This window comes from Dermacentor silvarum, chromosome 1 (assembly GCF_013339745.2).
Source record: "Dermacentor silvarum isolate Dsil-2018 chromosome 1, BIME_Dsil_1.4, whole genome shotgun sequence".
NCBI classification, from domain to species: domain Eukaryota; kingdom Metazoa; phylum Arthropoda; class Arachnida; order Ixodida; family Ixodidae; genus Dermacentor; species Dermacentor silvarum.
Genome location: NC_051154.1, coordinates 208,150,813 through 208,222,171, shown reverse-complemented (window position 1 = coordinate 208,222,171; position 71,359 = coordinate 208,150,813). Strand labels below are relative to the sequence as shown.

Below are 71,359 nucleotides of genomic sequence, written 5' to 3'. Positions count from 1 at the left end.
GTAATAGTGCAACCGCTTTTGCGATTGCACTATTACCAGTGTCCATACTATTGCATTATTTTAGCGCTAAGGCCAGTTTTGTGCTTCAATGCATAAAACAGCGTTTTCCCCAAAAACTTAACTGGAACGCCCATTCATTTCGTCGGACACTTTGAAAATTAATATCTCGAAACTGGTTCAGTCCTGAGAATTCATTCCAAGTGGATAGGCCTTGCGAACACAGCGGCTATAATTCGTAGACTGAAAGATGTGCCGTAAAATAAATAATTAAAAAGTTAATTAGCGTAATTATGTTAAATATTCAATTACGTGTTTTGACCATCCACTAGGCCAGCCGCGTCAGAATTAGCTTGGAACTACATAAAACAATTATCCTCCTTAGAGCGTCGTCGCATTAATGCGAACACAAGAAATCCTGAGATATGGTCAATTCCATACTTCAGAACACTCTATAAGCATCAGTCGTTAATACGTAACCTACCATTCACTTTGAACAAATACAAAAATGTCGATAATTTCAGTAAGAAAGAACTCAGCCCATACGTTGGTAGCTTGTAATGTATCTGATGTGATTATTATTCTGCCTTCGTGTATGGCTCTGAGTATATAATGTACATCCTGTTTCGTTTTATTAGCAAATGTTAATCTTGTAAAATTCAGTCTCATGCTATGTTGTATAGCTGGTGTTGCCTTGTTTTGTATAGCTAGTATTGCTATTGTATATTTTATATAGGCTGCTGCTGCTGATGATGATTGCTATTGTAGTGTGGTTTAAAATGCATTCTGTTAAAACTTTTCCCAATTCTCTTAACTCGCCGTGACGGAAATATTCTGTTTTTCCGTTCATAGCCATTTCGTCCGTGAGGAATTCCAGCGACACCTGGAAATATATGTGAATTATTGTACACGTGCGCACACTGTTTGCTGACGTACTATTGCCTTGCCTGGTGTTTTGGGTCACGTCAAGCTACGTATGTAGCGTTTAGTCCAAAATGACCGTCAATCATGTAAATTGGAGAATAAATTGATTTGATTTGATTGATTTCGTTGGACACTTTGAAAATTATTATCTCGAAACTGGTTCAGTCCTGAGAATTCGTTCCAAGTGGATACGTCTGCGAACTCAGCGGCTATAGTTCGTAGATTGAAAGGATGTGCCGTAAAATAATAATGAAAAAGTTAATTAGTGTAATTATGTTAATTCTTCAATTAGGCGTTCTGTTTTATCTTGGAAGTAATGACCGCCTCATCGAGTAGTTTAGATCAAGGATTATTATATAATTGTGCAATCTGCAACAGGCAATTTTTAAAAATTTGGTTCAGCTAAAATGAAACACCCTGTATATTTGCATACTAAATGACATCATAGAACCATATCGCACAAATCAAGGTAAGTGCATGGGTACCAGTGGAAAAATAGCAGCACAGGCAATGGGCCGGATTACTGATGTTCCCGTGGGAGAAACAAAGATTTCGGCCTTTTATTGCTTATATACTGCAGCTGATTAAACCTCGAGAATGTGAGGCTGAAAGATACGGTACAATCTGTAAGTAAAAAAAAGATATTTTTTTTCTCTTACAGGCCGGGCCTGGTCATGCACACGCGGGCCCTAGCTAAGCTTAGTAATGAACGCCCGGGCCCGGGCCGGGCCCGGGTCGGGCCCGGGCTTGGAACCACGGGCGCGGGCCGGGCCCGGGCTGGTCTCGGTCATGTACGGCCGGAGCCGGGCCGGGCTCGGGCTCTGTATTACGGGCCCGGGCTGGGCTCGGGCCTGTAAAGCGGGCCTGGGCCGGGCTCGGGCCGAAAAATCCGGCCCGTGCAGTGCTCTACTCCAACCTAAGCAGCTTCGCTGTTAAAAAATGAGCTGACTTGATGGGCCGATCCTTAGACCAGTGTGCGATATATGTCCTCACAAGGATTTTATGTGGTTTGTAAGGCCAGCCGATCCTGTAGGTAGTCCAATCCTGCTAATCGTGATAATGCTATCGGATTAGAGTCCAGGTGTGGCATGGGGACCTGGCTTTTTTGCCGCTTCCTCCGGGTTCGGTGTCAGTGTCCTACCGAGCAAATGTAGCGGGGGTCTCCCATACAGCTGTGATGCGGCAAGGGAAAGCACGGAGAATATTTACAGGACAAAGGACATTTACAAAGCAGAAAGGACTTCTCGCCGGATATACTCAATGGGAAGCGGTCGCGTGGGTCATTTGGTTGGGGTGATTGATTGATCACGCGTTGGTCAGAGGTGGTGAAGCGTTATACATGCATCGCTATGCTTCATACTTGTCTATACGTACACCTCTGCTAGCAGTACTTCCTTCAACACTCGCAAAACATCGCATTATACCCTGAGAGGCATCGCTGCATCCAAGTCACGTACCATAAGGAGATATAAACTTGAGCTTTCAGAATGTGCAAGCAATTCGATAAGTTGGAAATAAAATGCAACTGCACGGATCATAGTTTTATTTTTATCGTATTTAAGTAAAATGACTCAAGAAAGCTTCGGCTAAACGCAGATTCGAAGAAGTGCGTTGGATCTGCCGTAATTTTTTCTCAACACACACATACCCTGCCCAAGTGGATGTGCATCTACTACTTGCCCCTACTTTTTGACGTTGCGTTACACACAAAGAAAATCTAAACGATGGTCGAAAGCCGGTGCCGTGCCTTCACATCCTCCTACGACTCATCGATTGAATTCGGCAGAACACCGAACACCCAAGGTCTAAATTTATGTTGACTGGTTGCATTAGAATAAATGAAGAACATCCACAACGACGCAAGCCAACCGAACTATACTTGTGGAACTTTATCTGAAGAAAAGTATTTAAAAATAATTTTGAATGGTTAAACAAAAATTGAGCGTGAATGTTTCCTACTTCCTATCAGCGGATATGCCTTTACCCCTGGAGCACGAATGAGGTAATATACTTCACATGTCTAAATCACTTGCTTTTGAGCTTGATGGTACCGAAGAGTATTGGATGACATTTGCGCTATAGTGAAATAGTTCTTTACGTGCCGGTCAAGTATCTCGGCAGCCACTGTTGTCCCATTCTTGGAGAGCAGGTTTCCGCCGAACGCACCCAAGACACTCGATCAATCGTCCTGATTGATCTGAGCTGATGAAGCTGGTCGAACGTCTCAGGCGACTCAAACATAGTCATTTCTGCGAAACATTTCAGGCCAGAGATCGATAAGGTGACGATAGCAGCGGAAAAGCTTCTGCATGTACCAAAGCTTTGATTTTCGCTTTTAAGTTAAATTAATTTATTTAAATATTACCTGTGGCAGATAGTGCTGTTCTGGGGGATTGCTTGAAAATGGGAAAATTACCTGCATGAGACATCGCAATGTCTAGGTAGCTAAGTGAGAAGATTCACACATTACACTTTTAATTATTACTTTTAAGGCACATGCTGCAGTTGCGAAATTGAAGCTGGTCAGTAAATATGTCAGTGTTCCCAGCAGAAATCCCAAGACTCTAGCACCACTTGCAAAATATCCGCACGCTACAAAATACGTTTAACGTTTTAGTTGTTTCCCATAAGCGTTCCTGTTGCAGTTCGGTCCAGTCCTAACTGGAACGCTAATGAATTCTTTATCACGTTTTCGAGACGAATTCCTCGAAAGTGTGCTAGTCTAAGGAATCCTCCTAAGCAGACATGATTTCACTGCTGCTCGACTTCAATTCCGGAATTTCAGCATGTGCCCTATAGCTAATAATTAAAAGGTCAACTAGTGAACCTTTCTAATTAGCTACTTGGGCAATAATATTTGCCGTACAAGTAATGTTAGCCTCTTTAGGTAACTCATCTGAACAGGCTCAATTTCACTACATGCTCCATTCAATATAAACGTATGATCGAACTAAAAGAAAAAAGACGACAGATAGATTGATTTTTTCGAATGGAATGAATATTGCGAGCCAGCATCATTCATTACATCCTCAGCGATCAAATTTACAGACAACTTCAATAGATGCGAGGGGAACAAAAGCAGGAAAAAAAAAGCCCGTATGATACCACCCATAAATTGATAAGCGCGCTTTATAGCCCCATTGATCATATGTCCTGCTGAATACGCCGGTTTTTCGTCGGGTCACCGAAACTAAACAGCATTGAGCTCTAGCACTCCCCTTGGAAACCCCGAGTGCTGATGGAATGATAAGTGATGGCCGCGGCAGGAGATGTTCCTTGACGAGCCTTAATTCATTACGTTTTGCGACCACCGCAGTGCACCTCTAGATTTTGGACTGCGAGCAGATGCTGCCAGAAAATGAAGGTCTCTCTCTCTTTTGTTTCTAATTCACGACTGATGTTACCGAATGAATGGAGTAAAAAACATTCTACGGCTGAAAATAACGATGGCACGCGAGGAGCGAAGCCGAGCTTTTCTTTCGTTTTATTTTCTCTCTTTCTCTCTCTCTCTCCATAGCTGCGGCCGATGTAGGTTTCGCGGGCGGCCACAGGCGAGCCACACGCGCCACTGCCAGCTTGGTCGGTCACGCGGGAGCTGCTCTCGCCGGCCTTGTGCACCAAGCGTCGTCGTTGCCCCGCGCGTGCCATTCACGGGTCTCTGCTGAGTGCACCGCACATAAGTTCGTGTCCACGAGATACTCGCGCACTTTCTTTCTCTCATTTCTTTTTTCTTTTCTTGTGTATGCGTATGTGTCCACAGTTTTTCGGACACCGTGTAGGCTGGCGAGGCCGTAACTGGGTGGCCGTTTTTTAGGGCCGTCTTGAGCTCGGTCAACACGAACCAGATGTCAGTGCACTCTGTGAGAAAGGGCGACTTAATTATCTCCCAGCAAGGACAGCTCCATTCCCTGACAATCAGGGCCACTAGTCTTTCGTTTAATTTCTCTCTCGTTCTCTCTCATCGCGCGCGCGCGCGTGTGTGTGTGTGTGTGTGTGTGTGTGTGTGTGTGTGTGTGTGTGTGTGTGTGTGTGTGTGTGTGCACAAACACACTCTCTCTTTTTCGTGCACTGCACGAAGAAGCAATAGTCATCGTGCCGAAGTGCAGGCGAAATCCTTATATCATAATTGACCGAAACCAAAGAGTATTTGCTAATTGTGACAGCATTCGTTCGTATCGCATAGCATTCGTTCGTATCGCAGGCACGTTTGAGCATTATCATGCAGGGACGTTGTCCCTATAGCTTCTCTTCGACAACAACCTACGATCGCATTAGCAGCGAAAAAGATGTTTAAGAACGCCTGCAACGCTACACTTTGGTATCGAAAGGCTCATCCCGTATGCAATTGGTTCCGGTATGCGAACCGAAGAATTCCGAGTTTACTCTTCTAAAGTATGTACGCTCGGAATGTTTCACTTTCGCTTACATTGTTGCGACCCATCTCTCTTGCTTCTCGCGCTGGAAAACTCATGGAGTGCATCATACTCGTTCGCCCTCACAGCATTCTTGGGCAACAACTGGTACTTACCACATACGCTCATGGGTCACCGCGCACATATCTCTACGCAGAACGCTTTTGGTCAGATCTATAATGACGTGCTAATACACCCTAGCGCTGTCCAGCTTCGTGCTATTCTCGCTATAGATCCGAGGAACGCATTCGACAACGTGGCTCATGACGCTATATGCTCCGAGAACGGGCCAGCACAAAGTGCAGTGCCCGCGTTTGCAATTATGTCCACGCTTTTCTTCGGGCACGCACCTACTCCTTTCGCATAGCCAGACGCCGCTCCATCACTCATATTTCCGCATCCGCAGCGCATTCCTTAGGGCAGCATTCCTTAGGGCTCTGTTCTTTCTCCTCTTCTTTTCAGTTTGTCAATATGTGTCATTGATAGGGCTGTTTCTTCCCTATAGGATATCCATTACAGTATAATATGCCGACGATATTGGATGGCTTCTGGCTCCGCTGGTCAAATTCAGGACACCTTAGAAAACGAAATCGATGTCACCTCTTTCGCTGCTAGCACCACTGGCCTAACCTGATCACCAGAGAAAAGAGAACTTACAAATGACTTCTGCTGGGGTCAGTGTCCCTCAGCCACGGTGCATAAATGTTCTCGGCCTCTACATTCAGAGCAACGAAGGTCCTGCTGCAGCGGTACAACACGTGCTCCGTCAAAGGGAGCAAGTTCTGCGCATGATGTGTCGGGTATCCTCGCGTTTCCGAGGCTCCAAAGAACCCGGCATGCTTCGTCTCCGTGATGCCCTTTTAGTTTCTCGCCTTCGCTATCAGGTCCGTTATACTAACCTGCGCTCCGCTGACATAAGCAAATTAGATGCCCTCTTGCGTAAGGCGACGAAGCTAGCCTTAGGTCTCCCTGTCAGCGCCAGCACCTCCTTTCTGCTCCAGATGGCCGTTCACAATACGACCGACGAGATCCTCTCTATTCATAAACGCAATCAAGAGCTTCGCCTAGGCCTCACCCCACAAGGACGCACTATCCTTGAGCGATTAGGGTATACCCCCCCCCCCCCCCCCATGCTTTCTACTACGTCTCTTTCAGTACCCTCTGCTGCTACACAAAGCCTTCTAAAAGTCGCCCCTCTTCCACGACACATGCACCTCCGAAGGGACGTTTTGCGCCGTGCAGCCCGTGTTTTATATTACCAGCGCTACCGCCGCACACATCCCTTTTTCACCGACGCCGGCTCATCAACCCCCGGTTCCGCATTCGACATACTTTCACAGTCACTAGCTATAGTTCCCCGCGAACTGCCTCCTACTACTGATCCCATGATAGCAGAGATAGCTGCATGCATTGGCTGCAGCTTTCCGTCATCTACCTCAACCTGCGATCATATTTGCTGATTCGATGGACGCTTGCCGCAAACTTCTGTAAGGAACGCTTCCCGCTCCATTTGCCTCTCTCATAGCACATTCTTTACGCACGCCGGCGGATGTTGTGTGGATTCCTGGTCATGCAGGATTGTCGGGGAATGAACGGGCTAACCAACTTGCCTGTGAAGCGTTACGCCAGGTTCCCGACAACCCGAACCAACTCCGCACACTTCACGCTACACACCGCACAGCCTAGAACCCTATCATCTCCTCAGGCGCGTCTTTCCCCCTCCCCACTCGGAAATCCCCCGTGCTCATGGCGTTTTAGGTGCAGTACTCTCTGCTCTCTCCAACCCACCTACACCTTCTCGGTGTAGGCGCAGTTTTCGCCTACACCGGTTTTCGCAGACGAACCTCCACCTGTTTGCGCTTCTTGTGGAGGTTACCCTAACTCCCAACACATTCTGTGGCATTGTCCCCCAACTGAAACTCCCCCCTCGTCCTTCCTTGTCCCTCCACCCCTCTACCCCATCGGCTACGTGGCTGACACAAGCCACCTCTCCTTACCGGCTCAAGAGTATCTGGTAAAATTCGTCAACGCTGCGCTGACAGCTCCATTATTGAGTTTAAATAAACTGTTCATCTCTCTCCCTCAGAATTTTTCGGTTTTTCTTACAATACGAAAAGGCAGGAAGATATAAAAACACACAAAAAAACATGAAAAGCACAAACAATAATTACCGCTCTCATTTCCATCCTTTTTTCGACTACACATTTACCAAAGTCAAAGGTAACCTAAAGGCTCCTGGCACATGAGGATTATATGAAGGTGCGACTCGATCAGGAGCATTCGAAATGAAGGAATAATGCAACAGGAACTCCAGAATTTCAGGATATGTACATTTTGTTTGAGGTGTAATTTTAAAGGCCGTGCACCACCCGTTCGAACTCGCCAAGTTGCGAGTATTTGGTGCCAAGCTTTGTATTTGTTTTTCTTTTTCTTTCTTTTTTTAAGTAGGGCAAACTTATCGAATTACAGGAATGCAACAATTTGAGTTAAAACGCTTCGAACCCTTAATATAATACTCCATACTAACGTTAGTGTATACGCAGCTCTCATCTAGGACATTCGCTTATCACGGTTGTGTGTTAGATTAGGCAAATGAAAGCAAGCACGAGCTTGCCCAGAAAAGCGGGCGTCGTACTTACACATCACATTAGTCACTCCGCGGGAGCAAGAAAAGTTTATTCCGAGTTAATTCACTACTCAGGGCCCTCCCCAGAAAGGTGATGTTGAAACGCCTTGTCATGTACCACCAAAACTATTATAAAAATCAATATAATACAGAAATGCAAGGCTCAACAAGAAAATTTGCTGCCTCAGTACTCATCTCAGAACGCTCATCGGTCTGCCATATAGGATCATCCTGTGTTGCCGGTCACCCGCACGTTGCTGCTATTCAGCCTAAGACGAAAGCATGGTCGCGCTTTGTGGTCCTCATAATCGGATGCCAGCTATTTCGGAGGAACATGAATGCTCACGATACGATCTCCGAGGGGGAAAGTATACAAGGGTAATTGTTACATTTGTTTCAGGCATCAGAGCAGAGGCCAGGTTCTCCGTTTCTATAAAGGCCCCGTGCGCTGTAACGACGGTCGGCGCACAAGGCGCGTGTTATCTGACAACGGGCGATGTAATGAGAACGGGTGAAAGAAGCATCTTGGGAGGGACGACCGAAAACCTTCCGAGCGTCCGCGATTTAGCCCTCCGTTGCGCGCCACTGCGCGCTCACCCAAATCGCCGGATATAGCTGCCGCTGCGCGATGCGGGGTGCCCCCTTTGTAAAAGACGACGGGCGGCTCGTACCTTCGCGGCGCGCGCAAGTATATGCAGATCGCAGCGCGGACATTTCTAAATAAAGGCGAACCAGCACAAGCGGGAGGGCCACGAAAAGCGACAGTGGGGAGGAAGGGGCTCCCGTTTGCTGCCCGGCGCGACGCTGGCGCTTGCGACGCGCTCCGAGCGCGATGAGGGAGGGGGAGACACCGTTATCGAACCCCCTCGGCACAAAGAAGTTACAAAGATGCCACGTCGGAAACGAGCGGCATCCCTCGTGCTCTTGTCCCGTGTTCCTGCGCAAGCGGCGACAACGAGCTCCGCAACCCGCTGATGTTCGCATACGAAGCGGGCAGGGAACGACGGGGGGAAGGGCGTGCCCACTGCGATAGACGCAACACAATGCGGCCGGCGGATGATGAGCGTGACTTGCAGTCCGCGCGCTGACCAGCCCGATTGGGACGCGGCTTCTCGTTGCAAGCGCGCATTGTGACAGCCGGGAAGTGCAGTCACGGCTTCGTACGTAGCGGTGCCAGCGGCCCCCTCCTCCTCCTCCGAGCTGCAGTGCGCGCGAAGCCCGGCGTTGACGAAAGCGGCACGCGTTCATGACGCAGCAGCAGCAGCAGCAACAGCGGCGGCGGCGAGACAGTGCGTCGGGGTGGGGGTGAAGAAAAGTGTCGTCGGGGGCGCCCAGGGTGCGCGCGCGCGTCCATTTGCATGGCGACGCGGAGAGGGCACCACCGCCTGGACAAAGGGCCCTGCTGGGGGACTCCGCGGTGGCTCATTCTTGCGACACTTCCTGGCCAGCGGCGCGCGCTGCTGCCTTCTGGACGCTTCCGGAACAGGAACGGGAAGCCTAATGAGCGAAGATGACCGGCCGGTTGATTGGTTGGATGGGCGCGTGGCGAACTCGGCGGCCCCGGCGGCCGCCGCTGCCTCGTCCCCTCGGGCTTGCCGACACGCCCGGCGGAGTCGCGCGTTGCGTGGTGTTGCCGACCCGGCACGGCAGACCCCGGTTGCGCAAGGACCCTTGTCACCCTAACACTACGCAGCGGGCTGGGACGAGGCGGGGCAGAATGGACTGAGAGCCGGCGCGACTCGCTGACCTCCTGCGCCGGGCTCCTTTCTTGTTTTTGTTTTGCTGTCTTTAACGTATGAAACCACGTCGACAGTGATGGAGCAACCCCGATAACGTTGTAAGAGGTCGAATGGTACTGTGTCATGAACGCCTTTTAAATCGAATAGGTCACCTTAACTTTCGATGACGCGCGTCTATGCAACGAAAGTGATTACCAAACAAACGTGCACTACCGCGCCGAAACAGAAACCTGACGCCATTTACCTCTCCAAGGAAGGAAAGTGGATGTAGCTGGGGTTCGTGTGGAGAGGTCCAAAATATATATGTAGCATGGCGCAGTTTATAGGTCATTTCGCAATTAAGGAAAATAGTAATATATGGCGATAAAACTCCACCTAGTGTTTAAGCTGCTCAGACAAATATTCACGCCAATCATATGCCTTGATAGAAGACGCAACATTAGTGTCATGCATGGCACCCCACAATTGCCGGAACATTAATGATGGGACCTCTCCCCCATGTTTCAACCATACACGTGTGTGCGATGTAAGCTATGCGCAACAAAATGCGCGGTAGGATTTGACACGAGGAAAGAAGTGAGACAGACTGCGCTCGTCTGTCTCACTTCTTTCCTCGTGTCCGTCCTACCGCGCAGCTGTCGACTCGTTTTGCGCAATCTCGTATTCAACCGTGGGCTGTGAGAAGGATGCTATAATAGCTACGAGTGGGTGCAATGAAAGAGCGAGCTCAGCTTTCTTTTAAACCTAGAAATACGTCACTCAGCGCGGGAATTATGACAGGACCAGGAAGAGAGGTAGCCATCCCAGTGGAGAGGAGAAAGGTTAATGTTCTTTGTGCACTGGGAACAAGATGGAAAACAGACAAGTCGAAACAATTAGGGAAGGGTTCGAGATATCCGACAGTGTCACCAAGGGGGGAAGGAATTGGGTCGGAACAACCCTGAAAGACGTACTCGTATAAAAGAGAAACCCGGAGGCGTGAACCGCAAGAACGATAGAATAATGGTAGTGAAGCTGGGCGTGGTCGAAGTCATACTATGTCTTTAGTGATTGCGCGCCAGAAGTTGAAAGAGTTTATAAGGAGAAATAAGCATTTTGGAAAAACACACACGAAGTACTAAGTGAACTGGATTTCAACGACAGGGCTGTCTTCGAAGAGTGCTGAAGGTGCACTTTGGAGGGAAAAACGACGGCCTGAGAACAGATGCATGGGTGACATAGCTAAATGAAGAACGAAAAAAAAAAAAAAGGTACTTTGACAATTGACCCTCCATTGCCTTTGACTATGAAATAAATAACTTGTTCTTTTTTTGCCAGAACTTGAGTATGAAAAGCATGTCGCTTAAAGGAATGCGTGATGGAGTGTGCTGATTGACTTCTTTTTATATTAGGGGAAAGAAGCTGTAGTGATCAAGTTGTGGCGAGGTCGTTTGAAGCTAACACGAGACTCTGCAACACGGCCATCTTCTTGAACCTTCTAACCAATAACTATTTGCTCATGAGAAGAGAAAATAAGAAGAAGAGAGAAAAATAAGGATAGCAAAGTGGATCAAATCATTCAAGCTTCAGGCGGTCGAAATAAGGCGGAGATAAAAGGAAGTCGTCTCGCGCAAGACCTTTACAAGGCCGCAGGATGCTCAAAAATGGTGGGTAGTACGTCCAAAAGTTATTAATACAGTCGTAATAAAGAACTTGGGAGAAATTTGCTTCAGGGCCGCGGGAAAAAAAAAAAAACGTAGTAGTGGCCGGAAGACGTTTATGTAGCCGTGCGAACAGAGGACGGGGCGAAGAAGTTTGGTGCGATGCGAAGTACACGCCCGAATACTTGAAACTGTACAATTTTTCCATGAAATGAACAATGATCGAAAAGCAAAAAGCAAAGGGAAAGATACTCTTGCTTTCGTTCCACCGCAAGCAATATCACTGAGTCTGTCCGCTCCAGCCACACAACACCGAGTCCTCACAAAGATAATCAGCGGATTTATTTAATTCGATAGACAAACAAGGGAGGGGGGGATTATCGAACAGTTTGTTGTATTAGATGATCGTGCGAATTGTTTTTTCGTTTTTTTAAGATACCTCTTTGTAGGTACTGCACCTTCTTGATCAATTACTAAGTGCCTTCATTGAAACGCGTGTTGTGGTATCGCTGTGTATACCGTACTTTAGGTGGGCCGTTGTGTAGAGACCGAAATTTGTTAATGTTCTTGCAGGTGATGGCACTGAACTGCCGCGAAAATTTTGTTAGGGGGCGTAAACGACGCGGACTTTCTTGGCAAAGTGCGTTGTTGGGTGGGTCGGTGCACTAGAAAAATAAAGATCACATAAGTGGGAACGAGAAATGGCACGGGGCGTCTCTGTCAAGTGTCTTTCTGGTCTCCCTTTGATTTGTTATTTCGTTTGAACTTCCTAGTAGAGAGCGAGATTGTTATCCGACGCAGCTTTCCTTCCTGGCCGCACGGATGTTGCGTCGAAGTGACGTAATAGTAAGGCGCACGTTACGCGCAGCTTGACGCACCTTTGGCAAGGCAATCGGAGACGCTACCGTTGGCGCGTGTTTCGCGGAGGTCTGGGGCGTGGAGATTGCTACAGAAACAAGAGGGCAATCTGGCGCCGGTGTCGACGGAAGCTGCAAGTACGCCGATTAAGCCAGCATGGGAACGATTTGTACGTAACCTATTCGCTACATGGCTGCAAAACGCGGTGCAGAACACGATTAACTTGCAGGCGCGTACCGCGAAGTCAAACGACATAAAACGTCTGCGATGGAAGAAAAACGTAAACAGTTCGTAGCGCGTAGTTGGAAATGAAATAAGATTGTACGCATCGTGTCGGCTTGCGTAGCATTTAATTTAAACGTTTCAACAAAGCGTCGCATAACGTCGATTATAACAAGTGCGTTGGACCTGCCCTCATTTCTTTCCTTATTTTTCTTTTTTTTTATGCCAGCGTACAGAGATTCCCAGGTGTTCCTTGTGTTACTGAATAAAGACCAACAGGAAACCTCAAGCCAAGCTCTGGTGTCCGATATCCAAAACAGCCAGCTAAGAAATTATTATTATTATTATTATTATTATTATTATTATTATTATTATTATTATTATTATTATTAGTAGTAGTAGTAGTAGTAGTAGTAGTAGTAGTAGTATTACGTTATTACGTCCCGAAACTCCACTGTGGGTTAAGAGGGATACCGTAGTGGTGGGTTCGGGATTTATTTTGACCACCATGGAGTGCACGGTCTTGGGTGCACGGTCTTTAACGTGCACCCAAAGCACCGGTACACGAGCGTTTCTTGCATTCCGCGCTCACCGGAATGCGACCGCCACGGTTGGAAATCGAACCTGCAACCTCGTGCTCAGAAAATAATAGGAAAGTGAAAGCTAACATTCGTCGTTACTGCACAAAGATAATATTCGCATTCTTACGATCTTCGTCATAGACCAGAGCTATAGACCACCCCTTGAGCAGCTATAGCGATATACACTTGGCTCTAAGGTAGTCATGCAACACTCGACGCAGTTCTAGCCAGCATTCAGTGAAATAAGTTTGGCCTCGTTGTCTGTGTGCCATCACTGCGCTTTCCTTTTTCTCGCATTTTTTTTTTTCCTCTGTCGGAGGTGGCCATCCGTGTGCAGTCAGATTATTGTCCCGTTTCACTCGCTTCAAGATGCGATCGGTTATGATTTAAACGCAACGTCCTGTATAGAGAATCTCTCACGCGGCTCCTTTCTTGCCCTCGAGCCAAGTACTATCATTATCTTGCGTAAGTTGAGAGAGAGAGAGAGAGAGAGAGAGAGAAAACGTTAGGACAACAAAACGCCGAGGTTCGTTCCGCGCCGCCTTATTACCGGCAAAAAAAAAAAAAAAAAAAGGGAATGGCAGTCGAAGAAGCCGAAGATGACGTCACCCGAGCAACGATGCGTGCACGAAGGAACACAGGCATATAGACTGGGGAGGGGAATGCGCGTTGTGGGGTTGGGTGGCCGCACGCGCTCGAGACGTTCTCTCCGGCGCCAGGCGCGCAAGAAAGCGCGCAGCAGTGCATCATAGTATAGAATCTACGGGGGCCATCCGCGTGCCGATTGCTGGCCTCCTTCGATCGGCCCCCTTCACTGACGCTCGGGATCGACTCTCGCTCCGGCGACTCCGTTTTCACGGAGCGAGTTGGAAAAGAAGGAAAGACGAACGCAAGAAAATGAGCGTGCCTTCTTTTTCTTTCTTCTATTTTTTTTTTTTTCGCGGCCGTGTAGCACAGACGAGCCGCTGCGCCAGAGAGGAGCGGTCAGCAAACGGCGTCACGCCGAATTCGTGCGCATCGTCGGCGGCAGTGAGAAGAAGCGCGGGGCCGGTCTGGAATCGCTTTTTGCGATGTGGGTCAAACCGTAGCCTCCTTCGTCCACGCTACGGGCCGTGGTCAAACTCGATTTATTAGGATATTTTCGCAGAACAACTTCGCCTTCTGCTCGTCCTCCTATAGACACGAATGGAAGTGAATGATGCAAAAAAAAAAAAAAAAAGAGGGGTAGAGTAATGAAAAGCAAGCAGCTACGAGACATTCCAGCGCAGATTACGCATGCTACCGCTGGCGAGGCTGGGCCGCACGATGCTAACAGGAGAGTGTTTTTGGGCAGCGAACATGCATCGAGCGAACGCTTGGGGTGCCATATAGAGCCAGTGCACCACGCACCGCGGTTGCCCGCTGCATCGTGCAAGGTCACAAAATATGGCTCACGCGTCCAGTTTTCGTCCGCGGTCCCTGTCGGAACGATGCTGGCAAGGGCACATATATAGTGCAGGCTCTGTGGGCTACTGAACGTCACGCCAAAAGCACAGAGCGAAGCGGACGCTGGAGTATAGGCGCACTAAATACGGGGCGGTAATACGAGGTAGTCGTGACGCAATGGTCCGCCGGCGTGTTTGCGGCAGCTCCTTGGTGCGCGAAGTGTGGTGCAAGCAAGCGACGTTCGAAGGGACGAAAACAGCGGTGCAAGGAATGTCAGATGGGTCCACGCACAGACGCAATGGCAAGCATTCATTCCTCTTTGAGCCGCTGTAGAAGAGTATATGATTCAGACGTCATCGCCTTTGTAGAAGCCGAGATACCCACACGGATATTCACGGGTCGAATCGTCTCTTCTCCTTTAAATTCATAATTCGCCTTGTGTAGTGAAATCGAGTGGTGCCCTTCGCCCTACAATTCTGCACGCGTAGCAGCATTTAGGACACACGTGTCAGTATAAAAATTCGACTGGAACTCGCTCACGGCGTCCCGCGCAGGGGACATTTATTTTACTTTTTCATTATAGTGGAGCTGCCTCGTGCGCGCGTGCAGTGCGCGCGCACACGAGGATATGTGTGTGGGTAACCAAGCCTCACTGCACCAGCAATAACGTGCGTGTCAGAACCCCGAAGTTGGTTAAAAATATGGGAAAGTATGTCTCGTTATACACAATCTACCTATGCTATTCAACCTCACACTGAGGAACCGACCGGGCAGACCGGCATGTCGGGTGTGGGGCCAGTACGCCAAATCACTGCGTTCTTACTGGAACTTGCGCCAATAGCACCTTGTTTTCTTTCTTTTTTTTTTCTTTTCCTTTTTGGTAATATATGATGCCGGGAGATGTAGGCATCTTTTACTGGGCGCCAGCTACTCCTTTTCAACTATTCTCCTCCTCACGTTTCCACGCATTATAAAATCTCACCGTTTCTTACCTGCACATGGGAGGGCTGGACCGCTCCACCTATGAACACTGCAGGTGGCCCCATAAAGCACGTTAATGGGTTCAGTACACTCGACTCTCCACTATAGCCGGGAACCTATTTGGACTCTCATGACTCAAACTAAGAGTTGCTTGAAAGTAAAGTTTATCTCTCTATGCATCCTCTCTCTTTCATCAAGTTGCCTTGATGCGGATGCTTCCATAAGGTGGCCATGAAGTTGCGTAGTTTCTTGCGATCTTCATGTCCACCGGAAAATTATGCTTTTTTCGATGAATATGGGTTTCCAGATTAACTTTCAACGCCTTCTTTCGGTGGATAATTTTTCGCGTCGAGCTTACGTTTTCTTTCTTTCTTGTTTTAGCCGGTGTCTATCTGGTTCACTAATTTTGTGGACGCAAAAGCGTGTTGCACGACTGCCGATCCTGCTCTTTGTCGCTGTAGTTGCATCTGACATAATGAATAACAAATATTCTCGAAAAGAAGTCTAGCAAAAGCACAAAGCCTTACGGCGCTGTAACTATGCAGTATATTACGAGTGAGTGAGTAACTCCCATATGTCATGGTGCTCTTTGGCCATAGCTGGCCCTTGCGCCATTAAAGGCCACATATCAATAAATCAATGAGTGAGTGAGTTCTACATTTGAATACAAATAGAATGAACCTTTATTTGTAACATTTCGCGAGTACAGAGCTCCAATGAATAACACAGAAAGAATAACTAGGCAGATACAATACTGTGTTACCCTCAGTGAACTTGCCCAGTTCATCCACCGCAATGGCCGCTGCGCGAAGACTGCATGAGCCCAGGCGAGGGGTCCCCTGACCTTTCGGCCTAATCCCCCCCCCCCCCCCCTGAATTTTGTTTTCGGTGCAGCGGCAGGCAGAACGAAAGCAAACAAAACAAAAAACAAGTAAACATTGCTTGGGCGGCAGGCTGCCGCTTGACACCTTGCATCGGAGTACATGTAGGTTCGCATGCGCGGCGATAATAGTTTCCTTAGCTCGCCGATAAATTAGCTTTCACTGACGCTCTTCGGTAAAAATCAAATTAGCTAAAAACAAAAATCGCTGTACTTAATGGTTTTCTTTTTGTTAGTTGGTTTTGACTGAAAACGCTGAACCCTTGCTACGAAAGACTGAGCGTGCTGGTAGTGGCGTAAAAAAAACCTTTCTACAACCATTATGCAACTGTGGCGCCCAACTCCGAAATGTAGGATGCAATTGCCACTGGGACCGGAGCTAGAAAAATGCAACATTTAACAGGTTGTTAAAAGTATACAAAGGAATAGCTGTTCGTTGCGACGAAGCTCATGAATTTCAAATTTTGAAATTTGGTCGTTGGGTGACACCGCGCAAGGCGGGCCCAATTAGCACGTCGTCCGCGGCCACGTAACTAGCAATTTCATTTTGCCCGGAGCCTAATCAGCGAAGATAAGGAGTTGTTTACGACCAGCGGGGCTAATTACGGTTGTATTGTCCGAAGCAGTGTCGCACGAGGTTCCGCTTACGATGACCCGTTGGTGGGCCTCTGCGTGGGAAGAAATGCGCCTTCTTCTTCTTCTTCTTTTCTTTGTTCTGCGCCACCTCTCTTGCAGCGCGGATCTCCCGCCGCGGAGGAGACGTCCGCGGAACCCGTAGACTTCATCGATAGCGAGCAGTAATACAACGGACGCCCTCGATTTCATTCTCTTCTCCCGCCGGACCTATAGCTATAGACGTGGTGAGTGCCCGACAGAGGTAAGGAAGCATCATAAGAAAGAAAGAAAGAAAGAAAGAAAGAAGGAAAGAAGAAAGAAAGAAATAAATAAAGAAAGAAAGAAAGAAAGAAAGAACAGAGGAAAAGCCGATACAAAAAAATGGAGAAAACGACGAGGAGCGTAACACCATCGCGCACAGAGGAAAGGGCATCCCGCCCACGTGTCGCGCTGTTGTCGTTGTCGCTGGCCTGCTGCAGCTGCGAAAACGCATCTCCTCCGCGCTCTGTTACCCAACAGGACCAGCACTGCGGAACGCACCGGGAACCCTGTCCGCGCGTCTCCGATAGAATGGCGCGAGAAGGTGTACGAAATTCCGAACGGTTTATCTTCGATCTCCGCCTCGGCGGAGCGGATTGTTTTTGCCCCCTCTCGGAGTCGGGTCGAAGAAGGACACACATCGGTGGACCGACTCTTCTCCCTCCCCACTTTCTAAAAACTGTGCTGGCTCTGGGACTCTGCACGAGGACCGAAGAGAGTGTGTAAGAAAAGGAAGATGCTAGACCGCCCTCCCATCGGGACACAACAAATAAGGACACTTTTAAAACGTTCTTTGTTTTCTAAACCTAATCCCCCCCCCCCCCCCTGTCTCTCCCCCACCATCAGCGACAGGCACTCGCAAGGAGGTGGGACGGCGACTTGCGCGTTCGAACAAAAGGCGATAACGAAAAAAGTGTTACGTAGGAGTTGGGGAGTGTGTATGGTTGCATTGTAAGGGGGGTGAAATGGAGGGGGGGGGGGGTACGTATGTTACGCCGAGAAGGGGGGTGGCCCCGTGCGAGAGATGCGTGGCCGAGAAACTGAGGAGGGAAACACACGCTCGTAAGTACGGGACATCCTTTCGTTTCTGGAACGTTTCGCACAGGCAGCGCCGCGGATAACATCGCGCGGTGGTTCACTCACGCTGTGGCAGCGATAACTGGGGCGCCGCGAGCGCGCGCGTTGCACTGTATACGTATGTATAAGAACGTGATGCCCACGCCACCCCGCTTAGCATCGCCGCTGCAGCAGCTTCGGGGCGAGTGGTCAAGTGCGAAGAAGGGGAAACAGAACCAGCGACAGAGAAAAAGAAAAGCAGAAAGAGGGTCAGCCGCAAGAACGCGAAAGCAGCGGCCGTTACGTCGTCGTCCCAGCCGCCCCGTTTTGCACGGCAGCCGTCCAGAGGCACCGCGGGGCGGGAGGATAATAAAGAAGAAAAAAAAAACGAAAAAAAAAAGAACGCTGCAGCTCGATTGCGGCGCGCGAAACAAAGACATCCACAAAGATCGCAATCCGGCTGGACAAAGTAATAACGAGTAGCGACGCGCCTGCCAAAAGCTGTTGCTTCATTAGAATTCCTCCGACACACATACGTGGTCCACCACCACCACCACCGCCTCCCTCTTCTATTTTATACACGCCTTGTAATCTCGCGCTAAATCGAACAGAGAACAGTCGAACGCCATGAATGGTGTCAGCCACGGCCGTCCCGTAACGTTCGCCTGAGAGTATTAGTCGGGAGTGTCCTCAGGTGTGGTCAAGAAAACTCCGCGCGTCGTTTCAGTTGCTCTCGTTGGGTTCAGTGGCCCGTTCGCCCGATTTACGCGTAGGGGAGGCGAGATTATCAGAACGGGTTTGCTCGGGGAACGCGCCACTGACCAGTGGCCTCGCCCAGGTTTCGAATGACTTCGTTCTCGTCGAAGCATACGTTAACGCGCGTCTGAACGGGCTCACTATTCTAGGCGTTGACTGATTGACCGGTTGGATTGGTTTTAACGTCCCGAAGACCTAATACGTGAAGATCGCCGTGAAGTGTAATGCTCCGGGTTAATTTTGACCACGTGTAGTTTTTTTTAGCGCGCACCGAAAGTTCAGTACTCGTACACGAGTGAGCGTGCATCTCATATGGCCGCCGCAGCCGGAAATATCTAGGACCTACGACTTAGCGCTTTGTGCTTTTGATTCAAAGCAGAAGACCCTAACCACTGTGCCATTGCGCTACGAGCGGCCAACGACTGACGCCTCCCTTCGTTGTGTGCATGGCACCGTCTATCACAGTGGTTATTTCCCGGTTATCTGACATCGTTACGAGCAAACGGGCTACTAATTAGGTGCACAACACGGCATATATATACTATTCCTCGGTGACCACTTATTTAGAGCGGGATCAAGGCTCATCGCCCCCAACCTAATGTTAATTTATACCTTACCTGTTCCTTTGCTTTTACCTGGTCTTTTATTCGGCCATGTTCTCGCAAGGCCATGAATTGTAGTAGCCGGCTTTTATTCAGGCGATTGCCTAATGACATCGTTATCTCCTGAAAATAAGGTAGTATATACTTCAATATTCCTTGTTCTTACCAAGAAATGTTAAAATGATTGATTAGTTTATTGTTTTAACGCAGAAACTGACACTGTATCCTAACGAACGGACGTGTATTATAGTTACCGTACCATCGGCATGTAGTTTCCTTGAAAGCAAAATGTGAGCCAACCTGTAGCGCTGTCGTGCAGTAATTGTATTGACGTAAAATTAAATGTTAGCTCATCTAACTAGAGTATTTTTGTGCAATATTACCAAATTACCGGAGCATTCCGCGACACGCCGATGGGCCGTGGCCATGGGGAACGTGTTGTGCAACTTTCTCCTCTCACAGTTCTCTTTTCTATTTCTTCTGAGGACCGAGGGAAAACTCCGTGGGAGAATTCGGACCATTACGTGTGATACTCCAGATCATTAAATGGTCTATGGTATCCAGCTACCGTATGCTTTTCTTTATAAAATATTTTTCTCATGTCTCGATGGAATCCCCAACAACGCTGCTGAAAACTGCAGTCGCGAGGAAACCTTTGAACGCGTTCTGTGCGACTTTCGTCGATACGGTGTAAAAAGACGATCGCTCGCGATTGCGCTAGCTTGCGTTGATGACAGACTATTGTCAGAACAAATCATATTGGAATACCGACCTAACAAGCTGTCGGATTAGAGGGCTACGGATTCATTGTTACAATTTGATGTTACAAATTTTAAGAACAACAAACCTGCGCAAGCGACCTTATATGCACTGACTATAGTGTTAACTGTTGTTCTGTGCTGTGAACTGCTGTGATCGCGTACATGTACTTTGTGTGTTTGTATCTATATTTCCTTCTTATTTTTCTACATCCATCCCCCCCCCTTAACCAGTGCAGGGTAGCAAACCGAAGTTATGGTTCTGGTTAACCTCCCTGCCTTTCTGCTTTCATTCATCTCTCTCTCCAACTCATGTCTCTGCACTAGAACAAAAGCCTCCCTCCACCATTAAATCGATATGTGGTGGAGCGCAGCTGGTCTGATCGAAGCACCAAACCGGTGCTTCGATCAGACCAGCTGCGCTCCACCACATATCGATTTAATGGTGGAGGGAGGCTGCCTCGGCTGCGGGAGGCTGTGGGTTCGATTCCCACCGCCGCCGGGCACCCACTGGTTCAAAAGGGTACAAGCGTACCCCGGCCTGGCGTTCGGCTTCCTTCAGGGGTGATACGCTTGGGAAAGGAGCCTGCGCCCTGAATTCCCGTCGAAACCGCAGCGATGGCCTAGCGGTAGAGCATCCGCCTCGTATGCGGGAGGTACCGAGTTCAAATCCCGGTGCCGCCGGGCACCCACTGGTTTTTTTCATGGGCAGAGATGTCCCCTGGCCTGGTGCAACCAGGCCATCGGACATCTCGGCTGTCGTGGGGGTCCACATCTCGAAAGAGGACCCATAGAGATTTCAGCTGTTGTCTCTGGGCGCCTCTTGTCCAACCACAGACGGCCTTGTAGACGAGCATCCGCCGCGGCTGTGGGAGGCAAGTGTTTCCCTGGAGTTTCACCATTTTTCTTTCGGCTAGCTGCCGAACGCGTTTGCTACGAAGGGTATGCTTCTGAGACAGTAGAGACGCGCAATGTTTCTTTCTTATATGAAGTAAAGCAAAGTAGAACTCTGCACACGTGATGAGTAAAAAAAAAAAAAAAAAAAAAAAAATTGCTGAGCTGAGTTGAAACAGCAGACAGGCCAGCGTATGAGCATGGACGGATTCTTCGGCACTTATCGCACTATCTAACGTCTTATTAGACGGTCCTTTTTTTTTTCGGAATGCCTGATTTGCTTTGACGATAACAGCAGCATTACAAAGTGCAAAAAACACTACGTCTACTTCGCACTTGATTTTATACGCGTCGCATTAAGCCCATTAGGTCCAGTAGCATGCTGCTTTAGGTTTAGTGTTCTTGCGCTATTTGTGGCGGTTAGTAAATCTCTTGTAGCGTTTTAAAGATATCTGTTCTACAAGAACCCCATCTGTTGCAACATACGGAGGTAATCGTTGCGTGATAGATCAGCGACAGATCAGAGTTGCAAGGGTGAAAAGCCTTAAAAAAAGCAATACAAAACAAACAATAAAAAGAGATAGAGAGAACGATAATCTCGCATGCCAAAGAGAAGAAGAGACACTGCATTCTGTTTCATCTTCCCTTCATACCTCCTGTAATATACTTTTGTTTTTTACCTCCAACGATATCGCGGTAGAATCTGAGCTGGCTTAATGAACTTCATCTCCAGCTTAGCATCATATAGGCGGCGACGTCGCCTTCGGCCAGTATTCTTCATTACCAGCTGGGCCGATCGGCGAAGCAATCAGGCCACCTTGCCCTTTCACCTCAGCCGCGTTAGGCCGGCCGCAGCACACCAATGAATCCGGTTCTCGTTGCGACTCCACCGAGATTGCACGGGTTGCTAATAATTAGGTCAGTTCCCATGGCACCCGCTCCGGCGCTCGTGCACACTGGCTATAGAAATGTTTTCCGCCATCTTTTATTGTGGCTTCCTTTTAAAGTGACGCTTTATATGGCTAGACGAAATCGCCTGTCCACAGAAAACCATTATCATCAGCATTGGCTCGAGCGTCGTCGTCCTCTTCCGCAGATGGCTCGTTGGCGCGCCCCTCGGGTTGCGCTCGCGCCCGTGCTCGGCACGCGCTCGTGCCACTGCTCCCGCGTTCGTCGTCGTCGTCTGCTTCCACAGCTGGCTGCGTTGCCGCTAATCATTCCAGCGTAGAATTTCGCTTATCTGGGGAGGCCGCGTTTACGGGGGTATGAGCCATTGCTTAAGGGGGTATGAGCTGTTCATTACCTTACGTAACGGACAGATTTAACTTTGAAGCAATTTAATTTCGAAGAATCGCAAGCGGCAATTGTGGGCGAATGCTGCTAACCACGCCGCCGAGCAAACTCGAGACATCGAACGCAAGTGACAACGGTGGACTGAGGGCATACCGTCAGTGACGTCGTTCTCTCCGTCGCAGCCGAACGTTTGTGTAACCTCCTAATTGAGAAATACTTTAATGAACCGATCAGGATTAACCCAGTGATAAACAGCGGGGCCGCATGTTTCAGCTTCGCTGGTTAACCATCTTCACGGAGTGGAAGGGCCGACGATTTTTTTTTTTAAACCGAAGCTTTCTTAGCCTCTTCGACCCACGTCAAGGGTGCTGGCTGCTAGCTGCTGCTGTCTTGCCCAGTATACAACGTGTGCCAATGGGTGTGTGCAACTTGGCAGGTGCAACTGAGCAGGTGCCACTGCAGATGCAAACACTCTTTGTCAATCCTCTAGATTGGACATGTGCCCAAATAGACAGGCAGAACAAGAATCAATACGTGGAGAAGTGGACAACAGAAAATTGAAGAAGTCGTCACCGGAAGCAGCCGAGTGTGTACAATGAATTGAAGTGAACAAAATGGGACCTGCGTGTTCATTGATCGCTCGCTAAGCGTTGAACTACGCACAAGTGAAGGAGAAGTGAAGACATTTCAGTAAGCATAAAAGAAAGCTTCGCTTATAACCGATTCACGCATAAGCGTAGAATCCACGACTTCTTTTTTTCTTTTTGATTGTTCACTTCTTCGTGTTGCAGGTTTGATTAAATGCAAACACGAGAATCCTTTGTGTCCTGCTATATAGACCACGATATGTACTGAAGGAACGTGCAGGATTGTAACGTGTATAGGTATGGCAGTGTATATAACACAACAATTTATAGGCTGACTCAAATAAGTTCTGCGGCAATCCAAGAAGTGGAAGACATTTCTCATTTCTCGTTAGAAATCATTGTCGCCAACCGGTTCTGTAAGCCGAATACTACAAAGGGATCACACAATTTTGGTGTTCTCGAAGAACTTCGCAGCTGAAGACAAAATCGTCCCGCTTGGCGGATCAAACCCGGAACCTCTGCACACCTTTCCGGGGTAGTCGCACTAAACCAGTTGTACTAGCCACAAGGTTAGGAGATAAAAGCGCGAGGCGGAATTATTCCTCAATACGAAGCGCTCTATGCGTAAATTAAGCAAGTGAATGATTTAAACGAGTCGTGCGGAAATACACATTGCAGATTTGCTCGGAAGTTATTGGGACTCCAAAGCTTCACGCTTCCGTCTGCTAGCCTCCTGCTCATGCAGCTAAAATTGATTAGAACGACTGCACCAGAAATGTTGCCATCCCTGGGGAGTCCAGTCCACGGGATAATGGCCTGAATGGCTATTCGTTTTTAATCCTGCGTTCCACCGAGTGGCTGATCCCGTGGATGGCAGGGCGCTGTTTCGGGCGAGCCAATGACGAAGCGCGAAATGAGCATGAAAAGAACTGCCAGAATGTACGGCCCCGGGACAATTTTTCCTCAACTTAGCAGTCTGGTCATTGAATTACGGCAAAATGGTTTCCTTTGTAGCAGCATTTCTGCGGCCGACATGCGGTTGGTCATCTTTCCGTGCGCGAAGTTTCCTCTATGCCTCGCGAATTTCCGCCGCACAAGAATGCGCTTAATGCCAGGCACTTACGCCATTTCAAGGAGCATTAATGGCCATTGCAACCCTCTCGAAGATAAAACGTCAGAAATCAATTTTGGTACAAATAAAGCCACATAAATAATCATAAACTCTGCACAACGGAAGCAAGGTAGTCTTCTTTTTTTTTTTCTACGCAAAATGTACCGAGCTATTGTCTGTGGATGCGATTCCCCGCATAAGCGGCAGTGATTTGGCCTTTCAGTACCAAGAGGCGTGTCTTGCTTGAAAACTGAGCAGAATTACTGTCATAATGTGAAACCATTCGCTCTATCAAGTATTGACGATGGAATCAAAACCCGCCGCGATGTCCGAGTGGCTGTGGCGTTCTGCTGCTGACCTTGAGGTCACGTGTTCGTTTCTCGGCCACGCAGCAACCGCATTTTAACGTCAGCGGAATGCAAGAACGACCGCGTATTTAGATTGAGGTTACAGTTCCCCAGGAGGTCAAAGCCAACGCAGACCGCGTGGCCAACAGAAAAAGCGCTGTTTATTAGCCTTGAAAAAAAATTTCTTCGGGCATATTAGCCCGGCGCTGTTAACGGATCTACATACACCATACGATCATCTTCTAGAAGAAAGAAAGAAAGAAAGAAAGAAAGGAAAAAAAAACTATTTTTCAGTTGAGTGTTTTATTTTTACTCTCATTCTCTGATCTGCATGTTAAGCGCTGTATTGTCGACACTGTTGTATTGAAAGTTTTCTAACAATATTGTGTTTTTTACGCTGTATGTAGTGAATCTGTATTTTATTTATGTACACTTCATTGTATGTATATATTACATGTACACGAACAGAATATCAGAGTGTATATTTAGATTTCCGTGCACGTTGAAAAAACCCACTTGGTCAAAATGAATCCGGTGTGCACCACTACGGTGAGCCTCATAAGCAGTTTGTGATTTTGGCAAGTAAAGCCCCAGAATTTAATTTAAATTTTAGAGTTTAAATTTTAAATGTGGGGAGACGCAAGTGTCTCCCTGCCTTTCGCTCTCCCCCCCCCCCCCCCCCCTTGCTTTTTACGCAAGACTTTTTAAAAGCTGCACACCGCCCTTATTCCCTCATTTGGGTGGAGTCACTCTCGAAGTTCTAATTAAAGAAAGTCGAGTCATGGTACAGGTTGTAGGTTGTATTATCAGCCCCATGCAAGGTAGGACGCACTTGTAGACTGAGGGATAAACGCGTTGGTCGGAATCCAAACAATAAAAGCTGGACGTGAGTGGTTAAACATGAAAATAAATTTGTGGAGTGTTACGTAGGGGTCGTGTATCGAATCCCGTTCACTTGTGGCCGCAGTTATATGGGTCAAACGGGGCGCTGTATCTACGAACGCTTGGGAGAGCACAAAAATGATTTACGAGGCACGCCGTAGTTCGACTATGGCGTGCCTCATAATCACATCGTGGGTTTGGAACGTAAAACCCCGGAATTTTTTTTTAAAGAACGTTTTTCTGGGCCGTATTTTCACAAAAACCTTTCTTGCATAAGAGCGTTCCCTGATTGACTGACGGATGTTATGTTCCCATGCCAGTCACTCACGATAGCCACCGGCCTGATAGCGAGACGATCGCCGCAGCGATGACTAATCACGAGCGGGAATTACGTAAGAAATCCCGTGTGAGCGCGCGTCCCAATTTTTATGTTCCATTAAATTGAGCGAAGTTCAATACGTATTCTCGCTTGGTTACCATGAGTGGTTATCCATGAGGGTTTTCACAACGTATGTACAGGTAATATGGGAAACACTGCTCGTCACGACAAGTTTTCTTTATACAAGATCAGGCTGTCAGCTTCATCCCGGACCTCTACGGGTAGCTTGCCTATACAGGCCACGCTCTCAATCGCAACTGACCGCTCGAGATGTCGTACCCAAATGCTACATTCGGCAAAACATGTCCGAACAAACCACGTCCGCCTTCTGGTAACGACCCCACCCATGCGCGTGGATCCCTGACATTGGCGTAAGCCGCGGTAGGACGCACGATTTTCAATCGACGCTAAACGGGGCCACACAAGCGACGCCCTTCGCGCGATGAGAAATGGCCGATATGCGAGGATGACAGTCACCGGCCTGAAGCAGCCACGTTGAAACCGATTTCGCAAGGGGTGCCGCCTGAGAGCTGAGTGCCGCCGCACTCACGCGCGGAACGCCTCGGATCGACTGTGCATACTGTATGCGTGTATGTACACATGTACGACAAGGATGGAGGGCGACCACTAACGGGGGGAAGGGGGATGCTCCGCCCGAGGCTGGCGCGCCATTAGGTATGGGGGAAGATCCGAGGGCGACGGATGGTCGTGAAAACGATCATGATGGGCCAGGAACCAAAACGCTGCCGGTTCCGTTTTGCGCAACCGGAGACGCGCTACTTCTTTGAGCGGCGGGTCATTGGGTCCACCCGGTGGTCTTTGGCTACGGGCGCTCTACGCGGCGCGCGCACGCGAGGCGGCGGTGGCGCCACGCGCGCGCTGCTGCTGCTGAGGCACACGCCCCGTCCATGTCCCTCAAGAAAAGGAATAGGGCTGTAGTCGCGTTTTGAGATAATGGCAGCAGTGAAGAGTTCATTTTACTGCCACATCCCGGACCTGCAGCAACCAATGGTCTCTGTTGCCCGTCGGGGGATATGACCGGCGGATTGGAGACGCATATTGGACAAGTTTGAGCTGGGACAGCTGGCATACCTCGACGTGATTGGGACGAAACCATGCAGTCTAGTGACCGGGCTGAAGAATGCAGCGCTTGAGTTGTTACAACCCCCAACCCCCTTTTTTGTACATTTATTTCCGAGTCCTCTTAATCAATTACAACTCAATGCATATTGCCGACCGAGGAACGTATATCTGTCGCTCGCAAGTGTGTTTTGTGTTCATAGACTCGAGGCTAACCGATTCAGGGAGCGCACTTGCACCACGTGCTTACGAGCGAGTTGCGCCGAGGGTCACTGGTTTGACTTAACCGGTCGGCTGAGACGCTCTATGAATACTGCCTAAATCTAGGCCAAAGCTCACTGCTGCATGACGTGGACAAAGGATATATTCATTGTCCTTGTATAGAGCGTAAGGGCGACACTGCGAATGGGAAGAGTAATACCAGATTATAAGAGATGTAAGGCCACTTGCCTTTCTATTGCTGCTGCAAAATGCTATCGTTGTTAAAGGGACACTAAAGAGAAAAGCATTTTGAAATGTACTAGTAAATTACGTGTCTACAAGACCGAGAAAGTCACTTTTACTGCGAGAAGAGGCTTAGTTCGCCAGAAAAGGCGCAAGAAGGAAAGACGGGTGGTGACGCCTCCTTGAAGTTCCCGCACAAGCTCGCCGTGACGTACGTTATCTGCTCGAACCTAGTTTTTTTTTTTATTGCGATAGGCAATTATATGGAAACTACAAGTGGATTTCTGCCGTCGCCATGAGGTACAGTATAAAGTACAAGATCGATAAAATCGTCGCCGCGCGCCATATATGCTGTATGTGCGAGTGAAAGCGCGCGAGGGAGGCGCGCTTTCACGGAGAGCAAACGCGACGTCTTCCGTCGTGCGAAAGGCTGTGGCGGGATGGTAGGGAGGGAGGGAGGGCAGGCGACGTTTAGCTGCGGCACCAAATGCGTATCTTGCGACAGGGTGCAAGGGGAACTTGGGACTCAATCTCCCACGCTAAAGGAGGAAAGCGGGAAGGCAGCGCGGGAGTCAGGGGTTGCGGCTTCTACTCTGCCATCAACTGCGTACTTGTACTTTGCGCGGCTGCAGGCTGTCGCGCGCACCGTATTTTAAAGCGATCTCCACACGGCTCTTACCTTTGTATGCGCTGTGCTTTCGCCGCTCAGTTTCCGGTGAAGGGATAGACCGCACGAACCTTCGCTCGCTGCTGCCGCATGCTTGCTCACGCCAGCGTTTTGACCGTGGTTGTCTTCGGTCATCAAGTGTGATCTATTTATGCTTGCTTGTGCGCGCTGACACCATGCTTGTTATTTCAGTTATAGTGAGCGAATGCGTCCAAGTTTATGCAGCTGATAAAGCTATTATCCTTACTCTGTATAGCTCTCTACTAATTTGCAATCGCAATTGATGCTTCGCCTTTTGGGCGAAACTGCGACTTTTTATCAGTGGTAGAGATGGACTAGATTGTGTTTTAAAAGAGCCAAATACTGAACTTAGCAAGTGCCAAGAACTTGTACTGAGCCACACCAGCCCACATACCAAAAAGCAGTTTGAAATACATGACGTTACACTGGACGTATGTACCGACGCATGGGTTTGGCGCGAAATTCGAAAAATAGAACTTTGGCCTTCATTTGAAAAAGATACGTCTTCTAATGACATATTACCGCGAAATGAACGAAGATAGACTTCTAAAACAACACTTTATCAGTCTGTAGCGGCGGTGAAAAGGCTGCCGTTAGATCCCAACGTAAGGCCCGAGATATTTATCCCTAAGTACTCTAAAGTTTCGGATACGCGTTGCAGCGGGAGGCAACACGAAGTGTTCTTCCCGGCTGCGCCGCCGCTCTTCGTTACGCCAGCGTTGTGACAGCGAGTGTTACGTGGTTGTGAGGACCATGCACTCACCAAGGAATGCAATCGACACACGAGTGCACACACAACATAATCTATTCAGTGGACAAAATACAAGCTTTTGACGAGAGACATAATGAAAGGAACGAAAGGAACTACAATATCTATCTCAATATAAATTGTCTCTCGCTGTGCGTTCCTTTGTTGTGGAGCCCGTTGGCTCGTCGAGGCCGATCTCCTGGCCTCAAAGAATTGGCTGACGTGCGGACGACGGCACCATGGGCCTAACCACGGCATCACACGACTTGCAGCCGCAGCAGCGACTGTGATGACAGCCACAGTAGCCGTGGTAGCAGCGCAGTAGCCCCAGCTAGTGCTCACGCCTTCGGTAGTAAGGCTAATCGTCGCAGTGGTCTGGGACAGCGGCCACCTCGCATGGTTCCCTGGACCGGTTGCCGAGCAGGAGCGCAGGCCCTTGAGGCTCGAGAATCTTCGTCAGGTGGCCCGGGACAGTGGTTAGGCCCACCTCGTTAGGCTCCCTGGAGTGGTTGTCCAGCAGGGGGCGCAGGTCCTTGACGTCAAAGAACGGCGAAGCAGCGGATCCGTAGTTCTCTGGACCGGACGTCCTGCGAGAAGCGGTTGGCCTTGATGATGATGATGACCTTAAAGGATTTGGCACCTACCCACTTGCGGGGATAGGCCAAGAGTAGGGCAGATTTTACATATGTGCAAATCGAATAAATTTAGAAATCGATAATTTTGATGAACGCCGAGCAGCACCGAACACCGGCACGCACTAAGCGCCACGATGAAGAAGAAGAAGATGATGATGATGTTGATGGCCTCACACTTTGGCTCGTACCCACTTGGGGGATTGGGCAAGAATTCGCTGCCTGAACTTTTAAGTAATGTTTTGAACATTTACATATGCAATTAAAAAAATATGGAAAAAGAAGAGAACAACGACTTCTCCACACTTCGACGCGTCGCCCCCGCATGGCGAACAGTGGGGAACTTTTTTTTCCCTCGTGCTTTTATATATATCTTGACAGTGGTCACCGAATGAGATCTGTTCTTGCTTGCCATGAGCAGCGCTTGACGCCATGCTTATTTATTTAGTTAGGAAGGAAATGTTTACTGCAATTTATACGACTGATAAAGCTAATAACCTTAGTTCGTGAGTTGTCTAACACTTTGCTATCGTTAACAATGCTTCGCTTTTCGGGCGAAACTGTCACTTTCATTCTCTTTGTTTTTTAACTCTGTTTGCATTGTCTTGCCAACGTTAGGAGATTGGTGTAGCGAGTCCTCGCCACCGTGACGCTCATTTTACTTAGATCTGACGTCTCAAGTTAGTGTCAGACTTGGGGCCTCATTGTAGAAGGCGCTTTCCGTACGCCGCTCTGCCGCACTCGGGAGAGCGGGGGACGTAGTCTCGAAAGGTTAAAGCCGTATATTTCCGTCATCCTTAGGTAACTTAGGCTCTCAGGGAATTGTACACCTTTCCAGTGTGCCCACCCTCGCCCTCTTTCTCCGCGATTCACACTACGGTGGGGGAAGTTTCCACTTGTTTTCTTTATTTTTCTTTAATACTGTTACGAAGGTATGGGTTTATTTACAGGTGATGATGGTGGTTTATTTACAGGCTACAATACACAGAAAGCAGACGCAAAGATAAGAAAGGCATCACACAAACAGGCACCTAATATTCAGGCAGAAAAACGCAAGCATTCAACAAAAGCATTCACTCCGTCGGCTGCTCTTGCATCGCGTGCACAGTGACCCACTATGCACATACAATACAGTTTCACGGAAAGATGACCTCGTAGACCTAGGACCAAGAAGCTGCAGACGATCGATATCAGCGGCATGGTTGCGTCTTTGTAACGTCTTGGCGGACTCAGTGCTGTAACAAAAGACAATAAAACAAAAGACAATTGGAAATCCTTGGTCACATCCGGGCTAACGACAAAAATGAAAGAAAAAAAAATTATAAATATAAAACGGGCTCGTCCGGGATTTGAACCCGAGATCACTCGCACCCTAAGCGAGAAGCATATCCCTAGATCAACGAGGATCTTTTTTTTATGTTTCATGGTATTTATTTCAGGGCATAAATGAGCCTTGCAGGACACACAGGCGAACGAGCTAATGAGTCTCTTTCACTCGCATGGCGCCACAAATAGCATTAATTTATTTTCAAGAAACACACAGCGCGTTCACCACTGGGGTTTGACACATACACAGATAATGAAGCCTGATTCACAGTGTCTACTTGACACACACACAGACCTCGCTTTCCGCCTGCGCAGTGAGAAAGCGTCACTTTGAGTAGAAGCTTGGGCGAGTTGGTCGTAGTTCATAATGGCGGTACTGCGTAGCGCGCGAATGTAGGAACGAAGGACAGAGATTACTTGAAGGAAATGTTTATTTTTCATTAAGCGTGCAAAATGCATAGGAAATAAGCATATTCAGCGAAAAGAAAAATATTTTGCAGAAACTTTTTCAGCAATATGAGGGCCCCACCAAGCATAACACTTTAGGCAAACTTCACCCTAAGGTGAACTTCACCCTAAGGCGAACTTCACCCTAAGGCGAACTTCACCCTAAGCCATATATAGCTTCGTTTGGAAGTTGTACAGACAGTTTTCGTCATATGTGAATTTAAGGTGTACATTGCGTTTGTTTCACGTTATCTGGGTGTTATCACTGCAGCTGGGGGATCTCGCATCGGGGGTCTGTCACCTCTGACAATGGTGATGCTGATTCCTTTTCAATGTTTTCAAAAGAAAGTTAGTCACGTGCCAAGCTTTCTCTCGTCCTGTGTTCCTGCTCTAATCCTGCACATGACGCTTGCTGCCTGTCATTCAGCAAGAAGCTCCATACTCAATGACGAAACTCAGCAAAAAAAATTCTTTGTGTTTTGCATGTAGGCAAAATTCGTTTATAAAGGGCTAGCAGAGCCCTACGCGGAATTCGGGGACCGCTTCTCAGTAAAACAAGTCGAGACACTTGCTCTCAGCGCCATCTCAACAGAATCGTAATATATTGCGACTGAAAAAAAATAAAGCAGGCAAAAAAAGAAAAAAAGGCGAATAAACATCGTTGGTCATTTCTGAGAAAAAGAAAAATACAACGGGCTCGTCCGGGATTTGAACCCGGGACCTCTCGCACCCTAAGCGAGAATCATACCCCTAGACCAACGAGCCGACAGCATTGCGCAACAGCGGCGAGGTACACTTCCGTAATATCTTGGCGAACTGCCAAACGAAAGACAACGGAAAAAAAGATCGGAAAAGTAAGGCGCCGTCATTGTTCGCTTCCGCTCTTACAACCTAAAGCACGAAAAAAAAAAAAAAAAGACGAATAAGCATCGTTGGTCATTTCTGAGAAAAAGAAAAATACAACGGGCTCGCCCGGGATTTGAACCCGGGACCTCTCGCACCCGAAGCGAGAATCATACCCCTAGACCAACGAGCCGACAGCATTGCGCAACAGCGGCGAGGTACACTTCCGTAATATCTTGGCGAACTGCCAAACGAAAGACAACGGAAAAAAAGATCGGAAAAGTAAGGCGCCGTCATTGTTCGCTTCCGCTCTTACAACCTAAAGCACGAAAAAAAAAAAAAGACGAATAAGCATCCTTGGTCATTTCTGAGAAAAAGAAAATACAACGGGCTCGTCCGGGATTTGAACCCGGGACCTCTCGCACCCGAAGCGAGAATCATACCCCTAGACCAACGAGCCGACAGCATTGCGCAACAGCGGCGAGGTACACTTCCGTAATATCTTGGCGAACTGCCAAACGAAAGACAACGGAAAAAAAGATCGGAAAAGTAAGGCGCCGTCATTGTTCGCTTCCGCTCTTACAACCTAAAGCACGAAAAAAAAAAAAAGACGAATAAGCATCGTTGGTCATTTCTGAGAAAAAGAAAAATACAACGGGCTCGTCCGGGATTTGAACCCGGGACCTCTCGCACCCGAAGCGAGAATCATACCCCTAGACCAACGAGCCGACAGCATTGCGCAACAGCGGCGAGGTACACTTCCGTAATATCTTGGCGAACTGCCAAACGAAAGACAACGGAAAAAAAGATCGGAAAAGTAAGGCGCCGTCATTGTTCGCTTCCGCTCTTACAACCTAAAGCACGAAAAAAAAAAAAAAAGACGAATAAGCATCCTTGGTCATTTCTGAGAAAAAGAAAATACAACGGGCTCGTCCGGGATTTGTACCCGGGACCTCTCGCACCCGAAGCGAGAATCATACCCCTAGACCAACGAGCCGACAGCATTGCGCAACAGCGGCGAGGTACACTTCCGTAATATCTTGGCGAACTGCCAAACGAAAGACAACGGAAAAAAAGATCGGAAAAGTAAGGCGCCGTCATTGTTCGCTTCCGCTCTTACAACCTAAAGCACGAAAAAAAAAAAAAAGACGAATAAGCATCCTTGGTCATTTCTGAGAAAAAGAAAAATACAACGGGCTCGTCCGGGATTTGAACCCGGGACCTCTCGCACCCGAAGCGAGAATCATACCCCTAGACCAACGAGCCGACAGCATTGCGCAACAGCGGCGAGGTACACTTCCGTAATATCTTGGCGAACTGCCAAACGAAAGACAACGGAAAAAAGATCGGAAAAGTAAGGCGCCGTCATTGTTCGCTTCCGCTCTTACAACCTAAAGCACGAAAAAAAAAAAAAAAAGACGAATAAGCATCCTTGGTCATTTCTGAGAAAAAGAAAATACAACGGGCTCGTCCGGGATTTGAACCCGGGACCTCTCGCACCCTAAGCGAGACTCATACCCCTAGACCAACGAGCCTTTTTGTCTTTCTATATTGCCGTACTTTGACAAAAATACAAACACACTACACATGAAGCGAATATGATATTTACAATGCTCTGGTGGTGTAAACGCCTGCCGTCATTTGGCTGGCGCACTTTGTTAAAAACGCTTTAGACAGACGAGTTCATCTAACAAAGTTGCCCATTAAGACTTATCTAGTCGTGCATTGGAAGCCTCGCGCAAGAACAAAATACTTTCAATAAAATGCTCTCTAGCTGGGTATCACAACGATGTCTGCATGTTCAAGTTGCATACGAGTTTTCCACATCGTGTGGAGGCCCAGGACCATAATGAGGTCATACGGTACTTCCTCTGAGGTATCTACTGGCAAGAAGCGTATTCCATACGGGTCCAGAGGTAACTGTTTCTTCAGCGTTCTCTGCAGAACGTCGCAGTGAAAGATCGGGTCCCAGCAATCTAGGAAAACATGTTCTTTGTTTCGGGTTTTTTACATAAAAAGCAGTCGGTTGTCCAGGGGATGAAAATACCCTTGCTATGAAGCCAGGTCTTAACGGGAAGTTTGTTTGTATGTAATTGGAAAAAGAAAGACTTAGTTGAAGGCCGTACGGCATTTTCTTGGCTCTTTTTAGAACGTCCTGTCCGGGGCCTCCACGGTGTGGCGAACGGTACAAAGGTACAGGTAGCGTCGTGTCCACAAGATCTCTGTACAATTGTTTTTTTGTAACGATGGACAGATACTGCAGCGAAAAACGCACATTCAACATCCTATACGCCAACACCACTTCACGCTGGTACCCAGTCACGGTTCCCGGCATGTTCTGAGCTGACGAAACAACAAATCCCGGAAGAAGTCTACCCAGCCGTACTTGTATTAGTGTTCGAAGAAAGAGATAATTTTGAATCCGCAGAAACACAAAGCGTGACACAATTTGTCCCAAAAACAAGTGAATCAGACCAAGCCCACCTTTCTTGACCGGGAGAAACAAATTTGTTCGACTCGTCCTCTCCCAGGTAGAGGCCCAAATGAAGGTAGCGAAAATGTGGTGAATTTTTTGTACGCTTACCCGCGCAGCACACAACACATTCATAATATACCATATCCTAGAAACTAAAAAAAGGTTGCAAACAGTGGCTCTAGAAAACATTGACAATTGCTTTCCTCTCCAACTGTCAGCCTTTTCCTTTGCTCTCGAAACTTGGTCGAGCCAGTACGGTTCGGGCTCACGGTAACTTCCGAGAGGCACCCCCAGGTACTGTGTAGGTAACCTTGACCAATTCAATCGAGAAAAGGTCTCCGGCGTGTATTCCCAACTCCTAATGCCAGAAGCCATAACTTTTATCCCAGTTTACCTGGGCTCCAGTTGAATCGCAAAACTTTTCGACTACAGCAGTTGCCTCTTTTAATGCTGGCGTTATCTGTGCAGAAAATCGCGATGTCGTCTGCATACGCCAATATTTTAACATGTGCTGCCTGTAGTCGATAACCTGCTATGAGTTCGTTGTTTTTAATGGCCAAACAGAGTGGCTCGACATAAGCAGCAAACAGAAGGGGCGAAAGCGGGCATCCTTGACGCACCGACGAGAGCACACGAAAGCTATCGGTGAGCTCCCCATTAACAATGATTCGCGTTGAGCAGTCTTTGTACGCCATCGTGATACCTTTCGTTATCACACTGCCAATATTCGTATGTTCAAGTATGCATAGCAGAGCCTTGTGCGAGACGAGGTCGAAGGCTTTTGCCAAATCTATCTGCATCATCGCGACGTAATCGCCAATCGCATCGCAACACTCCAGCACACTTCGAATCACGTGTACATTTGTTGTGATACTGCGGCCTTTAATGTCACAAGTCTGGTGCGGACCTAGCAATGTTTTGATAACACTTTGCAGTCGTTTCGCTGGAACTTTCGTGAATATTTTTTAGTCAACGTTGGCTAGAGTTATCGGGCGATATTAGCACGATATGCGAGGTTGTGAAAGACAAGGGCAGTCTTTTCCGGTCATACGCTTCGCTGATAACTAGATGGAGGACATGAGCCAGCGCAGACTTAAACGTTTTATAGAAAGTGGCCCCTAACCCATCAGGCCCAGGTGCTTTACCGGGGGCCAACTCGTCTATTGCGCACTCTATCTCACTCAGGGTAATTGGATGTTCCAGCCGTGTCTTAACTTATTCATCGAGCTTTGGCATCAATGAGAGGAATTCCATCTGGTAGCCATCTTTAGGTTCACGTGCTTGACTTAAGAATGTTTTAAAGTGATCGACGATTCCTTGCTTGATGTCGTTTTGGTCTGACGTGATGTCCTTGCCTTTAGCTAGCTGGCGGATTTCCTTCCGACATGCGTACCTTTTCTCGTCTGAGAGAGCACGTTTTGTTGGCACTTCTCCCGCCCACAGCTTCTCAGACCTTGATCGCACAACAGTCGCTTTGTACTTCTCAGAGTCTATCCTTTCGAGTTCGGTTTTTACATCCTTTATTTCGTTAGTATACACACCAGGCTGGACACTTTCCATGCTGATGAAAAATTGCAGTTGTTGGCGAAGGTTTGTTTCTGCCTGTTTCAGGTTATGCCGAAGGACACTGCTTCTTTCAATAGGCAAAGTTTTAACTTTCTGTTTAAATTCTTCCCATTTAATGGCGAAGCTTTCTAGTTGGACTGAAATCAGGCTTTCTAGTTCCTTCGCAACAGCATCAACGAAACCATCGTCATCCAACAACTGCGCGTTCAATTTCCAGAGGTCTCAGTTAAAAGTGTGTTTGATCTGTCTTTTCCCAAAGGTGGCAGTTACCAAGCAGTGATCGCTATATGCAATGGGTTGCACATCATATTCACTACACAAAGGCACCAATTCGGCTGACACATATAATCTATCTAGCCGAGCGTGGCTATTACGCTGGAAGTGGGTAAACTGCGGGTGAGTATCGCTGGCGAAGACACTACCGACATCTTCCAAGTCATAATCGTGCACCACCGCATTTAGCAATTCAGCACTCTTGTCGCGAACGTGCGAACATTTTGCGCGATCGTCAGCAGTGCATACACAGTTAAAATCGCCCAGCAGTATTACCACCTTCTGACAGTTTACGAACGCTTCAAGACGCTCAAAGAAGGATCACCGGTCTGTTTCAATATTCGGTGCGTAGACACAAATGACACGGAAATCCTTATCGCAAAAACAAAAATCAGCCACTAAAAGGCGCCCAGTTTCACACGAAAACACTGACTGACACAAATGCCTAAGTTTCTTCGAATGAATATAGCGCAACCACCTGATCCACCAACAGCGTGAGAAACACACACGTCGAAGTGAGTACAAAAATTGGACACCATTCTGTCGGTTAGCTCTTGGCTCTCTATTTTGGTTTCTTGGATTCCCACAAGATGCAAGTCATTATCTAAGAGTAGACGACTTAGCTGACATTGTCGCCTTCTTGCGCTGAGCCCTCGTAGATCAACGAGCCGTTGCCATTGCGCAACAGCGGCGAAGGTGCACTTTCGTAATATGTTGGCCAACTGCCAAACGAAAGACAATGGAAGAAAAACAAAAAAACAAAGGCCCGTCATTGTTCACATCTGCTCTGACCACTAAAAGCACAAAAAGAAGAAGAAAAAAGACGAATAAGCATCGTTGGTCATTTCCGAAAAAAAGAAAAATGCAATGGGTTCGTCCGGGATTTGAACCAGGGACCTCTCGCACCCTAAGCGAGAGTCATAAACCTACACCAACGAGCCAACGGTATTGTGCAACAGCGGCGAAGGCACACTTTCGTAATATGTTGCCCAACTGCCAAACGAAAGACAATGGAAGAAAAACCGAAAAAAAAATATAGGCCCGTCATTGTTCGCATCCGCTCTGACCACTAAAAGCACAAAAAAAGAAGTAAAAAGACGAATAAGCATCGTTGGTCATTTCTGAGAAAAAGAAAAGTACAACCGGCTCATCCGGGATTTGAACGCGGGACCTCTCGCACCCTAAGCGAGAATCATACCCCTAGACCAACGAGCCGACGGCATTGCGCAACAGCGGCGAAGGTACACTTTCGTAATATATTGGCCAACTGCCAAACGAAAGACAATGGAAGAAAAAAAAATAAAGGCCCGTCATTGTTCACATCTGCTCTGACCACTAAAAGCACAAAAAGAAGAAGAAAAAAGACGAATAAGCATCGTTGGTCATTTCCGAAAAAAAGAAAAATGCAATGGGTTCGTCCGGGATTTGAACCAGGGACCTCTCGCACCCTAAGCGAGAGTCATAAACCTACACCAACGAGCCAACGGTATTGTGCAACAGCGGCGAAGGCACACTTTCGTAATATGTTGCCCAACTGCCAAACGAAAGACAATGGAAGAAAAACCGAAAAAAAAATATAGGCCCGTCATTGTTCGCATCCGCTCTGACCACTAAAAGCACAAAAAAAGAAGTAAAAAGACGAATAAGCATCGTTGGTCATTTCTGAGAAAAGAAAAGTACAACCGGCTCATCCGGGATTTGAACGCGGGACCTCTCGCACCCTAAGCGAGAATCATACCCCTAGACCAACGAGCCGACGGCATTGCGCAACAGCGGCGAAGGTGCACTTTCGTAATATGTTGCCCAACTGCCAAACGAAAGACAATGGAAGAAAAACCGAAAAAAAAAAGGCCCGTCATTGTTCGCATCCGCTCTGACCACTAAAAGCACAAAAAAGAAGCAGAAGTAAAAAGACGAATAAGCATCGTTGGTCATTTCTGAGAAAAAGAAAAGTACAACGGGCTCGTCCGGGATTTGAACGCGGGACCTCTCGCACCCTAAGCGAGAATCATACCCCTAGACCAACGAGCCGACGGCATTGCGCAACAGCGGCGAAGGTACACTTTCGTAATATATTGGCCAACTGCCAAACGAAAGACAATGGAAGAAATAAAATAAAGGCCCGTCATTGTTCGCATCTGCTCTGACCACTAAAAGCACAAAAAGAAGAAAAAAGACGAATAAGCATCGTTGGTCATTTCCGAAAAAAAGAAAAATGCAATGGGTTCGTCCGGGATTTGAACCAGGGACCTCTCGCACCCTAAGCGAGAGTCATAAACCTACACCAACGAGCCAACGGTATTGTGCAACAGCGGCGAAGGCACACTTTCGTAATATGTTGGCCAACTGCCAAACGAAAGACAATGGAAGAAAAACCGAAAAAAAATATAGGCCCGTCATTGTTCGCATCCGCTCTGACCACTAAAAGCACAAAAAGAAGTAAAAAGACGAATAAGCATCGTTGGTCATTTCTGAGAAAAAGAAAAGTACAACCGGCTCATCCGGGATTTGAACGCGGGACCTCTCGCACCCTAAGCGAGAATCATACCCCTAGACCAACGAGCCGACGGCATTGCGCAGCAGCGGCGAAGGTACACTTTCGTAATATGTTGGCCAACTGCCAAACGAAAGACAATGGAAGAAATAAAATAAAGGCCCGTCATTGTTCGCATCTGCTCTGACCACTAAAAGGACAAAAAGAAGAAAAAAGACGAATAAGCATCGTTGGTCATTTCTGAGAAAAAGAAAAGTACAACGGGCTCGTCCGGGATTTGAACGCGGGACATCTCGCACCCTAAGCGAGAATCATACCCCTAGACCAACGAGCCTTTTTTTTTTTATTGCCGTCGTCGACGTACAAAATCAAGGGTTACAAATGATAAAACGTGCCAGCCACACTTTGGCCAACACAGCACTAAAATCTTTTCAGTGACACCAGTTCATCGAGTACATACATCCATTGTGGTGGATCAGGCAGTGATTTGTAAGCGTCTCTCACGTAAACAACACTCTCAATGAAGTGTTCTCGCACCGGTATTACAACCAAGTCTGCATGTTCAAATTGCATGCGAGTTTTCCACATAGCGTGGAGGTCCAGGACCATAATGAGGTCGTACGGTACTTGCTCTGAGGTATCTATTGGCAAAAAGCGTATCCCATACGGGTCCAGGGGTAACTGCATCTTAAGCGTTCTCTGCAGAACGTCCCAGTGAAAGATCGGGTCCCAGCAATCTAGGAAAACATGTTCTATTGTTTCTGGTTTCTTACATAAAAAGCAGTTGGTGTTCCAGGGGATGAAAATACCCTTGCTATCAAGCCAGGTCTTAACGGGAAGTGTGTTTGAATGTAATTGGAAGAAGAAGGACTTAGTCGATGGCCGTACTGGCATTTTCTTCACTCTTTTTAGCACGTCCTGTCCGGGACCTCCACGGTGTGGCGAGCGGTACAAAGGTACGGGGAGCATCGTGTCCACAAGATCCCTGTACAATTTTTTCTTTATAACGGTGGATAGATACTGCTGTGAGAAACGCACATTTAACATCCTATATGACATCACCACTTCACGCAGGTATCCTTTCACAGTTCCCGGCATGTTCTGAGCCGACGAAACAACGAATCCCGGAAGAAGTCTGCCCAGCCGTACTTGTACTATTGTTCGAAGAAAGAGATCATTTTGATCCCGCAGAAACACAAAGCGTGACACAATTTGTCGCAAAAACAAGTGAACCAGACCCAGCCCACCTTTCTTGACCGGGAGAAACAAGTTTTTTCGACTCGTCCTCTCCCAGGTAGAGGCCCAAATGAAAGTAGCGAAAATGCGGTGAATTTTTTGTACGCTTACCCGCGCAGCACACAACACATTCATAACATACCATATCTTAGAAACTAAAAAGAGGTTGCAAACAGTGGCTCTAGAAAACATTGACAATTGCTTTCCTCTCCAACCGTCAGCTTTTTCCTTTGCTCTCGAAGCTTGGTCGAGCCAGTACGGTTCGGCCTCACGGTAACTTCCGAGGGGCACCCCCAGGTACTGTGTAGGTAACTTTGACCAATTCAATCGAGAAAAGGTCTCCGGCGTGTCTTCCCAACTCCCATGCCAGAAGCCATAACTTTTATCCCAATTTATCTGGGCTCCAGCTGAATCGCAAAATTTTTCGACTACAGTAGTTGCCTCTTTAATACTGGCTTTATTTGTGCAGAGAATCGCGATGTCGTTTGCATACGCCAATATTTTAACGTGTGCTGCCTGTAGTTGATAGCCTGCTATGCGCTCGTTGTTCTGAATGGCCAAACAGAGTGGCTCGACATAAGCAGCAAACAGAAGGGGCGAAAGCGGGCATCCTTGACGCACCGACGAGAGCACACGAAAGCTATTGGTGAGCTCCCCATTAACAATGATTCGCGTTGAGCAGTCTTTGTACGCCATCGTTACGCCTTCCGTTATGACACTGCCAACGTTCGTATGTTCGAGTATGCATAGTAGAGCCTTGTGCGAGACGAGGTCGAAGGCTTTCGCCAAATCTATCTGCATCATCGCGACGTAATCGCCAATCACGTCGCAACACTCTAGCACACTTCGAACCACGTGTACATTTGTTGTAATACTGCGGCCTTTAATGCCACAAGTCTGGTGAGGCCCTACCAATGTTTTGATGACACTTTGCAGTCGTTTCGCTAAAACTTTCGTGAATACCTTATAGTCAACGTTGGCTAGAGTTATCGGGCGATATGAGCCTGGCAACAAACGTTTCTTTTCGTCATCACTCTTCGGGATTAGCACGATATGCGAGGTTGTGAAAGACAACGGCAATCTTTTTCGGTCATACGCTTCGCTGATAACTAGATGGAGGACATGAGCCAGCGCTGACTTAAACGTTTTATAGAAAGTAGCCCCTAAGCCATCAGGCCCAGGCGCTTTACCGGGCGCCAACTCGTCTATTGCGCACTCTATCTCACTCAGGGTAATGGGATGTTCTAGCCGTGCCTTAACTCCTAGACCAACGAGCCGACGGCATTGCGCAACAGCGGCGAAGGTACACTTTCGTAATATATTGGCCAACTGCCAAACGAAAGACAATGGAAGAAAAAAATAAAGGCCCGTCATTGTTCGCATCTGCTCTGACCACTAAAAGCACAAAAAAGAAGCAGAAGAAAAAAGACGAATAAGCATCGTTGGTCATTTCTGAGAAAAAGAAAAGTACAATGGGCTCGTCCGGGATTTGAACCCGGGACCTCTCGCACCCTAAGCGAGAATCATACCCCTAGACCAACGAGCCGACGGCATTGCGCAACAGCGGCGAAGGTACACTTTCGTAATATGTTGGCCAACTGCCAAACGAAAGACAATGGAAGAAAAACCGAAAAAAATATAGGCCCGTCATTGTTCGCATCCGCTCTGACCACTAAAAGCACAAAAAGAAGAAAAAAGACGAGTAAGCATCGTTGGTCATTTCTGAGAAAGAGAAAAGTACAACGGGCTCGTCCGGGATTTGAACCCGGGACCTCTCGCACCCTAAGCAAGAATCATACACCTAGACCAACGAGCCGACGGCATTGCGCAACAGCGGCGAAGGTACACTTTCGTAATATGTTGGCCAACTGCCACACGAAAGAGAATGGAAGAAAATAAAATAAAGGCCCGTCATTGTTCGCATCTGCTCTGACCACTAAAAGCACAAAAAGAAGAAGAAAAAAGACCACTAAGCATCGTTGGTCATTTCCGAAAAAAATAAGGGCCCGTCATTGTTCGCATCCGCTCTGACAACTATAAGCACACACACAAAAAAAAAAAAAAAAAAAAAAAAAAAAAAAAAGACGAGTAAGCATCGTTGGTCATTTCTGAGAAAAAGTAAAGTACAACGGGCTCGTCCGGGATTTGAAACCGGGACCTCTCGCACCCTAAGCTAGAATCCTACTCCTAGACCAACGAGCCTTTTTTTAATTGTTACTTGCTGGAAAGTACATCGTGTACAAAGGACAACAGAAGGACAAAACGCTTTACAGAAAGAATCACACTGAATAATGTTAAAATAACGTCAAGCACACTTTGCTTGGAGTGGGATGATTAAAAATGCTTTAATGAAATGAGATCATTCAGAATGGCTAACCATTCCGGCTGATCTTCGCCTGCACAATATACATCCCTCGTGTACGCTATACTTTCTATAAAGTATTCCCTAGCTGGGCGTGCGTTTACATCCGCATGCCTCACCGCCATACGCGTCTTCCATATTGCGTTCATGCTCAACAACATAAACATATCATACGGTATGTCACTTTCACACTGAACCGGCAAAAAAAAAAAAAGGAATCCCGTATGATGTTATAGGGAGGTCTCACTCTAATGTTCGCTGCAGCATGTCCCAGTGAAATACAGCATCCCAACAGTCCAAAAAGATGTGATCGATACTCTGTGGCTTACGGCATAAAAGACAATTAAGACTCCAAGGAACAAATAGGCCCTTTTCCTGTAGCCATGGTTTCACTGGCAATGTACCGGTGTGTAGTTGAAAAAAAAAAAAGGTCTTGGCTGATGGGCGTACGGGCATTCTTTTGATTTGCTTAAAAACATCTTTTCCGTGCGCGTTTCCATACATCGTTCGATACATGGGTACTGGCATCATTACTTCGATAAGATCTTTATATAGCCGCTTTTTTTTTTTTTACTTCGTACAAGTACTGCCGATAAAAACGAACCTTTAGTATATCGAACGCCAACACTACTTCGCGCAGATAACCACGTATACCCGTACGCCCTGCACAAGATACGATGAACTCCGGTATATAACACCATAATCTAACTTGTAACATAGTGCGCAAGAATGATGACTCTGATCGCGTAAGAAAATAAACCTTGACACAATCTGCCTTAATAACAAATGGGCCAATTCCAGCCCACCAGCTTTCACTGGTCGAAAAAGATTTGTACGACTCGTACGTTTCCATTGGGAGCCCCAAACAAAAGTGGCAAAGACTCTGTGTATCTTCTGAATGTTTAACCTATTCATGCACAGCACCTGAAGCACGTACCAAACTTTCGCCGCTAAGAACATATTGCAGACTGTTGACCGTGCGAATATCGAGAAGTTTTTCCCTCCCCACTTATTTGTTTTCTCCTCCAACATTTATGTTTCATCCTTCCAGTATTCATTTGGATCTTTATATCGCTCCAGTGGCACACCGAGATATTTTGTCGGCACGGTCCTCCATCTTACATTTTCATAGAAATCTGGCATTGCCTCCCAGGTGCCATGCCACAAACCTACACACTTATCCCAATTTATTGCGCTACCGGACCATTTGCAGTACTTGTCAGCTACTTTCGCAGCTTCGCTAATACTTTCCCTATCTTAAATGAAACGGCAATGTCATAAGCATAAGACAACAATTTGATCTCCGCCATCATAAGCTTAAAACCCCGTACTTTGTTATTGTGTATTATACTCAAACAAAAAGGCTCTAAATAAATAGCAAACAACAATGGGGAATTTGGACACCCTTGGCGGACGCTCCTGGCAATTTGAAAACTTTCAGTGACTTCTTTGTTAATTACAAAGTTAGCCTCACCATTTCTATACGACATTTTCACACCATCTAAGACAACATTCCCGACATTTACGTGTTCCAATACGCAAAAATGTACGTCATGAACAACCCGATGAAAAGCCTTCTCAAGATCTAGTTGTAACATCGCGACTTGTCTGTCCCATGCATCACAGCATTCGAGGATGCTCCTTGCTGTGTGAATGTTCGTTCCTATTGTTCGGCCCTTTATGCCGCACGTTTCGTGAGCACCTACGATTAACGTGTATTACCGTCGGCAATCTCTTTGCTAGCACCTTCATGAACACCTTATAATAGACATTAGTCAGGCTTATGGGACGGTAAACACTCACAGATAAAAGCTTCACTGGATCGTCACTTTTTGGTATCCTTACAATATGCGACCTTCTAAAGGATGGCGGTGCTTCCTTTATTTCGCACGCCTCAGCGAAGAGCTGAAAAGGAGCCCTCGAGAGGTCATGCTTAAATGCCTTGTAGAATGCAGCACCAAGCCCGTCTGTAACCGGCGTTTTCCCTTCACTTACATCATCTATTGCTCTTTCTATTTCAATTGCGCTAATTGGCATTTCAAGGCGTGACCTGGTTTCGTTATCTAAAGTGGGCGTTAGCGACAAGAATTCACTGTCTAAAGAGGTGTCGCTTTTAGCGCTGCATCCGAGCAATCCTTTATAATAATGTACAAACGCTTGTTGTATCATAACTCTGTCCCTTGTAGTCTCTTCCCCGTATTTTATCTGTTTTATTTCTTTACGTGAAGCATACCGCTTCTCTTCGCTCATGGATGGTTTCGTGGGTGTTTCGCCGAGCCAGAGATGTTCTAGCTGCGCGTGCGCGTATAACTGCGCCTCTGTATTTTTCTGTATCCAATATCTCAAGCTGATTCTTTATTTTTCTTATTTCTTCAGAGAAAGTGCCTGGCTGCGCGCTCTCGACTGAGAACAAGAATTCCAACTGACACTGTTGTTCCTTTTTTTTTCTTTTCTCATTTCGGCGTAATGTTGAAGATCTCTCGATAGCTCTAATTTTAACTTCTTCCTTAAACCGCTCTCAGGCTTCAACAAATCTCCCGGACTCTAACAAGTGTAATTTTTCTATAAGTACTTTTACTTCGTCGACAAAAACTTGATCGTTAAGTAATTTGTTATTGAATTTCCATAACTTCTACGAAAAACGTGACTTAATGTTCTTCCCTCCTATTGAAAACATAACGACGCTGTGGTCCCTAAACGATACCGGTTTAACATCATAACGGTTGCAAAGTGGTACGAGCACATATGCCACGTATACTCTGTCTAAACGGGAGTGGCAATCACGTTGGGAATGGGTATAGACAGGGCCACATCCATTTTGCAGCAGATTTCCCACATACTCTAGGCCGCACTCTAGCATAATCGTAGATAAAAACAAAGCACTTTGATGCCGAGCAGGCAATTCCCTGCTCCTATCTTCCTTTAGGCCCACGCAGTTAAAATCACCCAGCAACACCACGTTCTTCTTTTCACGTTTTAAATATGGTTCAACAAATGCAAAAAACCTATGTCGATCTTTAACATTATTTGGCGCATTTACACAAATGACGCGCCATTTCTAAAACAAAAACAGAAAATCGCAAACGACAGGTCGGCCGTTGTCACTGGTATAAACATATTCTTCCGCAACACTTAAAGAATTTCGCAAGAATATCGCACAGCCTCCAGAGGTGCCAACGGAATGACACACGCAAACATTGTAAAAAGACCTAAAAGGTTCGACCATGCGATCCATTTGCTCCTGACTTTCGACCTTCGTCTCCTGAACTGCTATCAAATCAAGGTCATACTCTCGGAACAGACGACTGACCTGGTATTGCTTTCGTCTAGACCGTAGGCCACGAACGTTGAAAGTGGCAACGCGTAACGCTCTTCTAGTTTGCGAAGTTTACGTGCAAGTTGGAACGGACCGCATCGTTCTTACCTCCCATGCACATAGGCCCGGCGTTGACTGCAGCAGCGGCCGAAAGACTTGCGGCTATACACGTACACGGCGTGCACCCGCCACACCCTTCACATAATGCAGAAGCCATACTAGCCGCGTCCTTTTATGTCTATAGTTTCGAGGCCCCTAGATGAAGCACAACCCCCGTTGCTACGAAGGTGGCTTCGCCGGCGGTCGGGTGCCCGCGCTGACGTTAGGCTTGGGCTTGGTGGTGAGTCGCGGGCCCAAGGCCACTTTCGCCGCCGGCTCCCCTCCGGGCTCCGCGCCCTGTCTGTCGCTGTCACCAGCGACATCTTCAATCGGTCGCTTTGCAGATGCGCCACTGACACCTGTACTCCCGACGTCCATGTCTTCTGGCTGGCTGTTCGATGCGTCGGAAGTTTTTCCCTCGTCGTCATTTTCGTCCACCTGAGCCTCGTTGTCAGCCTTGGGTGTTTCATTATGACGCCCTACTTCTTCCGCGTGGGCCGCTCGGTTTTGTTTTTCCGTCGGTGTTTTCGAAAGGGGCGTGTACACGGGACCACCTCTTCCGCTGCTGGCTGCTTCTTCTGCGTCAACTAGGACTTGGCTTGTCACAGGACCTGCCACACTGGCGTATGTTTGAGCGAACTCGTTGTCTTCATGACCAAAACGCCTGCATTAACAACACCGGGGTATGCGACAGTCGCGTCGGATATGTCTCGTTCGACGACATCGTAAGCACAGTGCCGCACGGCCTGGCACAATCAGGAGTGTGTTGATACCACCCACTCGAAGCTGGTGTGACAGGTCCTCGATAGTCACTCCGGTTTTCAGTTCCAGGGCTACGGTGCGAGTAGATTTTCCTTTGTCCGTGATACCATTGACGCGTCAACGCTCCTTTGATACTTCTGTCGCCTTCCCATAAGCCGCAAAGGTGGTGCGTACATCTTCATCCGGTACGTAATGCAAAAGCCAGTGAAGCTTTAGCCTGACGTCCTGCTTGTTTGGGTCGATAACGAGCCATCGCCTTTCCTTTAACTTGACGTCACCAACCCTGAGCATCTTCTTCATTGCTTCTGGTGTGCTGAACGTCACCGCCCAGACGTGATTCATCTGGAAGGCCCCTAAGGCAAGCACCTCGGGCAGCATTCCCAGACGAACCATCGTATCGCGGACGTCTTCCACAAGGGAAGGTCTCGCCCTGATGTCTCCCTGAAGAAAAACAGTATTTGTAACACACGCACCTTTGGGTAGCTGTGTGTGTGTGTGTGTGTGTGTGTGTGTGTGTGAAAACTTTTTATTTACAAAAGTCCTGAGGCTCGACTATTTCAAGCCGAGGCGGGCCGCACCCATGATGGCACCGTTAGGCCCAGCCTTTCAGCGACATCGTGGGCCCTCTGGACAGCCCGTAGCTGCTCTTTAAAAGATGAACTCTGTAGCATCTTCTTCCAATGGAGTCATTCTTCTTCAGGGTTGGTGAGAGTCGCAGGACATCCCGTGAGCATGTGTCTGATCCCAATGATGCCATTGCACGCATGACAATCTTTCTTGACCTCCCTTTCTGGATAAATTTTATCAAGGTGGTACAGCGTGGGATAAGTTCCTGTTTGTAATAGTCTCAGTGAAACTGCGTGAGCCATGTTCAGCTTTGAATGTGGAAATGGCAATTGTCTGCGTCCTAGATAGTAGTGTTTAGTAATCTAGTTATATGTTAATAAATGATCTCTAAATTCCCCGGCCTGGTGGTGGGGACGGCTCGGTTGTGACTGTCACGGCTAGCAAGTCCTCGTGCCAAGTCATGAGTAACCTCATTGAGGTTAGCCCGGGTCTCGTCCACTTCTCCCATATGCGCAGGAAACCATTGGATTTCAGTTCTCATACTCATAGTGTTTTCAATCAGTTTAGTAGCAACCGCGGCCACGTAGCCTTTATCGAAACTCTTTATAGCAGCTTTGGAATGGCTGTAAATAAAAGTCCATTTATTGTTCCTGATGGCTAGAGAAATTGCCACTTGCTCCGCCACCATGGAATCTTAGGTAAATACAGTGATGGCATCTTGCACCTTCCCTTGAATGTTTACTACTACGGCAGTATATGCTTCTTTCCCTTTCACCCAGGCAGCATCTACGAAAGCCGCCTGTTGATTCTGCTGTTGTATCTCCCGCAAGAGTGCTTTAGCTCTTGCCTTTCTCCTTTTGATATTGTGCTCTGGATGCATGTTTCTAGGAAGAGGGGTGGTTCTAATCAGATCCCTAATCTCAGCTCGTAACTCCACTTCATCCTCCAGTGGGCGCGTTGACCTATTTCGCTCTGCCCCTATTGCCTGTAGTATATTCCTGCCGGCTCGTGTTTTTGTCAATCTTTCCTGTTGCGCTAGCTGCTGAGCCTTCGCAATTTCCTCTATTGTGTTGTGCACCCCTAGGCTCATCAATCTCTCGGTTGCAGTGTTAATCGGTATCCCTAGGGTAGCTTTAATGAGCTTCCTAATCATCGTGTTAAGTTTGTTAAGTTCTACCTGCGTCCATTTGAATAATCCAGCAACATAAGGGAAATGACAGAGAGCAAAAGCATAAACTAGCCTCAAAGCACTGTCTTCACCCAGGCCTCTGTGTCTATTGGTAATTCTCCTTAGTAGCCTAATGACTTCATCGGTTTTATTTGAGATATGCTGTATTGTTCTATAGTTCGCATTATTCGCTTCTATATGGAATCCAAGAACTTTGATTCCTTCGACTAGCCTGATTGTAGTTCCTTCGTGAGTGTGCAAGTTCACTCTGGGCTCGTCTGTCGGGATGTAACCTCTTGGTTTTCGACCTCTTCTACGATGTTTCAAAACCAAAAGTTCCGATTGGACTGCCGAGCATTTCCGCCCCATATCTTTCAGTGTATTCTCTACAATATATACACTTTCCTGTAATCTGGTCTCCGTCTGTCCTACGTTACCTTTGGCACTCCATATGGTTATGTCGTCTCCATTGTTTGGAGACGAATTACAACAACGGATTGAGGACCTTAATCGAGAAAGTGTAAGAATTGGGTTGAAGATGAATATGCAGAAGACAAAGATAATGTTCAATAGCCTGGCAAGGGAACGAGAATTCAGGATCGCCAGTCAGCCTCTAGAGTCTGTAAAGGAGTACGTTTATATAGGTCAATTACTCACAGGGGACCCTGATCACGAGAAAGAAATTTACAGAAGAATAAAATTGGGTTGGAGTGCATACGGCAGGCTTTACCAAATCCTGACTGGCAGCTTACCACTGTCGTTGAAAAGAAAAGTGTACAATCATTGCTTTCTACCGGTGCTAACATATGGGGCAGAAACTTGGAGATTAACAAAGAAGCTCGAGAACAAGTTAAGGACCGCACAAAGAGCGATGGAACGAAAAATCTTAGGACTAACGTTAAGAGACAGGAAGAGAGCGGTGTGGATCAGAGAACAAACGGGGATAGCCGATATTCTAGTTGACATTAAGTGGAAGAAATGGAGCTGGGCAGGCCATGTAATGCGTAGGATGTATAACCGGTTGACCATTAGGGTTACAGAATGGATACCAAGAGAAGGGAAGCGCAGTCGAGGTCGGCAGAAAACCAGATGGGATGATGAAGTTAGGAAATTTGCAGGCGCAAGTTGGAATACGCTAGCGCAAGACAGGGGTAATTGGAGATCGCAGGGAGAGGCCTTCGCCCTGCAGTGGACATAAAATATAGGCTGATGATGATGACGATGATGATGATGATTATGGTTATGTCGTCAGCATATATCACGTAATGTATATCCTCAATTTTCTCCAAATTTCTTGCAACCCTAGACATTGCTAAATAGTATAGCATGGGCGAGAGTACTGCTCCTTGCGGGGTGCCCCTATTTCCCAAGTTCTTTGCCTCTGACTTAAGCTCCCGCAACATGAGGTGTGCAGACCTATTTCGGAGAAAGTCCTTAACCATGTTAAAAAATCTCTTGCCTAGCCCCATCGCAGAGAAAACGTCAAGTATGGCCTTATGATATATGCGGTCAAAGGTTTTTTCCACGTCCAAAGCCAAGAGCGCTCTCGTGTGCGCTGGGCTGGCCTGTACGAGCTGGTGCTTGATCAGGAGCATAGCGTCCCGAGTCGACAGCCCAGGGCGAAAGCCAATTAAGTTGTACGGTAAAATGTCATTTTGTTCAACGTATTTCGTGAGTCGATTGAAAATAACGTGTTCCATAGGCTTACCTAGGCATGATGTTAGCGAAATAGGACGGAGGTTGTCTACGAGTGAGCTGTTTACCTGGTTTTGGTTTTGGGTAGCAGTGGCATGATGACTTCATAACCCTGGTATTTTTCGGCAAAAATCTTGTTTCCACGACCCATATGGGCCGCATAATCCGCTCTATCGGAGCTCATGATGACACAACCGTTCGCTAGTGCGTCTGGAAATGGAATGCGCCGACGGCATTGCGCAACAGCAGCGAAGGTGCACTTTCGTAATATCTTGGCGAACTGCCAAAAGAAAGAAAACAGAAAAAAGACCGAAAAAGTAAGGGGAAGTCATTGTTCACATCCCCTATGACCAAAAAAGAAGCACAAAAAAAAGAAGAAAAAAAAACAAATAAGCATAACAAATAACCCGAAGCGAGAATCATACCCCTAGACCAACGAGCCGACGGTATTGCGCAACAGCGGCGAAGATACACTTTCGTAATATCTTGTCCGTGTACTGCCACGGTACTGCCAAACGTGTTCTGGTGTACACGTGTAACGTGAATAACGTGTACTGCCAAACGAAAGACAACGGAAAGAAAGTCACAGGCCTGCGCGGCACACGCAGCACAGTCATAGCGTAAGCTGGTGGAGCGGCTCAGGAGCAGCTGCAATTTCGGCACCATGCACAACAGGGTCTTCGCGGCAAAGTCTCTTCGCCTCGTTTAACAAGGTGAAGAGACTTTCCGCCCGGCGTCGACGGCGAGCTGCGTCTTGTAATGCTCTCTGCACAGTATTCTGCTGAGCCCGATGATGCCTGGTTGTAGCCGCGCACGTTGCTCTACGATTCGCTTCTTCAGCAGCGGTTCGTACTTTGCGAGGAGACGCCATAACGTGTACCGAAGAGGTATCCAGAATACGTGGCGCACATCTCACATACCTTGACCCGTGGCACGGTACCTTGTTGCTGTTGTTGTTGTTGTTGTTGATGATGATGATGATGATTATTATTGTTTATTGGAATCTTCAAAACAGGCTGGTGACAAATAGTCACCTAGCCTGCTTGAGTTAACCAGGTCCAGTTACATGCAACATGCAACTGCTATATGCAACCTACATGTCAGGCACGCTGCGTTTGCAGGCGCCTTAACTAGATGGCGCCACCATACTAGCGGAGGCTCGGGATCGCGTTGATTGCGCGCCTCGTCTGGATCGCATCTCGTCGTCTACGCCTGTGCGCTTGCCTAGGGCGCGTTTATAGGGCATTTTTCCGCTGCCTGATAGCAAGCGCTTGCGTGGCTCAGTCACTCTACTTCCGGTCACCGAGCGTGACGGTTGATAGGATCATGGCCTCTTCCGAGGCAGCGACAGCGGTCACTTTTGGCCGCCTAAACAGGCGTAACGACGAAGACAAGGAATATCCGTTTATTTTACCGCAACTGCCGAAAGGACGAGTGACGATTAATACCGTGTTTCTACACGGGGATGTACGTGCAAGACCGTACGGGGTCGAGGACTTCAAGGACGCCTTGCTGCCTGACGTCGTATGCATAGGGGCGTACTAGAGATCAACCACGTCTGGGCGGGGACAACTCAGTGATGCGACCGCCACGAAAATTGAAGGAACTGCAGGTGAAGGGACGACGGTGCGTCATGGTCGACCCGGAGGACCAGAAGGTGAAGCTTAGGCTTCACTGGCGTCAGTACGGCGTTGCCAGCGATGACATACGGGCGGCGTTCGTGACTTTCCGCAAGGTGGGGGAGGTAAGCTGGGAGAGCTGGCGCGTCGAAGGCATGGGAGACAAGACGTCAACGACAAGGACCGTGCTCACAGGCGGAAAGTTTTCATTTTTCCGGGGGGGGGGGGGGGGGGGCTCACCAGCTTTCCGAAACCTACCTACCTATATATATATATATATATATATATATATTTCTTTCTTTCTTTCTTTCTTTCTTTATTGTTACGCCCACGAAAGGCGTTTATTGAACAGGCAGAGTTAGTCACATAAATCTTGTAGTCGGTATTTGTCAGACTGATCGGGCGATACGCTCGTACAGATAATAATGTTTCGGGGTCACTGCACTTTGGGATTAATACAGTATGACTGCGGCGAAAGCAGGTGGGTAGCGTCTGTTTATCATACGCCTCTGTTATTACGTCGTGCCACATTCCTGCCAGTTCTTGCTTAAAAGCCCTATAAAATCGTGCTCCAAAACCATCTGGCCCTGGCAATTTCCCGGGGCTTAGTTTATCGATGGCTCGTTCCATTTCTCTGACACTGATAGGGCTCTCAAGGCTCACTTTCATACTTTCATCTAGCCTAGGCATTTGCTGCAAAAATTCCTCTTGGAATCCTTCGCAAAAAAGTCTTTTCTGTCCTAGCATGTCCTCGTAATATTCTTCAAACGCACGCAAAATGGTTTCTTTTTCCCGACCGACGTCATTCTCATAAGTTATGGCGTTTATCTCTTTTCGTGAGGCATAACACTTCTCGTCGGAAATCGCCCGCTTCGTGGGTTCTTCACCACACAAAAGCATTTCCGCGCGTCCGCGAATAATTGCTCCTTTGTATTTTTCAATGTCAAGCCGTTCCATTTCAACTTTTGTTTTACGAACTTCTTTCGATAACGTTCGGGGATTACTTGTTTCCACGTTCAGAAGAAAATATAACTGAGCTTGCAGTTCTTTTTCTTTCCTTTTTCTATCTGTCTTAGCAAGCAGGATCTTTCGATTGCATCTAACTTCATTTGTTCTTTAAAGCATCCCCACGCTTCAGCATAGCTCGTGTTATGTCTTGCGTGAAACGCTTTAATACCATCCTTCATTTTGGTAACGAATATGTCATCTTCTATAAGCTTAACATTAAATTTCCATAGTTTCCAGCTAAACCTTGGGGGCTGTTTGGGTCCCATCGAAACTCCAGCAACGCTATGGTCACTAAATGATACATGTAAGACATCATAATCACTACAATTTTATAACACTTGTGCAGATACATAAATGCGATCTAACCTCGTGTGGCTGTTTTGCTGGTAGTGCGTGAATTTCGAAACCCCAGTGTTAACAAAAACATAACCCACATCTTCTAGTTCATGCTCGTCCACAATCCTTACGAGATAGTTTGAACTAGGATCACAAATATGTGACCCCTGCATTCTATCCACGTTACACACGCAGTGAAAGTCACGCATCATAACAACAGCCCCTTCCCATTTTAGGTGACCCTCCAAAACTTCAAAAAGCCTGGGTCGTTCCCCTACTTCATTTGGAGCGTAGACAAATAACACGCCATGTGCTTGCGCTGAAAATAAAATCGCACACTATTAAACGTCCCATTTGGTCATTTATAACACTTTCTACACTTATACCCGAGGTATTGCATATAAAGAGCGCACAACCACCAGCCCTTCCAACAGCATGAGATACACACACAAAATCGCGTGACTGAAAGCGCTCTACCATTTTGTCCGTCCCTTCCGCACTTTCTATCTTTGTTTCCTGCACAGCAATAAGGTCCAGATCACTATCCGCAAGAAGCCGTGGAAATTGATATTGCTTCTTGGGTCCCAAGAATCCCCTTACATTAATCATAGCCACTCGCAATGCTGTTTCTATGCGAATCATTTCGTTGTGAGCAAGAGACAGACTGAATCATCTTCACGCACGTTTCACAACAGTTGTACGCAATTCACACTGCCAATAAAAGTCATAATATAGCCCATTGCGTAGATTCTGACGTTGCGCATCTGCTGCCTGAACCGTTGCCAGCCCACAATAAAAAGACCCCCCCCCCATGTCTCAGAAAAGAAGGGAATGAAAAAACACCCGAGTCACACATCCCAGTTAAGTCGGTGCTGTCACCGACGGTTTCCTGCTCGGTGGCAAATTCGGCGCCTGCTTCAGGCTTGGCCGACGACCAGTTGTGGTTTTCAGTAACGGTTCATTAGGACTCACGCCATCTGCACTTTGTTCGAGATCTTCTTCATGGGCGCGTTTAATCGGTGTCCCACTTGCGCCTGGTCCACTTGTGTCCATCGCAAGTTCAACACTGGAAGCTAGTCACAGGGCTCTTCAAGTTCTTTTCCGCGGTGTCTTCTTTGGATGTTTGATTGCTTAACGTCTGGTTCTCCTTTAAGTCGACTTCTTTGTCCGCCCCTTCAGCAGGTGGAGTAGAAGACAGGGTGCTCTTCAGTCCGCTGGCAGTTTCTTCCGCATCCACTTCCGCAAAACTTCGTCGGTGTTAGAAGCCCCGGCGACATTCGCGTACGTTCTTACGCACTCGCTTTCTTCATGACCGAAGCGTCTACACATCGTACAGCGTGGCACACGACAGTCTCGTCTGATACGCCCCTTACGGTTGCATGCCGTAAGCACCACGGGGCTCTTCCTGGTGCGACAACAAGTGACATAGTGCCAGATATACGTAGCTGACGCGGTAAGTCGTCAACAGTCACGCCAGCCTTTAGTTTCAGGCTAACCGTGCGCGTGGACGTGCCCTTGTCTTGAATGCCTTGAACGTGCCAGCGCTCTCGGAGTATATATATCTGTCACTTTCCCGTATGGGCTTAGTGCTGCAGGAACATCGTCATCATGAATGTTGTGAAGCAGCCAGTGAAGTTTGACGCGCACGTCCTGGCTCCACGGGTCCACAAGAAGGCAGCGTCGCTCCTTGACCTTCACGTCTCCAATGCTTAGAATCTTTTTCATGGCTTCCGGGCTTTTAAAGGTCACCGCCCACACGTGGTTCATCTCGAATGCTCCTAAGGTGACAACCTCGGGAAGCAATCCCAGTTGAACCAGCGTGTCCCGAAAATCCTCGGCACGGAAAGGTCTGGCCTTTACTTTCCCCATGGAAAAAAACCGTATTCAAAACACACGGACCTGTGGGCAGCTGCGGTAGAACCACTTGGTATTCCTGTGAACCGACTTCTTCCATCCTGTTTCCACTGCTTGAAACAGCCATTGTAACCGCCCCAAGGGAGCATATGACAACACGTCCTTTCGCTAACGCGTCCGGAAGTGGAATCCTAGACCAACGAGCAGACGGCATTGCGCAACAGCGGCGAGGTACACTTTCGTAATATCTTGGCGAACTGCCAAACGAAAGACAACGGAAAAAAAGATCGAAAAAAAAAAGGGGGCCGTCATTGTTCGCATCCGCTCTGACAACCTAAAGCACGAAAAAAAGAACAAAAAAGACGAATAAGCATCGTTGGTCATTTCTGAGAAAAAGAAAACTACAACGGGCTCGTCCGGGATTTGAACCGGGGACCTCTCGCACCCGAAGCGAGAATCATACCCCTAGAGCAACGAGCCTTTTTTTTCTTTATTACCTTGTGATCAACATTTCACAGATGCAGCAATTGCAAACAAAATGTACAGGAAAATCCCTAGCCACTCGGCTAGTTCGTGTGTTTTAAAATGGCTTGATATTGGCCAAATGATCAAAAACAGTAATCCATTATGGAGGATCATCTAGTGCCTTGTATACATCTCGCATGTAGATAAGTTTCAACGAAATAATCTCTTGCCGATCTTGGACTCAAATGCGCATGTCTGACGTCCATTCTTGTTCGCCAGACGCTGTGCATACACATCACCATGAACATATCACTTTGTACACTCTTTGGTTCCACACAAGGTAAGTAACGAATGCCGAAAGCGCTTAAAGGTAGGTCCTTTTTTAAAGTCCTTTCAAGCACATCCTATAGGAACATCGCGTCATGGCAATCAAGAAAAAGATGTTCAATTTATTCCGGTTTTCTACATATTAGGCAGTTTACAGACCATGGAACGAAGAGGCCTTTGCTCTGCAGCCATGGTTTTACAGGGAGGGTATCGGTATACAATTGGAAAAAAAAAGGATTTCATTGAGGCCTTCACTGGCATTCGCTTAACATGCTTGAGGACGTCAAGCTCTGAGCCCAGCTGGTACAGCCCGCGGTACACAGGAATTGGCAAAAAAAAACATCAAGTCTTTGTACAATCGCTTACGTGTCACAGTCGATAAGTATTCATAGGAAAATCTGGCCCTAAGAATCTGCATAGCCGCTACAACTTCGCGTAGGTAGCCAGATAAGAACACTGGCCGAAAAAAATACGTTGATATAACGTAGTCTGGCAAGGCATCTCGTAATCGCACTTGGATTACAGTTCGAAGAAATACGTCAGCTTGATCACGCAAGAAAAAAAAACCTCGTCACAATCTGCTTAAAAAACAGGTGCGATAGCCCCAAGTCCCCGTTTTTAACTTAATGAAAAAGGTTGCAACGACTCATGCGCTCCCAAGTCGACCCCCAGATAAAGACTGCAAACACTCTGGGCAGTTTTTATACAGAAACCCTAGTCATGCTTAACACCTGGAGCACATAGTATACCTTAGCTATCAAAAACACATTACAAACGGCTGCTCTTGACAACATAGAAAAATTATGCCCCCCCCCCCCCCCCCCCGTTTTTCTGTTTGTAATTCAACTCTTCTTGCTTCATCTGCCCAATAGTCTTTGCTGTCCTTATAGTGTTTCAGTTGAACTCCTAGATAGCTATCGGGAGTTGTGCTCTATTTTGTGTTGCACATAATGTCTGGAGCACTTTCCCAGCTGCCATGCCAGAACCCAAGACATTTATTCCAGCTTATCATGCTTCCTGTTGCTCTACAAAAATTGTTAGCCGCTTCTACAACTTCGTACACGCTTTCTTCATTTGTGAAAAATGCAGCTATGTCATCCGCATAAGCGAGGATTTTAACTTCACTGTTGAAGAAAGTGTAGCCTCGAATACTCGGATTTGCAAGTACTTTTAAACAAAAGGGTTCCAGGTAAAGATCAAAGAGGAGGGATGACAAACAACAGCCTTGTTTTACAGATGTTTCAACACGAATCATTTCACTTAATTTCTTATTGATGACAAGTCTCGCTGTGCATTTATCAGAGACCATTTTCACACCATCTAGAAATACAGATCCTACATTGACGTGCTTCAGGATGAGGAACAGAATTTCATGCACAACTCTATCAAAAGCCTTGTTCAAATCCAGTTGAACCATTGCAACTCGATCCTGCATAGCGTCGCAACATTCGAGAACAGTTCTTGCTACGTGAATATTTGTAAGAATTGATCTTCCTTTAATTACGCAAGTCTGATGTGGACCTACCAGGGACTTAATAACACTTCGGAAACGGCGAGCCAAAACTTTCATAAAGATCTTGTAATAAGTATTCTTTAAACTTATTGGTCGGTATGCTTCCACAGAAAGCAGTTTCACCGGGTCATTAGTTTTCGGAATCAGGATCACATGGGATGTTCGAAAGGACGGTGGTGTTAGTTTTTCTTCGTAGTATTCTTGACTCTGCCATGTCCCTTTTAAAGAACTTGTACACGGCTGCACCGAGACCATCTGGACCAGGAGATTTGCCAGGACTGAGATCGTCTATCGCCTGCTCAACTTCCGCGACTGTTATTGGCCTTTCCAGTGACTGTTTTGTTTCGTCAGAAAGCTTAGGCATAAGCGGCAGAAATTCGCTTAGAAACCGTTCAGTATCACATGTTTTATGACTAAATAATTTTCTATAATATTCAACAAAAGCAAGCTGTATCAGATCACCATCTTGAGTAACGTCATTGCGAAAACTGATTTCGTTAATTTCTTTTGATACTGCATGTTTCTTTTCGTCGCATAGCGCGCGTTTGGTGGACGTTTCGCCCAACCAAAGCCGCTCGGACCTCGCCCTTATAACTGCGCCACGATACTTTTCTGCTTCTATGGTCTCGAGCTTCGCCTTTACTTCTTTATTTCTTTCGAGAGCAGCCCAGGCTTAGCATTTTCTACGCTAACCATGTAGTCTAACTCGCTAGGCAGCTCTTTTTCTTGCTGCCTTTCTTTCTGCCTTAAAACACTTGCTCTTTCCAATGCGGCGACCTTGAAGTCGCATTTAAACTGTTCCCACACCAGCATAAAGTTGCATGTTTGATTCAACCACATGCTATCTATATATTCCTTGATCTTTGCAACGAAAAATTCATCCTGTAATAATTTGTTGTTGAATTTCCACAATTCCCAGTTAAACTTTGACACTTTTTTTTGTACCAATGGTAAGTATGACTAAAGAGTGATCGCTAAAGCTCGCATGCTGTGTATCATAATGGTAACATAAAGACACTAACTCAAAAGGGACATAAATTCGGTCTAATCTGGCATGAGATACATTTTGAAAATGGGTGTATTTTACTTGGTCTTCATGCGTCAACACTAAAGCTATATCTTCGAGTTCATTATCCTCAATCATTTGATGCAATAATTCTGCCCTTTTATCGCTATAAGTTTTACTGTTGGATCTATCTTCGGGTCTGCATACGCAATTGAAGTCACCAAACAATAACACACTTCTCTCGCATTCTAGACAGGGTCGCATGGTACTAAAAAGATTTCTCGCTCAAAGGTTCTATTCGGTGCATAGACACAAACTACACGCCAGAGAATATCAGCATAAAGAAAATCACAAAAAACTAGTCGGTCATTGTCACAAGAAGACACAGATTCAATGATTACAAGGCTCTTTCGAATAAAGATAGCACAGTGTATTACAAGATAGCCCTACCAACTGCTTGACTCACACGCACATTATATCTGTTGCGAAAGACTTCAATCATTTGATCAGTTAGTTCTTCACTCTCGATTTTGGTCTCTTGGACCGCTAACAAATCAATATCATTTTCTAAAAGAATTCGATTTAGCTGACATTGTCTTCTTCGCGCAGAAAGGCCTCTCGTACTGAAGGTCGCGACTCGCAGGGCATATTTAAATTTAGCTGCCATCTCTATTAGGAAATATTGCCAATATCCTACTCACATATTCGCGTCAAACATGCAGGCCCACCCGCGGTGAGAATAGGCTTCATAATCGCTGCACTTCCAGAGAACTAAAGCACGAGAACACCCCTTTCCGTGAGCGGGGTTGTACAATGGAAAAAGAAAAAAAAGGGGCTAGCCGCCGCTAAGAAGCCGGCGGCGTGGAATTAGTCCGTCGGTCTGTCGTAAGGTTTGGCACTGGCTTGAAAGACTGCCGTCAGGAAGTTGCAGCCTTTGTGGGAGGTTCCCCGGTTGTCGCTGAAACACCACTCGCCATGGTGTCCCCAGTCTCCTTTCGCGTCCTCTTTACAGGACCGCTGCCAGTCACTGCCATGTCGACATCGGTGATGGCATCCTCTGTGGCTTTCGCGTTCTCAGGAAGAGTGCCGTCGGTGCCTTGGGTCTTGATTGCGTCTTCTTTTAGCGCTTCTGGGCTCGCTGCGGTAGCAACACGCGCAGGGTCTTTCTCGCGACTCAATTCCTTGACGTTTTCACATAGTATTTGTAGAGGCTTTGGGGCCTCCGCCTTCGCATCGTCGCCGTGACCTGGCGTGGCATCTTCTGCATCTGCTGCGCCCATCATGTGCTCGGAAACTAATTCCCTCCGGGCCGGGCCTGTTACGCTGGCATAGGAGCGCACGCACTGGGTCTCGTCGTGGCCGTAACGACGACAGAGCCCGCAACGTGGAACACGGCACTCGCGACGTATGTGGCCGATGCCGTGGCATCGAAGGCAGAGCGGAGGTCTGCCTGGGACGTGAACGAGTGCCAAGTCTTCACCGACACGCAGCTGATGAGGCAGATCGTCGATGGTAACGCCCACCTTCAACTTCAACGTTACGGACCGCGTCGTCGACCCTTTATCGAAGCAGCCTTTAACCTTCCATTTTTCTCTCTTGGATTTCTGTCACCTTTCGGAAGGCGGAAAGTGCAGTTCGAACATCGTCGTCTGGTACCCCATGAAGTAGCCAGTAAAGCTTCAGACGAACGCCTCGGTAGCAGGGGTCTATAACCATACAGTGCTCGTCCTTGACATTGAAGGCGTCTGCAGCCAGTATCCTCTTTTTTCCTTCTTCGCCACTAAACGTTACTGCCCACAGGTGATTCATTTGGTATGCCCCGAGGGCAACCACCTCCGGCAGCAGCGAAAGACGGTCGAGTGCATCGCGGAAATGCTCGCATCGAAACGGCCTTGCCTTAAGGCAACCGTGCAAAAAAACGGTATTCAAAACTGATTCACCTGTGGGCAGATGCAGAAAAACAACCTGATAATCTTCAGCCGGCTTGTCAGAAGACCTGATTCCGCGGCCATTGGCCGCTGTATCCGCTCCGAGGGAGCACATGCTTTCACAACCAGTTCGCTTCGGAAGCCGGAAGTGGAATCCTAGACCAACGAGCCGGCGGCATTGCGCAACAGCGGCGAGGTACACTTTCGTAATATCTTGGCGAACTGCCAAACGAAAGACAACGGAAAAAAAGATCGAAAAAAGGGGCCGTCATTGTTCGCATCCGCTCTGACAACCTAAAGCACGAAAAAAAAAGAAAAAAAAGACGAATAAGCATTCTTGGTCATTTCTGAGAAAAATAAAGATACAACGGGCTCGTCCGGGATTTGAACCCGGGATCTCTCGGTACCCGAAGCGAGAATCATACCCCTAGACCAACGAGCCGACGGCATTGCTCACCAGCATAACATCTTTTCACTATAGCCTTCCTGGACACGGCCATAGCGCCAGATAGCTCACCGCTAGCGACATCTTGCGGCGGCGCCATCTTGGGCTGTTTGCTCTCCGGTCTTTCCGTCGATACGCGTACATTCGTCGCATCGTATGTCCTCAAGTTCTCGTGTTCGTTTTGTGTAAGCTTTGCGGAGACGTTAGTTCGGTTTGTTTGTGAACCTATGAGCTTACATCACTAACAGGACGGTCGGCATCGAGTGCTTTGCAATTTGTGGTGTCTGTGCATGAGTGGTGCGCGCTCCAGGGTCGTGGTTACGTTTCGATGGCTGGTGTTGCGTAAGGAGCCCGTTGACTTGGGAGGTAAGTTCACTCAACATGTTTCTGATTTAATTCACCGCGTTAATGTTCACAACAACGTTATAGTGACAATTTTCACAGCGAGCACGATGAAGTAGCACTTTTTGCTCGTCAAATGCCACTACAACGCTGCATTCCCGTGCCGCTGTCGGAAAAGTGTTCACCTAGCTGCAGTAAATGTGGCACCGCACTAGCGCTGCGCTTGAAAGCTATCGCTCGCAGTTTCTTCGTGACAGCAGTTCGCTGTAGCTGTACTGCATTGACGTCGTGCTTGTCCTGTTTTTCAACGTGGTAAAAGTCGGTGGTCCGTTGAAGCCAATCGAGAAACCTCGCTATTGACTCGTCGTGATATGCTGTCGCATGAGGCCGATATCCGCCTACATATTTTTTGTTGAGATCAAAAATGATTAATTGCGTGGGCGCCAACAATCTGGGTCGAACTACTTAAGCTCATTCATCAACACCTAGACTTTCCTGGGTGGTGTTGGCTCGGTGCCTAGGTAAGGCATGCGACTGCCTGCAGTCTCGATTGACGGATCTTGAATGCATAGATCCCGATCGAGCAAAATCGCTGTCGGTGTGTCCGTGCGAGCATTATGCAGTAATTGATGGCATATTGTGGACGTATCGTTGTGAGCAGCCGTAGTATCTTAGAAGGCTTAGAAGGTAGGCTGTCGCGCTGCTGGGCTCTCATAGACGCGGGTTCAATTATCGGCCACGCCTACCGCATGTTGAAGCAGGCGAAATGCGAGAACACACGCGTGTCCACAGTTTTGTGGTTAAAATTATTCTGGTGTTCCCCACTACGTTGTGCTACATATTATCATGGTTTTCTCGAATAAAATCTCACAATTACATCAGGTGTCGTTGCTCTTCTTGACTTCAATATTTTCCCCTTTCGGTAAAAAATAATTTATTCACACTAATTGTTACCCATCCGAGGAAGCCAATAACCCTTTTATTAACTTTTTTTTAGGCGGCTGCAGCTATGACCATCCTGACATGGTGTAGAGATGGCTGGACAACATGCGAGAGTGGCGTGCTGTGAGAGCCCCTGACACAATTTTTTACTTGTTGAATTCCAAGGCATGCGACCTGCAGGCTGTGAAGAATTACAGGTCGCTGGAATCCTACAACTATCTCCAGAGCCGTTGGGTCGGCAAGTTGTTGGTCCACCGCATTGACCAGGAGCTTAGCTACATAAGAAGGGAAGTGTCTCCATCACAAGCTGTTAGTTGCACCCCCCGTACTGCTTGGATTTGTGCAAAAATGAGTGGGGAGGTCATGACGGCTGGCTGCACATGTATGGCTGGAAAAGGTAAAGTGTGTAGCCATGTCGGAGGCATATTGTGGGAAATTGACATGGCAGTGTGTCAAGGGTTGACGACCAAGACATGCACCGACCAAACAGCAGCCTGGAATGCAGGCACGAAGCGGAATGTTCCTCCCGCTGCTCTTGAAGACACAATTTCACATACAGCAAGGTGTTGGGGACACTCAGCCTGCAAGGCACTCAAGGCCACTGTTTGTGCTACAAACCAAGCTGGAAATACAGAAGCAGCATGAGGAATCACAATTTCCTGACCTTTTCACCATTCCTGGTATGTATTTCAGATAGTACACCACTGTCATATGCCTCAATACTGGGAACCTAGTGCTGCTCTATTACAAAACACCCACTCACTTTATGTCCAGCTGTATGCAAATGTGTGTTACAGGCTGCTTTGTATGTGCTGATGAACAAAAAAACTGCCTGAAATAGATTAGAAAGTGCATCATTGATTGTCTTTTAAGAAGTTGCTTCATGTCCCATCAACATCTTGTCTGTTTATTTCTAGTTTCATGTTACATTATTTTGTAAAATTGTCCCAAACATGTTAAGGCTTGCATGATTCAAAGATTCTGCTTAATGGCTGTTGAGATGACATTCATGGATGGTATCCTTTTTTTTAAAAAAAGTTTTTGCATCGAATGAGCACGACAAGAAAATAACTTCCACCAGATTAGTCTGATAAACAGTAATTTGAGTGTTAATCTGCTTATAAATTACATTGAGCTTGCCATGCACCTTCTTGCCATAAAATAGTACGATTTGTAATTGAATGTGGGTTTAAAGATTAATTCTTTTGTACACAAGCAGCAATGAAAAGCAGTGTTCAGATGAAGGGCTCCAAAGCACTTGTGCTTTACCACTTTTATAGAGCAGCTTCTGTTAGGTGGGGATTACGTTTGGAGTGGGAAGGAAATTTGCAAGCTCAATGCTCTAAAAGTCTCTTGAATATGTGTGGTCTGCTGACTGACCCAAAATATCTGTTGTGCACCCGCACTATTTTTGATACACGTGTCAGTGACACTTGTGAGGCTGAAATTTCAGTCTTTCAAGAGGAGTAGTATTTTCAAAATGAGTGAAAGCTTTTCAAAGGTTTTCTGAAACGCTCAGTGAATGTTGGGAAATCAGATTTGTGCAGCATTTGGGAAATCTGTGGCTCTGCAAGAGTGCTGTCAACGTTGGTGTGCAACATTTGTGATAAAATTTGCTGCCTTGGAGACAAGTTCTCTTGTTGGAACATTGGCATTGCCTGTTCAGTTGTTTCCCATTATTTCAAACTTCAACCTTCCCCAACACTGCTACTCGTTTGCTTGAAATTCATGATAAAAGGAAATTACCTTAAATTTTTTCATGCCTCTATATTGCTGCTTGTTAATCTGCATAATATGCCACATGAGCAAAGCTCTCTGGCTTTGATGGCATTATATGTTTCATTTAAGCAACACCATTGTTTTTTATGATTCCATCACAATGTTTTCAAGCAGGTACACTCCTACCCTAAATGCCCCTCCACAGCCACACCACCATACAACAGATGACGTGGTAAAGAGTGCACGGTGACCACTCTGTGGACAATGCTCCCAATGGTTGTGCACTGTGCAGCGCGTTTTACTGCAAATATGTTGCGATATCTACTGGAGCTGCTGCTGCCCTCAGCTCACAAACTGCTAACCAGTCTTCGCAGCTGTGGCTGTTTGCTCGCAGAGTGCGACTAAGTGCATCCAATGTGGCCAAAGTGCCGAAAAGAGAAACCACTTCAGGTGAAAGAGCTGCAACAAGAATGTTGGCACCAGTGTTCTTTGGAAATGCAGCCACTAAACATGGAAAACGAATGGAGGTAGTGGCTCGCGTACAATTCTCAAAGAAAACGGGTTTATGGGTCACAGAAGTGGGCAGTGTTGTGAGTGAAGAGATGCCGTGGCTTTCGGCAAGTCCAGATGGCATGATCGATGGCGAGAATGAAATTCTAGAAATTAAATGCCCCTTTGTGAATGACATCTCAGAGTTAATTGATCATGGCAAGTACGATGTCAAGAAGAAGCAGGATTCGACGTTGATCCTTCTAGAAAATGGCCCGAATGGCTATTACAGTCAGGAGCAAATTCAGCTTTTTTGCACCAAAAGAGATGTCGTGACTGAGGTTCCTTTTAATCCTGGCTATGTTTCCACAAATATGGCACGACTCGAAAAATTATACTTTTCTGAGTTGCTTCCCCGCATGACTGACATGCTTAATGATGGAAAGTTAGACGTACCTGATGAGTATGTCGCAATTTGTGAAATGTGATTTATGCAAACATATGAGTCTGTGCATAGCTTTTCAATTCTGCACTGGTGTGCTTGAAAAATGGTGTGGAACATGCAAATTTTGCAGATGATGCAGCCTGGGAGGTTTCAATGCATTTCCTTAGTGCTCACTTATATCATTCACTATTTTTACCACACCAAAGTTTAGATAATTAGAACATTGAGGCAAAATATAGTGGAAGTCTATTTTCTTAGACACCTGGCTTCTTGATCAGGCCTGACTTGAAGTTGCAGAGTCCTGCGCATAAAAATACCATCTTACTGATGGTTTTCTTGGATCCTATGGGCAGGGCTTACTTGAATATTCTACAAGTTTTTAAGTGGTTAATGGCATGCATGCTCAACATGTATGCATACTGACGCTATTCTTGTACTTGTCAGTTCCTTGTTGGTCAGCTGAGGTTTTCCTGAAATGATAATACACCAGCCAGTTGGCACTCATGTTATGCAGCACATTCAGATCAGCACGTTCAAGAAAAAGGAAGCTGCCATGAATGTGCTGAAAGTCACAGTTCTGCGATTAAAGCATAAATCCTAGTCACTTTTTCAATCATTTCTGGCATCATGTCGAAGTTCAAGCATGAAATTTGCGGAGGTCTTTATTATGGTGTGCCTGAATCATGTTGGGGTTTTGGCACATAAGCCACGTATATCGTTACTTATGCTCGAGCAATCAATATTCCTGAATAGCAATCTGCACCTAATCATGCAATGTCACAAGCAGTTCGACGGCTATCTTAATTCCAATGTCGATAAGCGAAGAGCGCTTTCGATTGTTCTCTTCACTATACTTTAAACTCTCATACAGCAGTATGTGGTTTCATTAGATTTCATTTCTTACATTACACAAAAGCAAAGGCTTTTGTTTAATGAAAGTGCTGAGTTCTATTTGAGGAGTTAGAAACAAGCCTTTGGGCCATGTTTTTTCACCGCATACTGGAATGCCAGCAGCTGGCATGTTACCACATTTTGATAATTTGACTCAAATCGAGAGAACGAGAAAGCAGCCTAAACATTTTTCTTGCACCACTATAGCCTAAAAATACTGTCAAACCTGGCAACCCTGATTAGAACTATAAACAAAAAACGCAGCACGCAATAGTTATATACCTGGCCCAACTCAACGTATTCTGCCAACCACTATGAGAGTTTAAACCATAATTGGAAGTGATAAGCCTTGTTTCCTTGGGCATTAGCTTCATTCGACTTAACAAACACACATACAAGTCCACTTCAGCCATTCACATCAAACTTGCAAATATGAAAAATTCGAAGGACAGTTTAGCATTTTCCGGTACAATGCTCGTGGTCTGAAAAGGTAAACACGCTGGGGCGAAGAAAACATTACACTAGCTTGCTGTGCTATCTTTAGTAGGCTGCACCAGTAACGGAAGTCTAATGAATTAAGGCGTTATATTTTAAGTCAACCCTTTGATTCCAAACAGCAGGGCACATTAGCTTTAATCAACAGCATAGAACAAGAATGATAGCCACATACCTTTAGTGAATGCTGGTGTGTTCAGTCGTACACCTTGAATTTGCATCTCGTCTGTGAGCGCGAAGCCTCGGTCCGCCATCACAACATCACCGTGTTCAAGGTAGTGACTGATGCCACTGTCATGAATTTGTCCGAGGCACGCCCTCCGTAAGTTTTGGACACAAACATAATGAACCCGTTTGGGGCAATCGCTACAAGGAATTTTACAGTGTATGCTGGTGCCCTTGCCATCAGCTTTTTCGGACGCTGCAGAAACACTTCAGTACAATCAAGGATGCATGTTGTGTCATCATGCTTGTTTTCCACAAAGGACTGTGGCATGCTGTTCTGTATGCACGATTTCGGCAGCCATATAACAACGTTCTTCACGATTTTGCTGAGCAAATCCAGCATGTATAAAACGTTGTTACTGACACTCGACACAGACACCTTGAAAATTCGTGCAAGGTGTCCATGCAGCAGCCCAAGGCGAAGCCTCATTAGACACATTAGTAATTGGTCAGCACGTGTTATGGCACTAGCTTGGCTTCTTTGCCAGAGCAGACACCGCTTTCACAAGCTTGTGAAACACTATCTGGGATACAATAGTATAAAATGTCATCTCCAGTTAAGGACTCGGCAAATAATTTTCCCCTGAATCCAATGGGCAGATACTGGACATATGTGTGGTCGTCGTACGGGTTGGCTTCCCACTGTGTCCACTGGTCACGTGTTTGCACCTGCAGGTAAAGAAACATAAGCTTCAGAACCCTGCAGGTTCGTTGTGTTGAGTATATGGTGAGGCTGAACAATGATAAGCACACACATATTTGTAATAGTATACGTAAGTGTGTCTACCATGCAGGAGTTGCTGTCAGTGGATAATACACAATTAGGTATGTACAGGTTATACACACAACAACTGTACACTCTTTGCCAGCACTCGAACAACACACCCAGATTTGCATTGCTATAAATACCCGATAAACTTTACGAGAGGATGACCACCGCCGTAGCTCAATTGGTAGAGAATCAGGCACGATATCCAAAGGTTGCAGGTTTGGTCCCTGCCAGTGGCAAGTTGTCTTTTCATCCACTTCGCTTGCTTCACATATGTGTCACAATTACTACAATATACTTAAAAAGTACAATTAACGTACCCATTCACATTTTTGGCTTCATTATCTCCTGGTTTTCATTAAGCACGTGTGTTGTAGGTATGCATACGCATATACATTCCACAGAATTTAGACACAGGATGCTTCTGGTGTTCACCACTTGTGTCATTGAAGTCTTGCATGTCAGTGCCTGTGTCCTGCTCCTCAGCAGAGGCAGCGCAAGCTTCTGCAGGCATCTGCAGTAATATGAAAACAATGCTTTGAATGCATTACTCTCGCCTTAGATGTGGTACCACAGTTGCCAGTATACCATGTTGAGTGTCAGATACGTACAGGTGGGGCCAGTGTAACGTAGCAAAGATGCAAGATGGCATCGGCAGCAGCCAGAGTTTCATTTTCCTCTTGCTCCTGAAACTATTTTTGGACGTGACACACATGCACTATCGGTATAATACAAATATACATGCCACAGCATTTACAACAGTACTGAAAATTGAGTAAGTTGGTACTGATTCATGACTGGCTGCGCAATACACACATGGACAAGAAAGAGACACCACGGGCGCAAACTCACACCTTTCTTATTGGACACTGTTGGGACTCGGGTAGCGTTTAGGTCGGTGATCCTTCAGCCAGAGGGATGAGTACGTCCGGGAGTAAGAGCGATAGAAAAAAGGGTTTATTCTACATATATACAGTGGCTCAAAATATGGAAGCTTACCCCATGGGAGAGCACTTTGAAAGTCTCAGCTCATTAAATGTCTGAGCACATATCAGAACACGTCAGGGCACGCCACTGCACCCAAGATGTTTCCCTAGTTGACCCAACTAGGGAATCAGATGTCCTTGATGTGGCCAATCAGAGGGGTCGTATTGTTCACTGAACTCCGCCTCTAATGTTGCACCTTCGAGGCAAGGACGAGGCAATCCAGAAACAGGGGGTTCACACTCCTTCCACGAAAGTCAGTGACTTAATTTCTTGCTCTCCGACGGTCATCTTTCCAGGGTCGGGAGAATGCCTTCGCGCTAATCCCCGCTTCTAACGAAGGGTATCGGTTGTGGTCGGTCGCTTCTAAGTGAGCTTCTTTGTCATCGCGTCACTGCCGGTGTCGGTCCGCGTCGCCACGTAGGCGGCCGCTGATGAAGGGGTTGGCGTCGGGGGAAGCACCCAAAGAATGCGCACTGCCGAGTTGGGGCGCTTGTTTGCCCGTCTCGTCGGTGTCGGGCACTGTCGTCGTCTGGGCGACGCTGATAAAAGGGCCTGCCTCGATGGGAAACAATCAAAGAATGCGCCCGGCCGATTCGGGACGCAACAGACTCCTCCCCCGCAGGAAGATCCGACCTGAGGGTGACCAGCTGTCAGGTTGCCCGAAGCGTCGGTGGTCAGTCGTTAACTCGGGGTTTCTTTATGAAATGGTGCCCGATGACACACTCGAGCATGAGGTCCCAGCATTAACCTCGTTGTGGCCTTCTCCCTGGGAATACACAAGCACACACACGAACCACAGGGCACAGGAAAGCGCCATGCTCGCACCGAGAGCCATCATGCCTAGCGAACAAATCAACGCACCTTCCCTTATATAATAATAGCACCAAAGCAGTCATCAAATCACTAAACCTTCGCTGAAGCCCACAATTTTGAGGTTAGACCAGTATTCACAACTTTCTCGAAACCTCCGATAGAGAAGAGCATTCCTAGTGACAAAGCACCACATAGCGCTCAAGCGCCCGAAATCCGTTCAATCCACCAGGCTTCGCTTGACCCAATAATTTGGACCCAAAATTTTGTGACGCCAAAGCGAGCTCTCATCAACCTCTGAGTTCACCAAAACCAGATCGTCGTGCAGCAGAGAGCAAAGGCAGAATACTCGAAAATGCTCTAAATAAACTAAAAATGAAATATCATACGCAGCACAAACGCGATGAACAGTTTTACATCCGCTAGTATCGCACGTACTCTAGTGCCATCGAGAGCCACATTTGCATCATGGATGTACTGTCAGAGTCGGTTTAACTTTAACAATAACAATAACTTTAACAATAAGCTCCACTTAGTTAAGCCACAGATTGGCCCGTGGCATCCTGTTACGAAAATACGAAGAACTAATGTCCTATTCTCTCGTCTGAGAATAGGACACACATATGGCACCCACAATTTTCTATTAACTGGAAATGACCCGCCAACCTGTGGTAGATGTGGAGAGAGGCTTACTGTGCTACACGTGCTCGTGGAGTGCAGGGAAGCCGAAAGAGAGAGAAAAAGACACTTCCCTTTAGCGTACCAGTACCGTCTCCCTCTCCACCCTGCTATGTTCCTTGGCGACGAACCTCTGTTTAGCACTAAAGCTGTTCTGGCTTTTCTGAGCGATGTTGTACTGCATGTTATTTGCCCAATAGTTTCGTAGCGCGTCCTCTCTTCAGAGAGATGTCGCCGCGACAGTAGTTTTGCATAGCACGCGCCTCCAGGCCCTTACGTTTTCAAAGGGTCTGTCAAGGCAGTAGTGCTTTTTAAAAACATTTGTCTGTGATATATTTTCGCCTATCGTCATTATCTTGCAATTTGTCCTTTCGTGATCATAGTGCACCTCATTAGCCATTGCCATAATTTTATTACATATACATTTTACGCATTTTACAGCGATTGTTTTTAGGCCCTTTTACAGCCACGACACATCTACCTTTCGCAATTCATTGCTGCATTGTCAACTCATGAACATTGGCCTGGCGCTCTTTGGCCATATCTGGCCCTTGCGCCATTAAACACCATACATCATCGGTTTAACTTTGCGGACAAACTCACATCTAATACGTGCGAATCACGCACTAACAATTTCTTCCTCTTGTCCATATAGGACACACACTAAAGAAACAACAAAAATCTTGCGTAAATTACACGCTAACACTCAAGACTCGCGAACATTTATAAAAAGTGAAGTGATAATCAAGCGCGCCACTACAGGCTTCAAACAGATAGCCTGGACCTGACACTGCAAGCGTATCTCCTACAAAAAAGAAGCATATTTGCCTAAAAAAAAGGAACGACACGTTGAAAAAAAAAGTTTCACAAACATTTAGGCGCGAGCAAACCATCTCTTTCAAAATATCTATGAGCTTCTAAAGCAAACAAACTTAAACAAAGCTCGAAACGTGCATATCGAAATGATCTCTAGTCTCGGAGATCTCAAAACATTTAACCAAACACACAAAATAAGAAAAAAAGAAAATGATGTTTCCGCAAAACCTGCGTCGTTTTGCGGAAACTCGAGGCGGGCGCGGTCTCAGGGCTCTTCGTGTTAACGAGCGAATACAAAGGACATGTTGGCCATTCTCCTCGCCGCCGACCCCTGACACTTTAAATGCAGGCAACATGCCTTCTGGGCATCAGACTGCGATTTTACTGCAGCGTATGGCCAATTCGCGTCTGCTTACCGACTCGCTCTCCTGCGTCACGCCTAGCATGCCTCGAAAAGAACCCAAAGAGGGGGAACGTAATTGCCCCCTCCGCGCCACCTTCGCTTTTGTCCACTTTCGCGCCGAACGGCCCTTTGTTCCTCCTTCGGCGGTTCGGCCGCGCTCTGTCTGAAAACATTACAAGAAACAAACGCGCCGCTCGAACTGTTTAAAGAGACTACGCTCCCCACTGGGTTTAGCGCCTTTATTCGGCCGCGTTGCCCTGTCTGCCGCATTCTTAACTTTGCGACGCCGCTTCATCCGAGCACGTTTTCTAGTGCTCATTTTCGAGCCTTCCGCTCGCATCTCGTGCTGATCGGCACCAATATCGTCAGTATCGATTTCCGCCTCAACCGCACAGTCTGAATGATTTGCGGGTAAATCATTCCTCTCAATGCTACCTCGACTGGCGGAGAGCTTCAAAAAACACTTAGGGACAATGCAGCTATTTCCCTTTTCGCAACGTAGCTCGCATACCCGGGAGCTGAACACAACTGCACTGCCCTGCCTACATTGTGCCTTAGCGCACTTTTCTGACGGATTGGACTGGTGCTCTTGTCTAATAAATCGGTGTCACTTCGGACTACTTCTGCAAGAACTACCTTCGCGACGTACTGCCCGGATAACTGTGCCAAATCGTCCACAGCTGGCCTAGCTGCTTCTCTAGTATTTGATTGGCACAGTACCTCGTCGCACTCAATCCGGTCCCCATGAACGGGCTCCTCAACAGCTACGCCACGGTCTACAGATCTGGCATCACCCGTGAACGTACATTTAGGCTCACAAAGATCAACCTCTCTTTCTGCCATCGGTAGAACCGTGCGTGCTAATGCTTCGCACCTTCCGTGCGCTACTTCTACGGGTGCCTGACATTTCTGCTGCTCCACTTCAAAACCCTGTTCCAATCTTTCAATCTCTAGCTTGAGAGCTTCTATCTCTTCGTATTGTTGCCTAATCCAGTCCTGTCTTTTCAACTCCTTCTCTTGC

At 47.1% G+C, this 71,359-nt stretch overlaps 14 non-coding genes across 14 annotated transcripts; all 14 read right to left on the bottom strand.

Annotated features, from left to right (window-relative positions):
• Positions 1–31,662: 31,662 nt before the first annotated feature.
• Positions 31,663–31,734, bottom strand: Trnap-agg (transfer RNA proline (anticodon AGG)). Its single transcript has one exon. It is a non-coding gene; the product is annotated as a tRNA-Pro (tRNA).
• Positions 31,735–31,933: 199 nt separating this feature from the next.
• Trnap-cgg (transfer RNA proline (anticodon CGG)) lies at positions 31,934–32,005 on the bottom strand. The gene has a single exon. It is a non-coding gene; the product is annotated as a tRNA-Pro (tRNA).
• Positions 32,006–32,200: 195 nt separating this feature from the next.
• Positions 32,201–32,272, bottom strand: Trnap-cgg (transfer RNA proline (anticodon CGG)). The gene has a single exon. It is a non-coding gene; the product is annotated as a tRNA-Pro (tRNA).
• A 196-nt stretch (positions 32,273–32,468) lies between these two features.
• On the bottom strand, positions 32,469–32,540 carry Trnap-cgg (transfer RNA proline (anticodon CGG)). Its single transcript has one exon. It is a non-coding gene; the product is annotated as a tRNA-Pro (tRNA).
• Positions 32,541–32,737: 197 nt separating this feature from the next.
• On the bottom strand, positions 32,738–32,809 carry Trnap-cgg (transfer RNA proline (anticodon CGG)). The gene has a single exon. It is a non-coding gene; the product is annotated as a tRNA-Pro (tRNA).
• Positions 32,810–33,006: 197 nt separating this feature from the next.
• Trnap-cgg (transfer RNA proline (anticodon CGG)) lies at positions 33,007–33,078 on the bottom strand. Its single transcript has one exon. It is a non-coding gene; the product is annotated as a tRNA-Pro (tRNA).
• A 197-nt stretch (positions 33,079–33,275) lies between these two features.
• Positions 33,276–33,347, bottom strand: Trnap-agg (transfer RNA proline (anticodon AGG)). Its single transcript has one exon. It is a non-coding gene; the product is annotated as a tRNA-Pro (tRNA).
• Positions 33,348–37,270: 3,923 nt separating this feature from the next.
• On the bottom strand, positions 37,271–37,342 carry Trnap-agg (transfer RNA proline (anticodon AGG)). Its single transcript has one exon. It is a non-coding gene; the product is annotated as a tRNA-Pro (tRNA).
• A 468-nt stretch (positions 37,343–37,810) lies between these two features.
• Positions 37,811–37,882, bottom strand: Trnap-agg (transfer RNA proline (anticodon AGG)). The gene has a single exon. It is a non-coding gene; the product is annotated as a tRNA-Pro (tRNA).
• Positions 37,883–38,086: 204 nt separating this feature from the next.
• Trnap-agg (transfer RNA proline (anticodon AGG)) lies at positions 38,087–38,158 on the bottom strand. The gene has a single exon. It is a non-coding gene; the product is annotated as a tRNA-Pro (tRNA).
• Positions 38,159–38,620: 462 nt separating this feature from the next.
• Trnap-agg (transfer RNA proline (anticodon AGG)) lies at positions 38,621–38,692 on the bottom strand. The gene has a single exon. It is a non-coding gene; the product is annotated as a tRNA-Pro (tRNA).
• A 191-nt stretch (positions 38,693–38,883) lies between these two features.
• Trnap-agg (transfer RNA proline (anticodon AGG)) lies at positions 38,884–38,955 on the bottom strand. Its single transcript has one exon. It is a non-coding gene; the product is annotated as a tRNA-Pro (tRNA).
• A 2,376-nt stretch (positions 38,956–41,331) lies between these two features.
• Trnap-agg (transfer RNA proline (anticodon AGG)) lies at positions 41,332–41,403 on the bottom strand. Its single transcript has one exon. It is a non-coding gene; the product is annotated as a tRNA-Pro (tRNA).
• Positions 41,404–41,601: 198 nt separating this feature from the next.
• Positions 41,602–41,673, bottom strand: Trnap-agg (transfer RNA proline (anticodon AGG)). Its single transcript has one exon. It is a non-coding gene; the product is annotated as a tRNA-Pro (tRNA).
• Between the last annotated feature and the right edge of the window lie 29,686 nt (positions 41,674–71,359).